The sequence below is a fragment of the Delphinapterus leucas genome, chromosome X, assembly GCF_059928025.1.
Source record: "Delphinapterus leucas isolate spDelLeu-1000000601 "Yukka" chromosome X, BTC_Dleu_Yukka2, whole genome shotgun sequence".
Taxonomy (NCBI): domain Eukaryota; kingdom Metazoa; phylum Chordata; class Mammalia; order Artiodactyla; family Monodontidae; genus Delphinapterus; species Delphinapterus leucas.
The window spans coordinates 40,044,489-40,116,577 of record NC_143150.1 but is presented as its reverse complement, the minus strand read 5'-3'; the positions used below and the strand labels follow the sequence as shown (position 1 = coordinate 40,116,577).

The following is a 72,089-nucleotide window of genomic DNA, read 5'->3' as shown; positions in this document are numbered from 1 at the left end:
GTGTGTGTGTGTGTGTGTGTGTATATGTAGAACTTGACAAGCTGATTCTAAAATTTGGAAAAGCAAAGTGCCAAAAGTAGATAAAACTCTTTTGAAGAAGAACAAGGTGGAAGGAATCGTTCTTCTGCTGTACCAGGTATCAAGACATTAATACTGATATTGTAGTGATATTGATTTTGTAATAGCTAAAAAGATCAAAGGAACGAAAGTACCCAGAAGAACATCCATGCATATATGAATACCTGATATATGACAGAGCTAGACATACAATAACAGTGCGTGGACAACATTTTCAATATATGGTATTGGGATAGACGGTTATCTATATGAAAAAAAAGAAACTGGAATCCTTACATCATATTATACACATAAATCAATCAATTTAATGACTTAAATGTAAAAGGAAAAAAATCATAAAGCTTTTAGAATAAAGGACAATATTTTCCTGAGTTCATGTAGGGGAGGATTTATTAATCAAAGTACAAAATGCACTAAGGCGAAAGGAAAAATTAATAAACTTTATTACATAAAAATGAAGAACTTTTGGGCTTCCCTGGTGGCGCAGTGGTTGAGAGTCCGCCTGCCGATGCAGGGGACACGGGTTCGTGCCCCGGTCTGGGAAGATCCCACATGCCGCGGAGCGGCTGGGCCTGTGAGCCATGGCTGTGGAGCCTGCGCGTCCGGAGCCTGTGCTCCGCAACGGGAGAGGCCACAACAGTGAGAAGCCCGTGTACCGGGAGAAAAAAAAAAAAAAGAAGAACTTTTATTCATGAAAAGAAACCATAAAGGCAGTGAAATGATAAGCCAAAGAATGGGAATAGACAATTTCAACACATATAACCAACAAAGAGCAAGTATCCACAATGATAAAGAACTTTTTTAAATTTATAAGAAATGCATGTAAGATTAGAGATGAAGTTTGGAGATAGACTATTCATGACATATAATCACAGCACTTTTCTACCTCCCTCTTCTCTGTAGCAGTACTGAAGGTAAGTAGTTATCATTGAGATCTGCCATATCTACCATAGGGCTTTGGGGCTGAACTACTGCTTTGATGCATACCTAGAGTGACCTCTGAAACAAGACTGCATCTGGACACAGATAAAAACAGATGGAAAGACATTCATGCAGGAAACAGACATTTCTACATTTGCTAAAAGGGCAAAAGAATTGAACGGCCACTTCACAAAGGAGGCTATCCAAATGGTCAATAAATGTCTGAGAAGGTTTCCAACCTCATCAAGAAAATGAAATTAAAATCACAATGAAACAAACAACATAGACCTGGAATCCTGAAAAATATCAATGTTCTGAAAATCAGACACACAGACAGATATGTGCAGGTGCACGCACACACGCATGCACACACACACACATGCAGAGTCAACAGAACTATTCTAAAGCAAAGTAAATGCAATGTGTGATGCCTGATTGCATCCTGGATTTAAAATTGAGAAATCTAATTACAAACTCTATGTTAGATAATATTAGTGTGATAACATTAAATATCTTAAGATCATAATACTGTGATAATATAGGAGACATTTTGTATTCTTAGGAGATACATAATCAAGTATTTAGGAGTAAAACTTCTTAATGTCTCTTACTTTCAAACAGTTTAGTGATAAACCACGCACACACACAAACACACACACACACCATTCTCATGTAGATGAAAAGAGATGTAAAGCAAATGTTGCAAAATGTCAACAGTTGTTGAATGTCGGTGAGGGGTATGGATGTACTATTCTTTCAATTTTTCTCCATGTTTGAAATTTTAAAAATAGAAGGCATGGAAAATAACACTTTACTAAAGACTAAGAAAATAAAAAGCAATATAAATGAATGCTAATTATTAAGAAAGGGAAGAAAGAATACAATGAAATATAAGCAAATACCCATCAGATTAGAGTCTGACAATATGCAGCATGGACAAGGATATGGAGCAACCTGAACCTTCACACATGGTTGGTGGAATTTTAACTTGGGACAATCCCTTTAATAGATGTAAAGAGAGTTTACATCTATTAAAGCTGAAGATGTGTGAACTCTTCACCCCTCAATTCCACTCCTAGACCCTGAGAAACTCCTGCACATGTGTCCCAGGATACATGTACAAGAATGATCACAGTAGCAGCACTGATACTTATACCCACAAAAATGGAAACAACTCACGTGTCCAACCACAGTAGAATGGATAAAGGTTGGTATGTTCGGATAAAGGAATACTATACTGCAATGAAGAGGAATGAACTATGGCTACACATTTCAATATGAATAAATCTCACAAATATAATGTTAAGTAGAAAGAAAGACCCAATAGAATACATATTGTAAAATTCATTGGTATACCCAAAAAAAAAAATTCATTGGTATAGTGCTTAAAAACTGGTAAACCTGAACACGGTTTAGTGCTGTACGTATGGGTGGTAAAAATACAAAGAAATACATAGAAATTACTATCACAAGTCTGGACGCTGGTTATATCTGATGGGCAGGGGGTTGTGATATCATTTTTTTCATAGTTACAATTTTTTTATTTAACTATAGTTGATTTACAATATTGTGTTAGTTTCAGGTATATAGCTTCAGATTCTTTTTCATTATTGGTTATTACAAGATATTGAATATAGTTCCCTGTGCTATATAGTAAATCCTTGTTGTTATACATAGTGGTGTGTACAAGTCTATATCCAGCAAAAATTATCCCTCAAAAGTGCAGGAGAAATAAAGATTTTCTCAGACAAACAAAAACAACTTACTCTGCAAGAAATGTTAAAAGAAGTTCTTTGGGGAGAAGGAATATAATATAGGGGCAAAACTTAGATCTACATAAAGAAAGGAAGAGTATTAAATAAGGAATAATATAAGGTAAAATCAAATATTATTTTTCATTTTCTTAGTTGATCTAAACAATAAGTGTTCCAAATAATAGTAACAATGCGTTGTGTGATTATAGCATAGGGGTAAGTAAAATTAACAGGGATTGTGATTTCTGAAGGGCATATGGCGACTCTTGGAGTATTAGCAATGTTTTATTTATTGATCTGACTGAATATATGTTTTAAGTACTCTTTGTCATGATCCTTTTCATTATCCCTTCCAAATTTATGTTCACCCAGGACGTCAGAATGTAATCTTATTTAGAAATAGAGTATTTGCATATATAATTAGGTAAGACGAGGTCATACTGGATTAGAGTGGGCCCTAAATCCAATGACTGGCGTCCTTTTAAGAAGACCATGTGAAGACACAGAGACACAGACACACAGGGAGAATATCATATGATGATAGGAGCAGAGACTGGAGTGAAACATCTATAAGCCAAGGACTGCCAGCAACCACTAGAAGCTAGGAGAGAGGCATGGAACAGATTCATCCTCACAGCCTTGCCAACACCTTGATTTGAACTAGCCTCCAGAACTGTGAAAGAATAAATTTCTGTTGCTTTAAGCCATCCAGTTTGTGGTTTTTTGTTACAGCAGCCCTGGGAAACTAATACCTAAAACTGTAGAAGTGGTTTTGGAATTGGGTAATGGATAGAGGCTAGAAGAATTTGAGGTGCTTGATAGCAAAAGACTAGTTACCTTGAAGAGGCCATTGGTAGAAATATGAATGTTTTTTTCTTGAGATTTTTTTAACATCTTTATTGGAGTATAATTGCTTTACAGTGGTGTGTTAGTTTCTGCTGTATAACAAAGTGAATCAGCTATATGTATACATATATCCCCATATCTCCTCCCTCTTGCGTCTCCCTCCCACCCTCCCTATCCCACCCCTCTAGGTGGTCACAAAGCACCGAGCTGATCTCCCTGTGGTATGAGACTGCTTCCCACTAGCTATCTATTTTACATTTGGTAGTGTATATATGTCCATGCCACTCTCTTACTTCGTCCCAGCTTACCTTTCCCCCTCCCAGAAATATGAATGTTAATAGTAGTTCTGGTGACTGCTCAGAAGGAAGTAAAGAGGACAGTAGAGAAAGCTTCTATCATCTCAGAGAATACATATATCATCATGAACAAAATGCTGGTAGAGATATGAACATTAAAAGTGCTTCTGGTGAGGCCTTAGAAGGAAATGATGAACATGTTATTAGACACTGTAAGAAAGGCAATCTTTATCATAAAGTGGCAGAAACTTGGCTGAATTGAGTTCTGCTGTTGGGTCGAAAGTGTAACTTATAAATGATGAACTTGGATATTTAGCTGAGGAGATTTCCAAGCAAAGTGTGAAAGATGTAGCCGGGTTTCTCACTGATGCTTATAATAAAATGAGAGAGGAGAGAGTTAAATTGAGTCAATATCTGCTTAAAAAGGAATCAGCACTTGATGATCTGGAGAATTCTCAGCCTACCTAGACAGCATGCTCTGGAAAAAGGGCCAATGGTGTGGCTGGACAAACTTTCACTGAAGAGATTAGGTGTGTGACGCATGGATCAAATCAACCATCTCAGAAGCCAGGAATAGACAAGGGGTTATCCAGAAAGGATCTGTGAAGAGCCCTCATATCTAACCGTGTGGATCTCTTGACATACACAAGAGACTGACAAGGTTTTTAAGGATTTTATACCAGCAGAAACAGTGCCAGCCTGATGTAAAAGTGACAGAGACAGGGTAAAATGAAGGAAGGTAAAATGAAGTCACAAGTGCAAAAGCCAGAGAGGGTGGGGCTGCAGCTGCCCTGGTAGGCTAAGATGGTAGGGCTGTCCCAGAGGACCCAGAGAGCAAGGCTATCCCTGGCGTCAGAAGACAGAGCGTTGAAGCCAGAGCATTACTCTTAGGTCTTGAAATCTAATGGAATTTGCCCTGCTGGGCTGCTAACTCGCTTTAGAACAGTAACCCCTTTATTCCTTCCTTTTTGCCCTTTCAGAATGGGAATGCCTACCCTATGCTTGTCTCATCATTGTATTTTGGAAGCAGACAACTTGTCTAGTTTCATAGGTCTCTGGACAGAAAGGAATTTTGCCGTAGGATGGAACATACTCAAGAGTCTCATCTCATTTAGATGATTTAGATAATGAGATTTTGGACTTTTTGAGTTGATATTTAGATGAGATCTGGGACTTAGACTTGATGCTGAAATAGGTTAAGACTTTGGGGGATGTTGTGATGAGGTGAATGTATTTTGCACGTGAGACAGATATGAATTTGTGGAGGCCACAGGGCTGACTATACTGGGTTGAATAGTGTACCCTCAAAATTCATATCCATCCAGCACCTCAATATGTGACTTTATTTGGAAATAGGGGGTTGGCAGACGTAATTAGTTAAGATGAGGTCATACTGCATTAGGATGGATCCTAAATTCAAAGACTAGTGTCCTTAATAAGAAGGCTATGTGAAGACATAGAAACATAGACACACAAGGAGACTGTCATGCAATGACAGAGGCAAGAACTGGAATGATGCATCTGCAACACCAAGGAATGCTGGCAATCACCAGAAGCTAGAAGAGACAAGAAACTATCCTCCTCTAGAACCTTCGGAAAGAACATGGCCTTGCCAACAACTTGATTTCAGACTTCTGGCTACCGTGAAAGGATCAATTTCTGTTGTTCTAAGCCACTAGATTTGTAGTTATTTGTTATGGCAGCACTAGAAAAATAATACAGTGATTTTTAGAAAAGTCTTCCAAGAAATTTTATTTTATATAGAGAAGGAAAAATTATTGATACACACAATATCAATGAATCTCAAAAATATTATGCTGAGTTAAAGAAGCCTTACACAAAGAATATATAGTGTATGGTTTTGGTTATCTGAAGTTCTAGAACAGGCAAAACTAATCTATAGCATAAAAAAATCAAAACACTAGTTGCCTCTAGGAGAGTGGGATGGGAATTACTGAGAAGTATGGTGGAACTTTCTGGGGTGAGGGTAATCTTCTATGTGTTAATAAGGGTTAGGTTACACAAATGCAGTGGTGTGTTGAACATGGCCCAATGATTGTGTGCATCACTTCCCGACTCCATGTTCAGTGATAACACATTGGTAGCTTGAAACTGGCCATGGTGGGAATGTGTACATCACGAAAACTGGCAAATGATACATATAAGAGTCTCTTTTTCTGGAGAGCTGGCTGTTAAACATTTACCAACATATCACTACAAAGATGTATACATTGGTTAAAAGTCAGCAAATGAATACTTAAGATGTGTGCATTTCATTGCATGGAAATTTTATATCAAAAGAAAAAAATGTAAATATGTAATTCTAGTCAACAATATGTATACTGACATATTTAGGGGGACATATATTTACATTGGCAATCTATTTAAAATACATCAATAAAGTAAGATGGTTTGATAGATGGATAAAGGGATAGACAGATGTGATAAATAAGTAAAATATTAATGTTATAATCTAGTCAGTTATCACTGGGTGTTTGTGATAAAATTCTTTCAAATTTTCTGTGTTTAAAAATTTTCATTAAATATTGGAAAAATATTTTCCCATTTGTATATCAAAAATATTAACATATGTAGTTTAATCCTATCTTTTTTAGGGCTTCAATTTTTATACTTCATTTTTAAACCAATTGCTACTCGTTATGGTATATAGTGAAGGCAGAGAATCTAAACGTACTGTTTGCTCAAGTAGCAAAACAACTGAAGGGCATTTTTTGTTTTTATCATTTTTTAAAGATAGTTCATGGGAGGAGTACATACACCATGGACACTGGCAAATGGTACAAATCATGTTAAAATCTTGAAAGGAAAGAAGTAATACTGGGGATAACTGACTAAGGTCCCTGGGGAGATAAGAGGGGTAGGATCCAGCACAAAGGAATAAAGATTAACCTTAGGCAGAAAGGATGTCCCTAGCACTGAGTTGAGACTGAAGAAAATTATAGCTAAGATATGGAAGTTATCAGAAAGTCAGGCAGAAAGTGGATGAAGGTTCTTACTGATGGCATTGTTTTCTTTGAAATAGGAAAGAAGACTATCTGCTAAAAATAGTGAAACAGTAGGACAGGAAAGAGTAATGAAGATCTAAAATAGCATTTATAAGGAATGAAATAGCTGACCAGGGACTAGGAGGTAGATTGCTGAAGAAAGAAGAAGGCTCTAGACAATACCAGCAATGAGGAATTTGTAGAGAAACTAATCAACAAAGTTATACTATTTTTCTCTAGTAGTGCTCAAAAGCCATGAATAAATAAATAAATAAAGAAGGCAATTAGTTGGATTGATTCTGGGTAGAGGATTTGCTGGGTGGGTATGATACGCAGACAAGGAAGCAAGGAGAATGATTCAGTGGCAAGAACTTGGGTAAATAATGGATGATGGAGTCTAAGTGAGATGTGGAAGGAAGAGGAGACAGGAAGGGGATGACAGATTGGGAAAAAATTAAAAGGTCAAGGAACTGGAGATTTCAACAGGGTTGAAGAAATGGTAAAATGAGTGTAAGAGAGTTGTGAGAGTCAGAAGGATAAGAGAAAGGTTGTGGTTAAGAGTAGTGTACTGGAGTTTAAGATTTCAGAGGAAGTATACTTCCAGAGGTAATATATGTTGTTTTCCCACTGATTTAAGTTTAGAAAATGGGATATGTATTACACACACACACACACACACACACAAAGTTATCTCAAGATATAGTAAAATCACACTTAAAAAGGCAAAAAATCTTTTCAAACCACATATATAAATGCCATGATCAAGAGCACAGACTTTTATGTAAGAACAGACCTAGATTTAAGTCCTAGCATGGTTATTTAACAACTGACCTTGAGAAAGTCACTTATCCCCTCAGAAGCTCAATTTCATTATCTGTAATACAGCCACTACCTTATAGGGCTAAGGCTGAAATGAGTTAATGTGCAAAATGCTTAGCATAAGGAGTAGCACAAATAAGCCCCCTATTAGGAATTGTTTCCAGGTAAGATTAAGTAAGTACACTTTTGCCTCTCCCACTGAATAGAGCTATAAAACCTAGAGAGACTGCATGGAGTACATGAAGACAATGAAAACTACAAAGCAGCAGTTGGAATAGGTAAGAAACTTAGAATTTGAAATAACAAAGAACTCATGCCCAGACACAACATAATCAAATTGCTGAAAAGTAAACAGGGTAAAAAACAAGTAGAAGAATAAAGAGAAAACGTTTAAAAACACATACGTTTATGGTTAATTGATTTTCTAAAAAAGTACCAAGACAGTTTAATTGGGAAATGATCATCTTTTCAATGAAAAGTGGCAGGACTATTGGATATCCATGTGCAAAGAGATGAATGTAACCCTAACCTTACACCATATGTGTAATTCAGAAATTAATTCAAAATGGTTCATAGACCTAAATGTATGAGGAGCTAAAACTATAAATCTTCTAGAAGAACACATATGAGGAAAATCTTTGTGATCTTAGGTTAGAAAGAAATCTTAGTTACAAGACCAAAAGCAGAAGTCATAAAAAAACTTAGACTTCACCAAAATCACAAACTCTCAAGCTTCAGAAAATGCTGTTAAGAAAGGGGACGTCAGTGAAAATGACAGAGTTAAGAACTTCTTGGGGTTTCCCTGGTGGCACAGTGGTTAAGAATCCGCCTGCCAATGCAGGGGACACGGGTTCAAGCCCTGGTCCGGGAAGATCCCACATGCCGCAGAGCAACTAAGCCCGTGTGCCACAACTGCTGAGCCTGTGCTCTAAAGCCCACGAGCCACAACTACTGAGCCCACGTGTCACAACTACTGAAGCCCACACACCTAGAGCCCATGCTCCACAATAAAAGAAGTCACCGAAATAAGAAGCCCGCACACTGCAACGAAGAGTAGCCCCCCTTGCTGCAACTAGAGAAAGCCTGCACGCAGCAACAAAGACCCAGCACAGCCAAAAAAATAAAAAAGAACCTCTTAAATTTCTCTTGCCATAAAAGCAATGAGAACACTGGCAGAAATGTCAGAATCAACTTTTTCAGAACTCTGAAAATTAACCAATCTTGGAAACATTTATTGAAAAAACATAGCTGAATATCAGTAAGAATAATAAGTTTTTTAAAAAAAAAAGAATAATAAGTTTTGTGGCATTTTAACTTGCCTTTTTCTCATCCCTTTCTCTCATGTCGGTAGTAACCTTGAAGACCAACAACCCCAAATCACAGTGAAACCGGCAGCCTGGCAACCGCTGAAGAAGAAAGAACAGAGTTGGAGTTCCTTTAAAGCCCCATTCCCAGAGAACTGTCATTACTTGATCTGTCTAGTGGTTCCCTGGAAGATCACACAAGCAACATTCTCTTTATCTGACTCAGCTCAAAATTCATCCAGTGCTAACAGCCTTTTTCCTGAGAACTTCTGTCAAAAACAATCAGAGGCAGTTGTTGAATTTTCTGGCTAGCTGAGGTGGTGTAGCTGAGACAAACAATAGGCTAACCGAAAAGCTTAGAAGGAAATCCTAGGGAATAAAATGTCCTTAGGGGGCTCTGAAAAGCTCCGACATATTTCTAGGAATCTAGAAGGCCATACATGTGCACAGGACTGTCCACATGGCCAGAGCTTTGTGTGTGCTCAGGAAAGACCTGAAAAATCCGTAAGCTCTCACCACTGACTAATATTGAGTTTCTGCGCAAGCAGGGAGTAAAGGCTACAATGGAGTTATCAACTGCTTAGCTGACTGTTGAAGATGTCTTCAGCTTACACACAAAGTCCATTGGTACTGGGAAATCCCTCAGTACTGGGAAAAGTACTAGTTCTAGACATAATTAAAACATTGTGTTAAGTTAAAGAAGGCCATATATTATATGATTCCATTTATATGAAATGTCCAGAATAGGCAAATCCATAGGGACAGACAGTAGACCAGTGGCTGCCTGGGCTGGAAGTAGAAACAGTGACTGAGAACAATCTCTGGGGTGATGAAAATGTTCTAAAATTAGACTGTGGTAATGGTTGAACAACTCTGTTAAATTTACTACAAACCACTGAATTGTACATTTAAAATGAGTTTTATGGTATGTAAAATACATCTCAATAAAGAAGTGAAAAAAAAAGGACCCACCTACATTCTTTAAGAAACTCGCTTTTTTCAAAATATGAAACTCACTTTCAAATATAACAATATAGATAGGATAAAAGTAAAATGGAGAGAAAGCAATTCTGGAATGTTGGAGTAAGGACCTCTGAAAATCTGCTGCTCCATAAAAGCAAAAAGAACACCAGCAAAAGTTGTCAAAATCAAACTTTTGATAAGTCTGGAAATTAAGTAAAGGCTTGCAACAATATGAGGAACAGCTATTCAAGAAAAACAGCTGAGTAGCAGTCAGAATACTAAGATTTGTGGCACTTTAACTTCCATAATCCCATTTCCCTCTCTCCAGTTTTTCAGTAGCCACTATGATAGTTGTGAAAAACAGCAGCCTAACTGACACTAGAGGAAGCAGAGCAGTTCTGGTGGTGCTCCCCAAAAGCACCATCCTCAGAGAACTGTCACTGTTTGACTTTCCTAGCACCTCAATGAAAAGCTACACTCTGAGGGTTTGTCTTTGACTTGGTTCATATCTCACTCTGTGGAACAGCCCATCCCTAGATCATGTCAAAACCAATCAGTGGGGCTTGTTTAACACTGCAGCTGCTTGAGATGGCATTATCAGTTGGAGCTAACAAGAGGCTGACAAAAAAAAAACTTAAAAGGAAACATAAGGAATATGAAACATAGGGAAATCACACTTCCTGCTTTCAAAATATACTACAAAGCTATGGCAACTAAAACAGTATGGTAGTGGCTTAAAGACAGATGTATGAACCAGTGGAAAAGAATAGACAGCCCAGAAATAAACTACACATGTATGGTCAACTGATCTTTGACAAGGGTGCCAGGAATACACAATGGGGAAAGGATAGTCCCTTCAACAAATGGTGAAAAGTGGATATCCTTGTGCAAAAAAGTGTAACTGGACCCTTATCTTATGCCATTCACAAAACTCAATTCAAAATGGATTGGGCTTCCCCGGTGGTGCAGTGGTTAAGAGTCCACCTGATGATGCAGGGGACATGGGTTCGTGCCCCGGTCTGGGAAGATCCCACATGCCGCGGAGTGGCTGGGCCTGTGAGCCATGGCCGCTGAGCCTGCGCGTCCGGAGCCTGTGCTCCGCAACGGGAGAGGCCACAACAGTGAGAGGCCCGCGTACCACAAAAACAAAACAAAACAAAACAAAATGGATTAAAGACTTAAAAATAAGACCTGAAACTCTAAAACTCCTAGATGAAAACACAGGGGAAAAGCCTCTTGACATTGGTATTGGCAATGATTTATTGGATATAACCTCCAAAACATAGGTAACGAAAGCAAAAACAGAGAAGTGGGACTACGTCAAACTAAAAAGCTTTAGCATAGCAAAAGAAAAAATTAACAGAGTAAAAAGGCAACTTATAGAATGGGAGAAAATACAGCTGACTCTTTAACAACACCAGTTTGAACTGCACAGGTTCACTTAATGCAGATTTTTTTTTCACTAAATACATACTATAGTACTACAAGACCTGTGGTTGAATGAATCTGTAGATGTGGAACCATGGATATGGAGGGCTGAATATAAAGTTATACATGGATTTTTGACTGCTCGAAGGGTCAGTGCCCCTAAGCCCTGTGTTATTCAAGTGTTGACTGTATTTGCAAACCACATATCTGATAAGAGGTTAATATCCAAAACATATAGGAAACACCTACAACTCAATGGCATAAAAATAAAACCTGATTAAAAAATGGGCAAAGTATTTGAATAGACACTTCTTCACAGAAGATATATGAATGGCCGATAGGTATATGAAAAGGTGCTCAACATCACTAATCATCAGGGAAATGCAAATCAAAACCACAATGAGATATCATCTCACACCTGTAAGGATGGCTATTATCAAAAAGATAAGAGATAACAAGCGTTGGTGAGGATCTGGAAAACTGGAACCTTTGTACACTTTGGGTGGGAATGTAAAATAGTATGACTGCTATGGAAAACAGTATGAAGGTTCCACAAAAGATTAAAAATAGAAATACCATATGATAAAGCAATCCCACTTTTGAGTATTTATCCAAAAGAATTGAAATCACAAATATCAAAGCCAAGAGTATAATGGTTGTTGCCAGGGGAAAGGGGAAAATGGGGAGTTACTATTCAATGGTTATAAAGTTTCAATAATATGAGATGACTTAAGTTCCAAAGATCTGCTGTACAACATTATGCCTATAGTTAACAATACTGTATTGTACACTTAAAAGTTTGTTAAGAGGGTAGATCTCATGTTGTATTCTTACCACAATTTAAAAAAAAAGAAAGAAAAATAGGGAATGAGATATCCATAGGGGGCTTTGAAATGTTCAGACATATTCCTGGGACTCTAGAAGGTAAGGTACACATGCAGGGCTATGCATATGCCAAGGAAAGTGAGGGCCTGAGAAGTCACTAATCTCTCACTTATGACTGATCTTGAGGCTCTGCATAAGCAGGAAGTGAAGTTGAAGACCGAGTTGCAAACTGCCCGCCTGAGCACTGAAGGAGTGACCCAATACACACAGACACACACACACACAGATACACACAGACAGACAGACACACACACACACACACACACACACACAGACACACACATACACAGCGCCTTGGTAAAGGCTGGTAGAGTTCTTGATTCAAGACATTTAAGAAAAACTCTCCGATCATTAGTGGGCCACTATGCTAACTGGACAGAGACTTCAGTGGCTTTACATGACAAAGAATTCAAAATTGACAGAATTGGTCCAGGAACATCACTAAACAAACAAATAGCAACAACAACAAACACTGGGTGGGGAGGGGTTGACTGATTTTCAGAGTTGTCACATAATATCATTTTAAATGTCTAATTTTCAACAAAAAAAATTATAAGACTGTAATGGACTGAATATTTGTGTCCCCCCAAAATTCGTATCTTGAATCCCTACACCTCAGTGTGATGATAAAAGGAGATGGGGATGTCTGAGTAGTAATTAGGATTAGATGAGGTCCTGAGAGTGAAACCCTCAGGAATGGGATTAGTGCCTTTATAAGAGTCATCAGAGCTTGGTTCCTCTCTCTGCTCTCTACCATGTGAGGATCCAACAAGAATTCAGCAGTCTGCAACCCAGAAGAGGGCTCTCATCGGAACCTGTTCATGCTGGAACCCTGATCTTAGATTTCCAGCCTCTAGAACTGTGAGAAATAAATATCTGTTGTTTATAAGTCACCCAGTTTATGGTACTTTGTTATAGCAGCCTGAGATGACTAAGACAAAGACACTGAGAAAAACAAAACGAAACCCCCCAAAACCAAGAAAGTATGGTCCATACACAGGAAAAAAGAAAGAGCTGATAGAAACTCCCCTGAGGAAGCACATTGGGCTTCTCAGGAAAAAACTTTAAATCAGTTATCATAAGTTATTCAAACAATTATAGGAAATCATTTTATAAAGAAATAAAAGAATATTTCAGAATATCTTACCAAACAGAGAATAAAAATAAAGATAGAAGTTATAATAAAGAATCAAATAGAAATTTTCAAGTTGAACGGTACTATAACTGAAATGAAAAATACACTAAAGGGGCTCAACAGGAGATCTGAGTTGACAGAAGAAAGAATCATCAAACCTGAAGATATGTCAACTACCTCATCTGACGAAGATTACTAAATTTGAGGAGCAGAAAGAAAAAAGAATGAAGAAAAAATAATAGAGCCTTGGGGACCTATGGGAGACCAGCAAGCATACCAACACATGCATAATGGAGTCTCAGAAGAAGAAGAAGGGGTAAAAAGAATATTTGAAGAGTTAATGGCTGAAAGCTTCCCCAAATTGATGAAAAACATTAATCCATACATCATAGAACCTCAACAGACTCCAAGTAGGATAAACACGAAGATACCTACGTGGAGTATGTCCAAAGAGACACTAAGACAAGTAGTCAAACTGTCAAAAGCAAAAGATGAAAAATGGATCTTGAAAGCAGTGAGAAAAAAGAGGTTCACCATGGACAAGGGGTCCTGAGATTATTAGTTGACTTCTCAATAGAAATTACAAGGGGCCAAAAGGCAATGAGATGACATATTTTATCTGCTAAAAGAAAAAGATTGCCAACCAAAAATTCAATGTCCAGCAAAAAACTATAGTTTAAAACTAAAGGAGAAATTAAAACATCCCAAGATAAACATAAACTGACAGAGTTCACCAGTAGAAGATCTGCCCTATGAGAAAAACTATAGGGAGTCCTTCAGACGGAAATAAATGGACACTAAACAGTAACTCAAATTCACACAAAGACACTAGTAAATTTGACTACATAGGTAAACATTAAAGACAGTATAAACATTTTTGTCCTTGTAACCCTTGTTCCATCTGACTTAAAAGATAACTGTGTAAAGCAATAATTATAAAACTCTGTTGGTGGGCTTAAAATCTAGAAGGATGTCATTTGTATGACAATAATAATACAAAGGAGGAAGGAGAGAACAGAGCTAAAAAGGAACAAAGTTTTTTAATATTATTGAAATTAAGTTGGCACTTTAATACAAATTTGTTTAAGCTAAGGTGTTAATTATAATTCCCAGGGCAATTACTAAAAGAGTAACAGAAAGTAACAGAAGCAACAAGTTAATTAAAATGACATACTGTAAAAACTTATTTAACGTGAAGGAATAAACTGAATAATAGAGGAACAAAAGATACAAGACATACGGAAAATAAATCGCAAAATGGCAGATGTAAATCCTACCTTAACAACAGACTCCACTTAAATGCATTAAATATAAATTAACACTCTACATAATTGGAAGAATGGATTAAAAAATGATTTAAAAAAGAAAACATGATCTAACTATTTGCTGTCTACAGGAGACACACTTTTTTTTGGTTTGTTTTGTTTAAAAAAAAAAAGGTTGAAAGTAAAAGGATGGAAAAAGATATTCCATGCAAAAAAGAATCAAAGTAGAACAGGGTACAAGAAATTTGAGTCTCCCTTTTTTCCTTGGTAAGTCTAGCTAAAGGACTGTGAATTCTGTTGATCTTTCCACAGAACCAACTTTTGGTTTTCTTGATTTTCTCTATTTTTTAATTCTTTTTTTCATTTATTTTTGCTCTAATCTTTATTATTTCCTTCCTTAAGCTTGATGTGGGTTTAGTCTGCTCCTCTTTTTGTAGTTTTGTTTTCATTAAACTTTATTTTTTTAGAGAAGCTGTAGGTTCACAGCAAAATTGAGGGGAAGTTACAGAGATTTCCCACATGCTCCCCTGCCCCCACACATGCTCAGCCTCCCTCATTATCAGTATCTCTCACCTGAGTGGGACATTTGTTATAAATGATGAACCTACACTGACACATCATAATCACCCCAAGTCTATAGTTTACATTACCATTTACTCTTGGTATTGTATATTCTGTGGGTTTGGACAAAGTTTTGTAGTTTCTTAAGGTGGAAGTTTTGATTATAAATTTGAGACTTTTCTCCTTTATTAATATGGGCATTTACAGCTTTAGATAGCCCCTTAAGTACTGCTTCTACTGCATTCCTTAAGTTTTGTTATTTTTTTTCATTCATCTCAAAGTATTTTCTAATGTCCCTTTTAACTTCTTTTTGATCCCTTGGTTATTCAGTAGAGTGTTGTATAATTTCCACATATTTGTAAATTTCCTAAACGTCCTTCTATTATTGATTTCTAATTTCATTCCACTGTAAATAGAAGTGGTGAGAGTAGACATCTTTGTCTTATTCCTGGTATTGGAAGGAAGATTTCAGTCTTTCACCATTAACTATGATGTTAATTATTAACACAAATATATGGTCAACTGACTTCTGACAAAAATGTAAAGACAAGTAAATGAAGAAAGAATACTCTTTTCAACAATTGGTACTGGAATAATTGGACATTCATAAGCAAAAAAGTGAACTTTAACATAAACCTCACACCTTATGTAAAAAGTAAGTCAAAGTGGATCATAGATCTAAATGTAAAATATACAACCATAAAACTGTTAGAAGAAAATAAAGGAATAGGGCTTCCCTGGTGGCGCCGTGGTTAAGAATCTGCCTGCCAATGCAGGGGACATGGGTTCAAGCCCTGGTCCAGGAAGATCCCACATGCTGCAGAGCAACTAAGCCCGTGTACCACAACTACTGAGCCCACGCTCTAGAGCCCGTGAGCCACAACTACCACGTGCTGCAACTACTGAAGCCCGCATGCCTAGAGCCCTGCTCTGCAACAAGAGAAGCCACCGCAATGAGAAGGCCGCGCACTGCAATGAAGAGTAGCCACTGCTCGCCGCAACTAGAGAAAGCCCATGTGCAGCAACGAAGACCCAATGCAGCCAAAAATTTTAAATAAAAATAAAAAATAAGGTTTAAAAAAAGAGAAAGTAAAGGAATAAATCCTTTTTCATAATCTGGTATTAGACAGAGTTCTTAGACATAAAAAAAGCACAACCCATGAAAGAAAAAATGCGTAAACTGGACTGTATCAAAATTTAAAATATTTGCATTAATGCAAAAAAATTTGTACACTGAAAACTACAATATGTTGCTGAAAGAAATTAAAGATACAAATAAATGAAATAAATGCAAAGACATTCCGTGTTCATGGATTGAAGACTTAATATTGTTAAGATGTCAGTACTGCCCAAAGTGATCTACAAATTCAAAACAATCCTATCAAAATACCAATGACGTTTTTTGCAGAAATAGAAAAATCCAGGAATTCCCTGGTGGTCCAGTGGTTAAGACTTAGTGCTTTCACTGCCGTGGGCCTGGGTTGGATCCTTGGTCGGGGAACTAAGATCCCACAAGCTGCCCAGCATGGCCGAAAAAGAAAAAGAAAAATCCATCCTAAAATTCATATGGAATCTCAAGGGACCCAAACAGTTAAAACAATCTTGAAAAAGAAGAGCAAAGTTGGAGGTCTTACACTTCCTGATTTCAAAGCTTACTACAAATCTACAGTAGTTAAAACAGTGTGGTACTGGCATAAAGACAGACATACATACCAATGGAATAGAATGGAGAGCCTAGAAATACACTCTTTCATTTACAGTCAAATGATTTTCAGAGAGTATGCTAGGACCATTCAATGGGGAAAGGCAGTCGTTTCAACAAGTAGTACTGGAAAAACTGGATATCAAACATGCAAAAATGAATTTGGACCCTTTATATCATAAACAAAGTTAACTCAAAATGGATCAAAGACCTAAACATAAGAGCTAAAACTATAAAACTCTCTGAAGATAATATAGGAAAAAAGGTTTATGACATTAGATTTGACAGTGATTTATTGGATATAACACCAGAAGCACAGGGAACAGAAAAAAATTGACAAATTGGACTTCATCAAAAATAAAAACTTTTGTGCATCAAAGGACACTATCAACAGACTAAGAAGGCAACCCACAGAATCGAAGAAAATATTTGCAAATCATATATCTGATAAGGGAGTAATATCCAGAATACATAAAGAACTGCAACTCAACAACAAACAAACAACTTATCTAAAAAATGGGCAAAAGACACCCTTGTACATTGCTGGTATGAATTTAAAATGGTATAGCCTCTATAAACAGTATGGTGGTTCCTCAAAGGATTAAACACAGAATTACCATATGATCCAGCAATTTCACTTCTGTGTATATATTCAAAAGAATTGAAGGTAGGGACTGGAACAGATAGTTGTATATCCAGGTTCACAGCAACATTATTCACAATAGCCAAAAGGTAGAAGCAACACAAGGGTCTATTGACAGATGAATGGATAAACAAAATGTGGTAGATACATACAATGAAATAGTGTTTAGCCTTACAAAGGAAGGAAATTCTGATACATGCTACAACATAGATGACCTTGAAGACATTATGCTAAGTGAAATAAGCCAGACACAAAAAGACACTGTTATGATTCCACTTACATGAGGTACCTAGAGTATTCAAATTCATAGAGACAGAAAGCAGAATGGGGGTTGGCAGGAGATGAGGGAAAGGGAGAATGGGGAGTTAGTGTTTAATGGGTAAAAAGTTTCCATTTGGGAAGATGAAAAAGTTCTGGAGATGGATGGTTACAATTGTTGCAGAACAATGTGAATATACTTAATACACTTAAAAAATAGTTAAAATGGTCAGTTTTATGTTAGGTATATTTTACCACAATAAAAGAAAGTTTGCTCTGCAAAAGACACTGTTAAGAGAATGAAAAGGCAAGCTACACACTGGGATAAAATATTTGCAAATCATATATCCAACAGAGAATTGTGTTTAGAATACATAAACAACTCTCAAGAGTCATCAGGAAAAAATTAACAACTCAGTTAAAAAACAGCAAAAGATTTGAACTGACACTTTAGCAACAGGATATAAGGATGGCAAATAAGCATATGAAAAGATGTTCAACATCGTTAGCCATTAAGGAAATGCAAATTAAAACTACAATGAGATAAGACTTCACAGCTATTAGAATAACTAAAATAAATACCAACAATACCAAATGCTGACAAAGATGTAGAGCAACTGGAACTCTCATACATTGCTGGTGAAAATGCAAAATGGTTCAGCCACTCTGGAAAATGGTTTGGCAGTTTCTTATAAAGTTAAACAAACACTTACCATATGACCCAGTAATCCCACTCCTAGATATTTACCTTAGAGAAATAAAAATTTTATGTTCACACAAAAGCCTGTACAAGAATATTCATATCAGTATTATTCATAATCACCACAACCTGGAAACAGCCCAAATGCACTTGAATGGGTGAATGGATAGACAAACTTTGGAACATTCATACAATGGAATGCTACTCGGCAAAATGAATGATAACACAACAACTTGGATGAATCTCAAAGGCACTATGCTGAGTGAAAGAAGTCACTCTCAAAAGATTACATATTGTATGATTCCATTCATATGACGTTCTCTAAAAGACAAAATCACAGTGATGGAGAATAGATCAGTGATTGCCAGGGATTATGGGTGGAGTTGGGAGTGACTATCAATGGATAGTATGAGGAAGTTTGAGGGCCACAGAGCTGTTCTCTATCCTGATTGTGGTGGTGGTTACATGAATCTATGTGATTTACACGATTTACAATTCACAGAATTGTACACATAGCCCCCCCCAAATAAACAGGCAATTTTAAGTTCATTTCAAAAATAAAATATTAGCTATTATATCATCATCAATAGTTATACGTTACTGATTAATAAAAGTATTCAGAATTAGTTACAAAATAGGATCTAAAATTCATTAAGGTCATTTTATGTCTGGTATAATAACTTAAAGGTATAGAGAAAAATATCAACAACACTAAATGTAAAAGCTTTATTACAACTTCTACTAACTCCTCTCTTTAATATTCTGTATCAGGATAATATGCTCCCTGTGGATCATGTCCTATAAACATTGTCATATACTGAATATGGAATTAAATAAGAACTCAACTTAGAAGTCTGGGACCCTAGGTTACATTCCTAAATCTAACACTGTAAGAAAACTCTCGACTTGCCTTTTGTGCCTAATTTTATCTTCCTCTTCATTGAGGTCATGTACTTGTCTGCACTTGTCTTTTTGTGGTATGCTGTGAAGGTGTAAAGCAAGGAGTTTCAAAGATAGGAAACAGAACAGATTCATATACCACCCACCCACCCCAAATACCAGGTACTGCTTTAAGTGATTCACATGTATTACCTCTCTTAATTCTCCTAACAACCCTAAAACATAGCTACTATTAATATTCTCATTAATATTCTCATGAAGAAAATGAAGCATAGAGCGGTAACTTGCCAACATCTTATAGCTAGTAAGCGGGGGGAGCCAGGATGTTCCCAGCAGTCTGCCTCCAGAGCCCATGTTCTTAATCAGTATGCTATAATGTCTCTCCACCAAAGGCTGTTTGTTCATTCTTTCTTTCCTTCCTTCACCACTGCTCTTCCATGTCTATGGTCTCTCTGTCTCTAACAAATCATTCATTCATTCTGTTGGCTTTACCTATGGTCTAAGCATAGATGAGCCCCAATTCTATGGATCTAGTTGTGCCCTCTCCCCTGAGCTTCACTGCTGCATTTCCAACAGCCTCCTCGATATCTGCATTTGATGATCCTGCGGTCTCACAAATTTAACACGTTTAAAATCAAACTCATCATCTTTCCTCAAAATTTCCCCATAAAGGCTTCCTTAATTTTGCCGACTATTAAATTACACAGCGTTGAAGCACCTGGGCTATCTTTGACACATTTCTCTCCACTGACCTTCATTCTCAGTCAACAAGTTTTACCAATTCTTCTTTTGTAATGTCTCTTATAATCATACCTACTTCTCTTTCCAATTCCATTGCCATCATCCCAGTCAGCTCTTCCTGCTGAAATGACTGTAATGCCTCCTAAATTGTTCTCCCTGCTTCCAGTTCTCCCTTTCGTGCATCCTACTTACTGGCCACTAGATTAATCACTTTCAAATACTGCTTTTATCATGTTACCCCTGGCTCAAAGACCTTTAACCATATCCAAAATGACTAACTGAATAACGAACTCTGTATAGGTCTATACTACCTGCCAAATAAAGTTCAAAAATTTTAGCTTCCTTTCTAACCTTGTCTCTCACGACAACTCCAAACATGCCATAGTGCTTGCGACAACTGCTGCTAGTGAAATGCCTTTCCCTCTCCTGAAGACTTGGTGGTATTATTAGAACATTTAAATTTTACCTCCTCTGAGAGGCCATGTTCAGTAATGCCAGTCAATGCACAGTGGCCTTTCCCTCCTCTGAACTCCTACAGCCCTTAACAACTGTATCTAGCATTGTTACTAAATGTTATATGTTTCTCTCTCCAACCAGCAATTGGCACAAAGTCAGGAACCATTTCTTAAACTTCTGCATACCTTCCACAGTGCCTAGCAAAACTTACCTGTTAAACCCATTCTTTCTGGTTAAGACACACACCATTTATCTATATATTTTGTGCTAGTTTATAGTTCTACCTAAAGACCCTTCACAATCTAGCCTCACCTACCTTTCCAGCGTCATCTCCTGTCAGTCCTCACTGTGTCCTATACTTCCTGCCACACTGAACTTTTCACTGTTCCCTAGACACACCAGGTTCTTTCACAATCCTATTCCTACTCACCCACTATCTGTAATGCCCTCTCCCCACTATTTACCTGCCAAGTGCCTGTTGATCAGTCAAGACTTGGTACAAATGTCAACTCCTGACTCCCCCAGTTAGACTTAGATGTTCTATCCCTGTGTCCCCTCAGCATTTTATTCACGTCTCTACAATAGCAATTTTCATGTTGTACTGCAATTAACTAGGTACATATTTGTCTTTCTCAAGGGACTATACATTCCTCAAGAGTAGCAATAGTTCATCTTTCCCCTACTCCCTTCACTAACTCTTCATAGTTAATGCCCTGATGTTAAATCTTCCTGTCAGTGAAAGAACATATCAAGTCAGTGGCGATCACATACCTTGGTAATAAAGAGCCTTGAGGAAGGAGTGACGATCAGCTCCCTGAAATAAAGAATTTTCTATTTCCATTTCTCGCCGGGTCAGCTGTTTGCTCTTTGCAAATCTCTGTGGCAGGCAAAGGATGCGCTGACGCTCTGAGATTCTTTCCTCAATATCTTGAAGACGGTTCTGTATCGCTTCAGGGGTTGCCCTAAGTCTCGCCCTCTGAAATAAGAGAAATGAGATGGCATATATCACAGAGGACACACCCTAAAAGTGACAATCTGATGCCTTAAACAAGAAAGAAAATGATCAGGGCCCAGAAATGGTCATTTACAGACATGTTAGCTAAGAAGTCAAGGAGCAGGAATACCCTGCGCTCCAGTGGTTGGGACTCTGCACTTTCACTGCCGAGGGCACGGGTTCAACATCTGGTCAGGGAAATGAGATCTCACAAGCCACGTGGCACAGCCAAAAATAAATAAATAAAATTAAAAAAAATAAAATAAAATCCCATTTGTTTAGGGGAAAAAAAGTCAAGAAGCAGGGGCTTCCCTGGTGGCGCAGTGATTGAGAGTCCGCCTGCCGATGCAGGGGACACAGGTTTATGCCCCGGTCTGGGAAGATCCCACATGCCACGGAGCGGCTGGGCCCGTGAGCCATGGCCGCTGAGCCTGCACGTCTGGAGCCTGTGCTCCGCAACGGGAGAAGCCACAACAGTGAGAGGCCCGTGTACCGCAAAAAAAAAAAAAGTCAAGGAGCAGCTTCTCTTTTACCAAGGTCCCTATCCTAAAAACCAAAAAAGATTCAGACACAAAGCTCAGTGTTGTGAGAACTAAAAATGAAAAGGTTCCCAGTACCAAAATGAAAAGATCTTACTTTTTGTTCTCCAGAAAAAATTTGCCCCACTCACCTTTTCACCTGAAACATGGCTCTTCCAAATCAAGATTTCTGTCTCACTAAGCCCTAGTTCCCTGAGAGAAGCAGTCTCCTGGTCCTTCTCATGCAGTGTCTGGAACTGGGACAAAGTCATAGTCCCAGCTGCTTCCTTCCCAAAGGGCTTGTACATAGTACCAGGAGCAAAGCTCTCTTTCTTAGATACACATCTGCAAAACAAGCAGGAAGAGAGTAAGAACATCTTCAAGTTACCACAATTCACAGAAATGGGGCTCGCCATTAAGAGGCACAATGAAACTCAGTGGCAATTTCTCTCTCACATACTATTTCTAGGCTAAAGCACCACTGTAATGATATGGAACTCCACCAATAATCCAGGACTAATGACTGAATCAAATATTTATTTATTGGGTACCTACTACACATCAGAGACTGTGCCAGGTACTGAGGATTAAACAGTAAAAAAGATAAAAACAGTTTCTGCTTTTGTGGAAGAACTGTAGAAGAGAGGCAAGTAAACAGGCAATGATAATACTGGATTATAAGTGCTATGTATGTTAAAGGAAGATACAGGAAAGGTACTTAGCCCAGACGGAGTGGGATATGAGAGGCTTCCTAGAGGAAGAGACACAGAAGTAAAACGCTGCCTAATAAGTAGAAGTTTGCCAAGGAAAGCGGGCTGGGAGAGGAGTGTTACATCCAGACTTTAAGAGGCGTCTGTCACCTGGAGGTGAGGGTCTATGATAGTCTGTTTGCAAAACCAATACCTACTCCTCAATGGAGACACTGGTATCAAGTTGATGCTGAAGGAGGCTTTTCAGCTGCCTCTCCCCTTCTGTTTCCAGCTCCTCCAGGACATGCTCATCACTCTTCACACAGCTATTTACCCTGGAATAGATACAAGAATATATGTGGAAAGTAGAAGAGACAGTTAATCTCAAAATATATTCTTTATCTATATTATTTACCATTAGTGATCCCATTTGTTCAAAGACACTTCTCTATTTGTTGTCCTTTATCATTCATTCCACGAACATTAACTAAATACCTGTTTACACACAATGAATGCACTGTGCTAGGTACTGATGGAGTCAAAGATATTCAAGACAGAGTCTTTATCATCAAAAAACTTGCAATTTATTTAGGGAAAGGTAACAGATACGTATGTGTTGAGTGCATGTGCGGGGCAGAGGGGAGGAGGGGGAGAGAGAGGGAGAGGGAGGGAGGGAGGGAGGGAGGGAGAGAGAGGGAGAGGGAAAAGGACAGGGAGAGAGAGAGGGACAGAGGGAGAGAGAGAGGAAGAAAGATTTTATATCTTTTATATCTTCTTTATGAAGCATATGCCAAATCAGTAGTTCACAGAAGAAAGATAATTGGGAGGCAAGGTAGTAAATGAAGACTTGGGAAAGGTAATTCTTACACTGGCATTTGAAGGATTGAGTATGATGAAGGAAAGAACAGAGAGAACGAGTATGAAGAGACAGAAATATGTTCTGGGGGATAATAAGAAGTTCAATTTAGCTGGCATTCATGTATGGGAGCCTTGGGAGATCATGTCGGAAGGGTAATTAGACTCAGATTGTGAATGGCCTTAAATACACCAACTAAGAGGTCTGGACCTTAATGTACACGTAGTAGAAAGCAATTTATTAGATAGTTAAGTGACATGGTACAAGCGATGGTTTAGGAAAATGAATGTGGTTATAATAAGCCTTATGGAATAGTATGGAATAGTAAGAAAGAAACCAGAAGAACTAGTTAGGAAACTATAATTTATCAAGCGTAAGGTGATGAAAGTACAAACTGGAGTGGTAATAGAAATTGAAAGGAAGGGTTAGATGAGAAAGGCCTTTTGAAGGTAGGGGTAAGGGAGAAGTGAAAGATAACCCTGAATTTCAAGCTGTGTAACTGAGAAATGGGACCAATGAACTAAAGAGGAAGTTCCAGATGGACTAAATGGTTTGGGAAAGGGAAGTCATTATTGTGTTAGCCGTGTTGAGTCAACTACCTATTACAATTGAAATACCAACATGAAGTATCAGGAATGCTCCAAAGACATACTGAGTCTGAGGTGACAATGTGATACTGGCTAAAAGGAAAGTGATAGCAGAACTGTTGCATAGATAAGAGTCTGAGGCTGCATACGGAAATCTTTAGTCATCTGTGTTGTCAGGATCTGGAGCTGTGAGAGAGGAGAAGATTACCAAAGAAGGGAGTATAGAAACAAAGATCAAGGGGGTCATAACATTTTACAGCTTAAGCACTACTGTGTAGAAATCTAGGTAATGCTAATATGAGCTAACTAACCCTAAATAATGAAAAACTCTGAGTGTAAAGAAATAGCAGGACCATTTAAGTGTGCAACAAATGATTATAAAAGACAGAAACAAAGTGAGTTAATCCCATGACGAAAATAAATATTAAATACCTTTCTTAAAAAGTAGCCCTTTACTACTGGGGTTATGATGAGACGTAAAAGATGTATCTCCCATAATTATAAGCAAGATTCCCATACTTTAGACAGACTTATACCAACTTCGGGAAATTTTAAAGTATCCATAGGCCCAGGGTTTTCAAAAATTCCTTTTCAGTATTTTAATCGTTACTTATTGTTTAGAATTCTGAAAGTTCCTGTTAAGTTTAAAGTGGCTTTGAAATGAATAAACCATAGCTAAATACATCAGTACACATGAATTTCAAAAAGAAATGTGGAGTGAAAAAAAGCAAGTCACAGAAAAATTCATGTAATATGTGTCTGCGTAGCGTTGAAAATTGTATAACACTAGCAACACTTTGTTTAGATATAAATTCGTATGTGATAAAACTATTTAAAAAGAAAAAAGCAAGGGAATGATTAACGCAAAATGCTGGCTAGTGATCCCCTCAGGGAGGGAAGAGAAGCACTCAGGGAAGGGCACACAAGGGACTTCTGATACTGGTAATGTTCTATGAATACTGTATCGATGATACTGCTGTTATCAAATGATACAGCATCCATGCTACTGATACTGGTAATGTTCTGTTTCTAAAGCCTGTAGTGAGTACGAGTCTATTATTATTCCTTAACCTGTATATATACATTATTTTGCATGTATGAAAGATATCATAAACATTTTTTAAAAGTCATTTTGAGGCAAGGAAAATCAAACTTTTTTTGAAAAAGATGCAGAAACTGACAGTGCAGGAGAGCATTATACCAGTAAGAATTTAAATGCAGCGCTCTATTCCAGAGTGATTATTCTACTTGCAGAATGAATACAAAACTAATTTAATGAGGATCCTTTAAAAAGGCTTTGTGTACTGTCAATAATTGTAAGCTCAGGCTTTCAACAAAGACCAGCCACGTTAAAGCTGCCATTTCCTGCAGAACCAGTAGGGGGAACCGCTCGCAGCGGTGCCTTTCTTTTCTTACAGTACGTGGAACCGGTTTGGCACCCTGCTTCTAAATTTGTAGCAACAAAGTATCACTTGCTTACTTTAAGACCTGAAAATGCAACATGGTCTCTGAGCCCGAGAAAGTCCTCTTTAACACACAAACACTGCGAATAAACGCGCCCACCCTGGGCCCCTTTCTGAGAACGGGGTGGAGGTAGGGCGGGACAGGGAGGAGCTGGCCCGCGTTTCTCCGGCGCAGGCCGGTTTCATCAAGCGGCCAAGACCCTTTTACCTGGGTGGGTCCGTCTGAAATAGGAAGGAGTCACAGCATCCGTCCCGGGGCCGGCGCCGTTGCCTAGGTGCCTGTGCCGGGAGGACATGCCTACGGGGGCCGGCAGCAGCGGCGGCCCTTCCTGAACTTCGCCCTACAGGCCTGTCCAGCCCGTCTCCCCTTTTCCCTCCTCCTTTGTCTTCCAGCTTACACGAAACCGCGTCCCCAGAACGTGACATAACCCCAAACCCAAAGTAACAAAAGCCACTTGAAGAGTTAAAAGATAGAACAGACCTCCCTTCGCCGTCTGCTCTCAGACAAGCCCTTACCTCTTCATGTTTCCACAGGCCCCTAGCTCTAACTTGGGTAAATAGGCCGCGGACTTCGAGTCCCAGAACTCTGCGCGGCCGACTCTAAGGGGATTGTGGTGGAGCGCAGGGCTCTGGGAATTGTAGTCTCGCATAGCTAGGAACCCAGAGTACGTACTGAGCAACCGGTATATTGTGAATTGTTCAAGTATTTCTCTTGGATTTCTTGTATAGGTTAAAGATAACATCCAAAATATCCAGCTCATAAGCCTAGGAGTCGCCTTTGACTTCTTGACTCTCTCATCCAGTATCACCAAATCCTGGCCCCTCTAATTTCCCTCAAATGTGTCCCTATCAACCCTGCTTCTGCTTTCAAGGACTTCTTATCCTGCATCCCACCTACCTGCTGTTTCCAGTCGAGCCTCTGGTTCATCCTCTGCAGTGTTACCAGAGTGATCAGACTCAAGTTTGACCACATCACTAGCACAAATTGTTCTCCTCTGTCTCTAACAGAGGCTAAGACATTGTACTTCCTATCCTGAGAATCAGAAACCCACGTGTATTCAGGCCCATGAATGTTTTTATTGATAATTACAATGAATCAAGAGAGTGGTAGAACACAGTGGTTAAGAGAATGGGCTCCTAGTTCCCGGAAATGGAAATACAAATGTCCTTAAGTACATGAAAAGAAAGATGTTTAATCTCACAAGTGACATGTAAATTTCAAAGTACACTGACTATAAAATACCTGATGTGTACTCCTCAAAACTGTCAAGGTCATCAAAAACATGGAAAGTCTGAGCATCTGTCACAAAAGAATCAAAGGAGACATGATGACCAAATGTAATGTGGGATCCTGGGACAGAAAAGGGCCCTAGGTAAAAAAATATGGAAATATCAATAAATTATGCACTTTAGTTAATAATCTATCTATCATTATCATTATCACATCTATCATTAGCTGTGACAAATATACCAGAGTTATTTAAGATGTTAACACTAAATAAAACTGAGTGGAGGAATACAGAACTCTGTACTATGCAACTTTTCTGTGAATCTAAAACTTCTCTTAAAAAATAGTTTATTTTCTAAAAGTACATTAAAATAACATTTTTCACCCACCAGATTAGTAAAGATCCACAAGTTTGAGAACACACTTGTTTTGTTGAGATTGAGGGGAAACAGTCATTCTCAGTACACTGCTGGTAGAAACATAAATTGGTACCTCTGTGGAAGGCAACTTGAGGATACAATTTAAATCATAAATGCACAATTTAAAGCAAGAATTCAACTTATCCTCAATACTATGTATCCTCAAGAAATTAATTTTATGTGTACATATCTAATTATAGGCTATACAATTTTATAAACTATATATATTATAAAATTTTGTATATATATAAAATTAGTCATGCAACCTTGTTTATAATAACAAAATATTGGAAACAACTTAAATATCCATGAATGTTATACATCCATTCAATGGAAAACTAGGCAGCAGTACCAAAGATGACAAAGTTCTCTATGGACTGCTACTGAACAATCTCTAAAATATATTTAGTGCAAAAGCAAGGTACAGCACGATGTGTATAGTATTCTTCCATTTTAGTTTTTAAAAAAGAAGGAATATATGTATGTGTTTGCTTGTATAGGCAATAAAATACCTCTGGGAAAACATAAGACAGTGATAAGTAAATGATTCCGGGTTAAGGGAACTGGATGGTGAGGGATAAAACTTTTCACTTTATCTTCTTGAATTTTGAACCACATACCTAGTCAATATATTTTTTAATTAAAGAGAACCCTTCTTATATCACAAAGAGCCAAAGAAGAAAAGGATCATGGGTTTGGGGGGGTCACACTGCTTGGATTCTCAGTTCCCACAGTTATTGACAATATAACATAGTAGGCAACCTGGACTTGAACTTTTGTTTGGCAAGTTACAAGACTATGTAAGTTTCATTAAGATTCTTTAACTGGTCTAGGCCAGTTTCCTCATCTGTAAAATGGGAATAATTCTTCAGAATAGGGTGACTATAAAGTACTATACAAAAGAATGTTTTTTGTTTTTTGTTTTTTTTGCGGTACGCGGGCCTCTCGCTGCTGTGGCCTCTCCCGTTGCGGAGCACGGGCTCCGGACGCGCAGGCTCAGTGGCCATGGCTCACGGGCCCAGCCGCTCCGCAGCATGTGGGATCCTCCCGGACCAGGGCACGAACCCATGTCCCCTGCATCGGCAGGCGGACTCTCAACCACTGCGCCACCAGGGAAGCCCAAAAGAATGGTTTTAAAATCACTTGCAGCGTGGTCATCTATGAGCAAATATTCCAAGTTTATCCAGTAGGTTCAGACTTATTCAAACTGTCTGTATTGCCACACTCAAGTTAGAGGGTAAGACCAAACAGCAGATACTGGAAGACATCATACTTCCTATCCTGAGAATTTCTAACAGATGAGAATGTCATGGAAAGTACTAGAGTTACCCAAGACCTAGCATATGCAAATGACTGTGCTCTTGAAGCACCCAGGTGAATGAATGCAGCTCTAACATGCACCATTTTGTGGTTTTGGCACAGAACAGGGATGGAATCTAAGCAAAAACAAAGTGTGGGTCATAACATAACCTGCATTAAGTAAATCCTATATGGTGGTGGGCTGAATTCTGCTGCTCAACCAAACTGTCCAATTGACACATTGATCAACAAGGAAATGGAAGAATACACCAAAGTTGCTAGTGTGTCTGTCCCCTGGGAAGGCGGCAAAGGGTGGAACAGATTACTACACTGACCACCACACCAGACTTGTATACAGCTTCCTATAAAACATACATTCTATTGGTACTGAAGTGATACACACTACATTACAAATCCACTAGGTGGGATGAGTGGAGAATGAATGGCTAAAAAGACATACATGGAGTGGAATTACAACTACAAAGCAAGGTCATAAGGAAGTACTCTATGTACCTGTGTATAACTGTAGCCAGTCCGAGTGGTAGGTACCAAGGGACAAATATTCAGAAAATTGCGCTGGAAGGAAAACCAGGCTATTTCTAGCTCTGCCAAATTTATTACCTGTGGAATAACAGCTATTCCATTTCCCCACAGCATCCTCTCCCCACTTCAAAAGGATATCGGACAGTATATTAAAAGCTTTGAGATTTCTAGATGTTATTCATGGGCACAGAGATCTTAGCACGAGGTAATTTCACAATTTCACCCCCAGAAGAGTTTATGACAAACTGAAAAATATGCCTCATGTGTCTTTCTGACAATTTAACAAGGTTAATTTAATTAAGCCAGAAGTTCCTCCTTAACATAAACATATTTTCAGGCTTTGTCCTTTTTAGGTGCTTTGTTCACAGCACACTTCTGATGAATACATTATGAAGCAATTATAATTTCCAGATATGAAAGAAGATGCTAAAACCAAAAATCTTCTCTTGAAGAGGGATAGCATCACTCATCTAATATTAAGAGTAAACAACTGTGAATGTCTTTCAAATCCTCCAAATGAGATAGCATAAATGCTGTCTTTTTCAGAGGACAAAAAAAGTAGATAAGCACTGGGAAAGTGTCAGCATGACAAATTTAAGAATTCTCCTTCAGCTAATATCTTAGCTGGTCTTTAACAACGGCTGCGGGGGAGAGGGGTCTCAAGATTCCAGTACCTAACATAAATGTAGCCTTAAAATTACTTGCAAGAATAGGTTATTTCTGATCTTTTAATTAATATCTGTTCAACAATGCCATGTCTTTTAGACACATGTTAGAACTAGAGTCAGAGGGAACCTTAAAAACGATTTAGTCCAAGGCTCCAAACAGTACACTGAGATCTACCAGTAAACCCACAGTATTACTGCATTGACCTGGAAGTCACTTGCCATTCACACGCCTCTTTTTTTTTTTTTTTAGCCTTTTTTTTTAAACATCTTTATTGGAGTATATTTGCTTTACAATGGCATGTTAGTTTCTGCTTTATAACAAAGTGAATCAGTTATACATATACATATGTCCCCATATCTCTTCCCTCTTGCATCTCTCTCCCTCCCACCCTCCCTATCCCACCCCTCTAGGTGGTCACAAAGCACCGAGCTGATCTACCTGTGCTATGCGGCTGCTTCCCACTAGCTATCTATTTTATGTTTGGTAGTGTATATATGTCCATGCCGCTCTCTCACTTTGTCCCAGTTTACCCTTCCCCGTCTGCATATCCTCAAGTCCATTCTCTAGTAGGTCTGCATCTTTATTCCCATCCTGCCCCTAGGTTCTTCATAATCATTTTTTTTTTTAGATTCCATATATATGTGTTAGCATACGGTATTTGTTTTTCTCTTTCTGACTTACTTTACTCTGTATCACATGCCTCTTTTATGTCCTGGAAAAAAAATATTAGAACTCCCAATGCAAAGTCAATAGGAGTACTGTAGCCTCCTCTTTCTTTATTTTACTGAGGAAGTTTACAGTAAGCAAGTACTGGTAGTGAGAAGACATAAAGGAATCAAAAAACTTGTGAGAAATGAAAACTAGTTTCTTCCAGTTGGGAAAATCTTCATATGGTCCAACTCTTTCATGTTATAGACAAAAGATAATGCTCCAAATGAAATTATCTGTGCAGTTAATTAAGCAGGGACAAGAATAAATCCAGTATTTCCTTCTATATACTATGTTCTCTTTACTGAATGTGGAACTTAACGTATTCACAGACTACAAGAGGTGAATTGCCAAAAACAATAGGGGAAATGTCTTTATCTAGGATAATAATATTGTATTCAAACATTAAAGATTACTCAAGATAATACTCAAAAGCTGTTTACCTACAGAAATCATCCATAAAATTAAATGGTCTCTGTAATTTTGAGAGGTAATGAAAACTTACCTGATTAGAAGCTGCTACTTTGAGAAGTGCGGGTAGGAAAAAAAGAGGCCATGTAAGTTCTGATATTTGGTTTACTCATAAGGTGATGTAAATCACTAATACTCATTTCAAAAATATATTCTTTCCATAATATGTACCCTTCAGGATGTTCGTGTTCAGTCAGTACAATAGAAATTCAGCTCAGGAATTACAGGCAATTAAGCTTTAGTCACTCAAAAACTTTTAAGTAGTTTATTTTAGTGTTATACTTTTATTTTTCAGAGCTTTGCCTTTATTTATGACTTAGGTAAAACATGAAACACAAGAAATCAGACTGTTTCCAAGCTAAGAACAATGCTTTTTCTTGAAAAACAGATAAACAAATACACAAACCCCACAACTATAAATCATATGCTAAAACCAAGTAAAACACCAGATTATCTGGACATCAAAAATAAACCAATTGCCTGAACCATACCCTTTTTTAAATAACCTAAATCAAGTCCCAAATCCATCCTAACTCTTCCTCCCTTCTCTGAATTTCTATAGCATACTTTCTGTACTTCATAACACACTTCCTTGTATTGTCTATACTGTTTTTTTATACAGACAGGCATTAAGTATATCTCAAAGTAGACAGTAAGTTCTTTTGAGGAGAGAAACTTTACAGTAGCTAACACTATACGTTGAATGTTAACAGGCACCCAGTCAAGACTGGTTGGCATCTATTTTTTGGCAAACATTTCTTTATGATCTGGTTGGAGTGAAAAGGACAATGCGTGCTGCCGGTAAGATATGGAATCTAGCAGAGTAAGCCATGAATTGCACACACAGAGTCAACATCAAATAGGCTGCTGTCTAGACAGAAGAGCTGATATAGTTTTGATTTGCTAATACTAAATGCCAAACTACAGTATCATTCCCAACAGCACAATATTTAAGTGGGGGAAAAATACATGCAGCCTTTATTGCCACCAAAGATTAAATATTAACTGTAAATACTACTCTAACAAACACCATCAAAATTTGTAGGTAATGTATAATCCAAAAACAGCATGCTGAAGATAGGGTCATTCAATCAAAAGCAATCCTGACATTGCATTCCTGCTCCCTGTAATGACGATGCTCGAAAACTTCTATCTCTTCTACATTCCTTTGCAGCATGCCTATAAGGGGAAAAGGCACACATCATTACTCAGAGGACAAAATATCCCAGGAACATAACTTACATTCTCCCTTCAACCTATGATTGACAAAACTTTACATGTCAATTTTTTTTTCCATGCTATGCGCCTTGCAGGATCTTAGTTCCCCGACCAGGGATTGAACCTGTGCCCCCTGCAGTGGAAGTGTGGAGTCTTAACCACTGGATAGCCAGGGGAGTCCCATACATGTCAATTTTAATAGCTTTAAGTATTAGAAAATACAGAGGAAGAGAAAAACATGCCTCTGTCTGGTTGGAAACTATTGCACAAGACTGTTCTTGATTGGCTCTCCCTAGCTTTCAGGGAAGTAACAGTCTACCTGACATTTGTATTTTGTTGAAGAGAAGTGTTAACTGCTTTTTACTCATTACAGCCTAAAGGTGTCATACAGGATGGTCATGAAATTGAATGTGTGGATTTTGGTAGGTCTTTGCTGCCTATAAGCAAATTAGTACACTGAATATTTTCACATTTCAGTTCCTTTCTAATGATTTATTTAACTTGGTGGTCCTTAATTTGCTCAGGGGCAGAACAACACAAAATACCATTAGTTTCACCATATAGAACAGTAACTTTCTGCAGTAAAAATAAGCTGTTGAAGTAAGTGTGATAATCTGAGTTTTTCTGTTAATGTGCACAAATAAATTTGGTCATTTGTTTTAGTATTCATTAATGCTCACTGGTTGATAAGCAATAACTGGTGCCAAAAATTTACGGAAAACTTTACAAGAGAAAAACTAAAAAATGTGGAACAATATACTTTAATTTTCTTCAGCCAATTGGAAAAGAACCAATGTTTTGCAGTTTTTGAAGTATAATACCTCATTCTATCTTATGACATATAGGCATTCCGTAAGATCACACCTTTTAAGAACAAGTGATTTAAATGATGGTTGTCTGCTGAAAGGCTAGGAGAACAGTCTGGGAAAACACAACTCCTTTCTGTTGTAATAACTAACTGCAGGGACCAATTTTTTACCCCTGAATAACATTTTTCAATGTGACAGAAACACAAATGAGCACTACAACAAACCATTAACTTGAGGCCAAAAGTGTCAACATAAGCACAAACTACTTAATTTGCTGATTGATACATATTAAATGCAAAAGAGTACTTTTATAAGCATTTTAAAAAATCAATGAAATGTTGAAAAACACAAGTCAGCATTATTAAGAGAGGCTTACCATAAATATTTTGTCATGGCTTCAAATTGAATTCTCAAGACTATCTCTGTATTAACATACTTTACATTTTTCAGGAGTTTCATTCCTTAAGGGCAGAAACTGCACCTAGGCACTTAACTGCCCAGAGTTCTGGTCTCATGATATGCGTCAGTGATTGTCCCTGCAGGCCTATTAAATTATACATCATACTAGAAGTAAAATGCTAGTAATAGTCAAAATTTGATGGGAACTATGCCATATACATTTGACATTATTAAAAAAGTAATTGTACTGAACAATATGAAAGTGAAATTAATAAAACAACTCTATTCACAGTAGCATAAAAAAGAATTAAAACACTCAGGAATAAACTTAGCAAATGAACTATAAGACTTGTACACTGGAAACTATAAATCATTGCTAAGAGAAACTAAAGAAGATCTAAAAAAATGAAGAGATATTCCATGTTCATGGATTGAAAGACTCAATACTGTTAAGATGTCAGTTCTCCACAAATTGATCTACAAATTCAATGCAATGCCTATGAAAATTCCAGAAGGCTACTTTTGTAGATATAGACAAGCTTTAAAATTTACATGGGAAGACAAAGGACCCAGAATAGCCAAAGCAATCTGAAAAAGAATAATAAATTGCAGGAATTACACCACCCAATTTTAAAACATACTACAAAGCTACAGTAATCGAGACAGCATGGTATTAGCATAGGATAGCCATAGAGATCAATGGAACAGAAATGAAGTCCACAAATAAAACCTTATATTTATGGTCAATTCATTTTTAACAAAGGTGCCAAGACAATACAATGGGAGGAAGCATAGTCTTTTTCAGCCAATAATACAGGGACAACTGCATATCTACATGTAACTGACGTTGACCCCCTACCTCTAACTATGAACAAAAATCAACTCAAACCTCTGTAATAACCTATATGGGAAAGAATCTGAAAAAGAATAGATATATGTATATGTATAACTAAATCACTTTGCTGTACACCTGAAACTACCACAACATTGTAAATAAAGTATACTCCAATATAAAATAACAATTAAAAAAATCTCTCAAACACTTAAAAATCCTCAAGAAAATTCTAGCAAACCAAATCCAATAACATATAAAAGGAACTAGAAACCAGGACCAAGTAGAATTTATTCCATAAATGTAAGGTTGAATCAATGTTTAAAAATGTGTCAATTAATCCACCATATCAACAAGTTAAAGAAGAAAAGTCATATGATTATATCAATTGATGTAGAAAAAGCATTTGACAAAATCCAGTACTCATTAATAATAAAAATTAATGATAAAAAAAGTCAGGAAAAGAGTGGAATTACCTCAATTTGATAAAAAGCATCTACAAAAAAACCTATACCTAAAATCATACTTCCAGTGAAAGACTAAACTCAGAAGCAAGGCAAAGACGTTTGTTCTCACCACTGTTATTCAACATGGTCCTGAAGTTCTAACCAGTGTAATGTGAGAAAAAGACATAAATAGCATACAGATGGGGAAGGAAAAAACAAAATTGTCCCTTTTTGCAGATGATGTAACTACTTATGTAGAAAATCCCAAGGAATCAAAAACAAAGCAAAACCCCAAAATACCAAACTCCTAGAAGTGAGTTCAGCAGGCATACAAGATCAACATATAAAATTGTGTTTTTATGTACTAAAAATGAACATGTGGAAACCAGAATTTAAAACGCAATATCATTTACAATCACTACAAATAAAATGAAATACTTAGGTATAAGTCTGACAAAACCAAAACATATACATGATGTGGGTGCTGAAAATTACAAAATGCTGATGAAAGAACTCAAAGAAGACCTAAATAAATATTGAGACATACTATGTTCATGGATGAGAAGAATCAACACAGTAAAGATGTCAATTTTCCCCCAAATTGATCTATAAATTTAATGTAATTCCTATCAAATCCCAGCAAATTTTCATGGAGATGCAAAGGAATTAAAATAGCTAAAACAACCTTGATGGAGAAAAATAAAGTGGGAGAAATTACTCTCCAAGATATTAAGGCTTACTATACAGCTACATTGATTAAGAAAGTGTGGTATTGGTGGAGCGAAAGAAATATAGATCTACGGAATAGAGATCCCAGAAAACAATTTGATATCCATAGAGAAAAAAAAACGTTCATCTAAACCTCACATCTTATACAAAAATTAACTCAAAATGGATCACAGCCTTAAATATAAAATATAAAACAATAAAACTTGTAGGAAAAAACAGAGGAGAAAATTGGGGGTATATAGGGCTACACAAAAAGTTCTTAGACTTCACACCAAAAGCATGATCCATAAAAGGAAAAATTGATAAACTGGACTTAATTTTAAAAACTTTTGTCCTGTGAACAACTCTGTTAAGAAGAGACAAGGTACAGAGTAGGAGAAAATATATGCAAACCACATAGCTAGCAAAGGACTAGTATCTAGAATATATAATGAACTCTCAAAACAACAGTAAAAAAAAATCTAATTAGAAAATGGACAAAAGGCAAGAACTGACATTTCATCAAAGAGGATATACTCATGACAAATAAGCACATGAAAAGATGTTCCACATCATTAGCCATTAGGAAAATGCAAATTAAAACTTCAGTGATCTCACTACACATCTAGCAGAATGGTTAAAATGAAAAAAAAAAGTGAAAATACCAAATGTTGAGGATGCAGACAAATTAGATTACTCATACATTGCTGGTGGGTATGTAAAATGGTACAGTCTCTCTGGAAAACAGTGTAACCGTTTTTAAAAATAAAACTAAAGACGCAACTACCCTATGACCTAGCAATTGCACTCTTGGGCATCTATCCAAGAGAAATGAAAACTTATGTTCACACAAGACTCTGTACATAAACATTCATAGAAGCTTTAATCATAAGTAGCCAAAAGCTGGAAACATCTAAGATGTACTACAACAGGTAAATGTGTAAACAGACTGTAGTACATCTAAACCATGGAAAACTACTCAGCAACAAAAAGGATCAAACCACTGATACACATAGCAATTTAGATGAATCTCTGGAGAATTATGCTGAGTGAAAAAAAGCCAACCCCTAAAGGTTACATGCTATATGATGTCATCTTATATAGTATTTTGAAATGACAAAATTTTAGAAAGGGAGAATAGATTAGTGGTTGCCGAGAATTAGGAGGCAGGGAGTAGGGGGGATATGGTGGGAGGGAGGTGGGTGTGGCAATAAAAGGGGAATATGAGGAATTCTTGTAGTAATGGAACTATTCTGTATTTTTACAATGGTTGTGGATATACAAACCTACACATGTGATAAAATTGTATATGACTAAACACACACACACACACACACACACACACACAAGTAAAACTGTAGAAATCTGAACAAGACAAATTTTATCAATGTTAATACCCCAGTTGCAATACAGTACTACAGTTTTGTAAGATGCTATCACTGGGGAGAACTAGGTAAATTATAAATAGGAACTCTATATTATTTCTTCAGGACCTATATTATTCCTTACACTAAATGTGAATCCACAATTACCTCAATAAAAATTTCAATTAGTATAAAAAACTAACCCACACAAATAAGGTTTTGATTCCCAATTTCTTCTAGAAGTGCCTGCTGAGTAGGCACATAATATGACCCCCAATTTATGTGGGGCAAGAGTTTTAACATTTATTCTCACTGCTTAATATGGTTGGCCATCGTTTCAGCTTCCAATATGGGTTTCCTCATTGTTGCATGCCTGCTAAGCCAAAGACAGATTTTAAGGTTTTAGATACTGTAGAATATACTTCAGTATTAGGTTAGGCTGCTGTTTAAAAGCAACCCTGGGGCTTCCCTGGTGGCGCAGTGGTTGAGAGTCCACCTGCTGATGCAGGGGACACGGGTTCGTGCCCGGGTCCGGGAGGATCACACATGCCGTGGAGCGGCTGGGCCCGTGAGCCATGGCCGCTGAACCTGCGTGTCTGGAGCCTGTGCTCCGCAATGGGAGAGGCCACAGCAGTGAGAGGCCCATGTACCCCCCCCAAAAAAAAGCAACCCTGAAATCTCAGAAGTTTAACCTAATTAAGGTTTATTTCTCATTCAAAAAGTGGAAGAAGGAGGTAGGAAGGGGGAGAGAGGGGAAGGGAGGGAGGAAGAAAGGAACAGAGGGAAGGAGGGGGAAAAAGAGAGAGAGAGAGAGAGAGAGAACACTGTCCTCCCACTTATCATAGGTACTTTTAAGAAGATTCCCAGGTTATTGAAACTAAAGTAACACTCAGAATAAATATACTTGAATTCTTACTGTTAACTGTGATCGGATGGGAAGAACAGTGTTTCTAGAAACATACGAAGCTCTCCACTCTGCCATAAGAATTCTCATCCTGATCTCACCACTGATACATTAAGGTGGTGTTGGGGGAGACCTTCAAGATGGTGGAAGAGTAAGATGTGGAGATCACCTTCCTCCCCACAAATACATCAAACATACATCTACATGTGGAACAACGCCTACACAACACCTACTGAACATTGGCAGAAGACCGCAGACTTCCCAAAAGGCAAGAAAATTCCCACGTACCTGGCCATGTGGCTGACAGGGTCTTGGTGCTCTGGCCTGGTGTCAGGCCTGAGCCTATGAGGTGGGAGAGCCAAGTTCAGGACACTGGACCATCAGAGACCTCCTGGCCCCATGTAATATCAATCAGCAAGAGCTCTCCCAGAGAACTCCGCTTCAATGCTAAGACCCAGCTCCACCCAACAGCCAGCAAGCTCCAGTGCTTGATGCCCCATGCCAAACAACTAGCAAAGGAGGAACACAGCCCCACCCATTAACAGAGAGGCTGCCTAAAATCATACTAAGTTCACAGATACCCTAAAACACACCACTGGACGCATCCCTGCCCACCAGAAAGACAAGATCCAGCGTCATCCACCAGAACACAGGCACCAGTCCCCTCTACCAGGAAGCCTACACAACCCACTGAACCAACCTTACCCACTGGGGGCAGACACCAAAAGCAACAGTAAATACTAACCTGCACCCTGAGAAAAGGAGACCCCAAACACAGAAAGGTAAGCAAAATGAGAAGACAGAGAAATATGCAGCAGATGAGGGAGCAAGGTAAAAACCCACCAGACCAAACAAATGAAGAGGAAATAGGCAGTCTACCTGAAAAAGAATTCAGAGTAATGACAGTAAAGATGATCCAAAATCTTGTAAAAAGAATGGAGAAAATACAAGAAACATTTAACAAGGACCTAGAATAACTAAAGACCAAACAAACAAGGATGAACAACACAATAAATGAAATTAAAAATTCTCTAGAAGGAATCAATAGCAGAATAACTGAGGCAGAAGAACAGATATGTGACCAGGAAGAAAAAGAATGGAAATGACTACCGCAGAGCAGAATAAAGAAAAAAGAATGAAAAAGAATTGAGGGCACTCTCTGAGACCTCTGGGACAACATTAAATGCACCACCATTCTAATTATAGGGGTCCCAGAAGAAGAAGAGAAACAGAAAGGGTCTGAGAAAGTATTTGAAGAGATTATAGTTGAAAACTTCCTTAATATGGGAAAGGAAATAGTCAATCAAGTCCAGGAAGTGCAGAGAGTCCCATACAGGATAAATCCAAGGAGAAACACTCCAAGACACATATTATTCAAACCATCAAAAATTAAATACAAAGAAAAAATATTAAAAGCAGGAAGGGAAAAGCAACAAATAACATACAATGGAATCCCCATAAGGTTAACAGCTAAGCAGAAACTCTGCAAGCCAGAAGGGAGTGGCAGGATATATTTAAAGTGAAGAAAGGGAAAAACCCACAAGCAAGATTACTCTACACAGCAAGGATCTCATTCAGATTCAACGGAGAAATTAAAACCTTTACAGACAAGCAAAAGCTAAGAGAATTCAGCACCACCAAACCAGCTTTACAACAAATGCTAAAGGAACTCCTCTAGGCAGGAAACACAAGAGAAGGAAAAGACCTACAGTAACAAACCCAAAACAAGTGGGAAGTGGTAATAGGAACATGCATATCGATAATTACCTTAAAAGTAAATGGATTAAATGCTCCAACCAGAAGACACAGACTGGCTGAATGGATATAACAAAACCCATATATATGCTGTCTACAAGAGACCCACTTCAGACTTAGGGACACATACAGACTGAAAGTGAGGGAATGGAAAGAGATATTCCATGCAAATGGAAATCAAAAGAAAGCTGGGGTAGCAATTCTCATATCAGACAAAATAGACTTTAAAATAAAGACTATTACAAGAGATAAAGAAGGACACTACATAATGATCAAAGGATCGATCCAAGAAGAAGATAGAACAATTGTAAATATTTATGCACCCAGCATAGGAGCACCTCAACATATAAGGCAAATGCTAAGAGCCTTAAAAAGGGAAATCGACAGTAACACAATCATAGTAGGGGACTTTAACACTCCACTTTCACCAATGGACAGATCAACCAAAATGAAAATAAATAAGGAAACACAAACTTTAAATGATACATTAAACAGGGTGGACTTAACTGATATTTATAGCACATGCCATCCTAAAACAACAGAATATACTTTCTTCTAAAGTGCTCATGGAACATTCTCCAGGATAGAACATATATTGGGTCACAAATCAAGCCTTAGAAAATTTAAGAAAATTGGAATCGTATCAAGTATCATTCTGACCACAATGCTATGAGACTACATATCAATGACAGGAAAAAAATGTAAAAAATACAAATCCATGGAGGCTAAACAATAAGCTACTAAATAGCCAAGAGATCACTGAAAAAATCAAAGAGGAAATCAAAAAATACCTAGAAACAAATGACAATGAAAACACGATGACACACAACCGATGGGATGCAGCAAAAGCAGTTCTAAGAAGGAAGTTTATAGCAATACAATCATACCTCAAGAGACAAGAAACATCTCAAATAAACAACCTAACCTTACATCTAAAGCAATTAGAGAAAGAAGAAAGAAAAAAACCCTAAAGTTAGCAGAAGGAAAGAAACCATAAAGATCAGATCAGAAATAAATGAAAAGGAAATGAAGGAAGCAATAGCAAAGATCAATAAAACTAAAGCTGGTTCTCTGAGAAGATAAACAAAATTGATAAGTCATTAGCCAGACTCATCAAGGAGAAAAGGGAGAAGACTCAAATCAGTAGAATTAGAAATGAAAAAGGAGAAGTAACAGCTAACACTGCAGAAATACAAAGGACCATGAGAGATTACTACAAGCAACTCTATGCCAATAAAATGGACAACCTGGAAGAAATGGACAAACTGTTATAAAAGCACAACCTTCCGAGGCTGAACCAGGAAGAAATAGAAAATATAAAAAGATCAATCACAAGCACTGAAACTGAGACCGTGATTTAAAATATTCCAACAAACAAAAGCCCAGGATCAGATGGCTAAACAGGCAAATTCTATCAAATATTTAGAGAAGAGCTAACACCTATCCTTCTCAAACTCTTCCAAAATATACCAGAGGACGGAACACTCCCAAACACATTCGACGAGGCCACCATCACCCTGATACCAAAACAAGACAAAGATGTCACAAAGAAAGAAAACTACAGGCCAATATCACTGATGAACACAGATGCAAAAATCCTCAACAAAATACTAGCAAACAGAATCCAGCAGCACATTGAAAGGATCATACACCATGATCAAGTGGGATTTATCCCAGGAATGCAAGGATTCTTCAATATATGCAAGTGAATCAATGTGATACACCATATTAACAAATTGAAGGGTAAAAACCATGTGATAATCTCTATAGATGCAGAAAAAGCTTTTGACAAAATTCAACACCCATTCATGATAAAAGCTCTCCAGAAAGTAGGCATAGAGGGGACTTACCTCAACATAATAAAGGCCATATATGACAAACCCACAGCCCACATTGTTCTCAGTGGTGAAAAACTGAAACCATTTCCACTAAGATCAGGAACAAGACAAGGTTGCCCACTCTCACCACTCTTATTCAATATAGTTTTGGAAGTTTTAGCCACAACAATCAGAGAAGAAAAAGAAATAAAAGGAATCCAAATTGGAAAAGAAGAAGTAAAACTGTCACTGTTTGCAGATGACATGATACTATATAGAGAGAATCCTAAAGATGCTACTAGAAAACTACTAGAGCTAATCAATGAATTTGGTAAAGTAGCAGGATACAAAATTAATGCACTGAAATCTCTTGCATTCCTATATACTAATGATGAAAAATCTGAAAGAGAAATTAAGGAAACACTCCCATTTACCATTGCAACCAGAAGAATAAAATACCTAGGAATAAACTTACCTAAGGAGACAAAAGACCTGGATGCAGAAAACTATAAGACACTGATGAAAGAAATTAAAAATGATACAAACAGATGGAGAGATATACCATGCTCTTGGATTGGAAAAACCAGCATTGTGAAAATGACTATACCACCCAAAGCAATCTACAGATTCAATGCAATCCCTATCAAACTACCAATGGCATTTTTCACAGAACTAGAAGAAAAACGTTTACAATTTGTATGGAAACACAGAAGACCCATAATAGCCAAAGCAATCTTGAGAAAGAAAAATGGAGCTGGAGGGAATCAGACTCCTGGACTTCAGACTATACTACAAAGCTACAGTCATCAAGACAGTATGGTACTGGCACAGAAACAGAAATATAGATCAATGGGACAGGATAGAAAGCCCAGAGATAAACCCACGCACCTATGGTCACCTTATTTTTGATAAAGGAAGCAAGAATATACAATGGAGAAAAGACAGCCCCTTCAATAAGTGGTGCTGGGAAAACTGGACAGCTACATGTAAAAGAATGAATTTAGAACACTCCCTAGCACCATACACAAAAATAAACTCAAAATGGATTAAAGACCTAAATGTAAGGCCAGGCACTATGAAACTCTTAGAGAAAAACTTAAGACAGAACACTCTATCACATAAATCACAGCAAGATCCTTTTTGACCCACCTCCTAGAGAAATGTAAATAAAAACAAAAACAAATGGGACCTAATGAAACTTCAATGCTTTTGCACAGCAAAGGAAACCATAAACAAGACGAAAAGACAACCCTCAGAATGGGAGAAAATAGTTGCAAATGAAGCCACTGACAAAGGATTAATCTCCAAAATATACAAGCAGCTCATGCAGCTCAATATCAAAAAAACAGACAACCCAACCCCAAAATGGGCAGAAGATCTAAATAGACATTTCTCCAAAGAAGATACACAGATTGCTAACAAACACATGAAAGGATGCTCAACATTAGTAATCATTAGAGAAACGCAAATCAAAACTACAATGATTAAAAAAAAAAAAAAACACAATGAGGTATCACCTCACACCAGTCAGAATGGCCATCATCAAAAAAATCTACAAACAATAAATGCTGGAGAGGGTGTGGAGAAAAGGGAACCCTCTTGCACTGTTGGTGGGAATGTAAAGTGATACAGCCACTACGGAGAACGGTATAGAGGTTCCTTAAAAAACTAAAAATAGAACTACCATACGACCCAGCAATCCCACTACTGGGCATATACCTTGAGAAAACCATAATTCAAAAAGAGTCACGTACCACAGCGTTCACTGCAGCACCATTTACAATAGCCAGGACATGGAAGCAACCTAAGTGTCCATCGACAGATGAATGGTAAAGAAGATGTGGCACATATATACAATGGAATATTACTCAGCCATAAAAAGAAATGAAATTGAGTTATTTGTAGTGAGGTGGATGGACCTAGAGTCTGTCATACAGAGTGAAGTAAGTCAGAAAGAGAAAAACAAATACCGTATGCCAACACATATATATGGAATCTAAAAACAAAATGGTTCTGATGAACCTAGGGGCAGGACAGGAATAAAGACCCAGACGTAGAGAATGGGCTTGAGGACACGGGGAGGGGGAAGGGTAAGCTGGGACAAAGTGAGAGAGTGGCATGGACATATATACGCTGCCAAATGTAAAATAGGTAGCTAGTGGGAAGCAGCTGCACAGCACAGGGAGATCAGCTCGGTGCTTTGTGGCCACCTAGAGGAGTGGGATGGGAAGGGTCGGAGGGAGATGCAAAAGGGAGAAGATATGGGGATATATGTATACATATAGCTGATTCACTTTGTTATACAGCAGAAACTAACACAACTTTGTAAAGCAATTTTACTCCAATAAAGATGTTTTAAAAAAAAAAGTTGGTGATGACAAGACACTCTTCTTGTATATAGCACTACCCTTCACACAAAATTAATAAAAAATACATTTAAAGGAAAGGAATAAAAATAAAAGATGGTGAAGGTATCGTGAGTTCTTGGAGGCACGGGCAGGAGGGGGACAAGATAGTACAATTATTGCATTTGAAGTCGTTCTCAGGCAGTCATCCTGTTGAAATGTTACTTACTGTTCAAGTCTCATTTCAAATTCTAGCTCTTCTAGGGAACCAACTAAAGATAGGTTTCTCTTTCTTTACTGCTCCCTGCACATGCACTTTGAACCTTTTCGAGGCGGAGGTGCATGCCACTGATGTTTACACCTCCTACGCTGATTAACACAGCACCTTGGCACATAGTAGGTGCTTTGTATTGAGAGTCACTACTCTCTGGTTTTGACTTGTATCTAAAATAAGACTTTCCATTATACGGCACTTGAGTTTTCAAAATGTCTATGCATATTACCTTATTTGATTCCCACAATATCCTAGGATGAAGAGAATAACTAAAAACTCAAGAAGGTTCAGTGGCTTTCCAAAGGCCAAAAGTAATGAAAATTGACACTAGGACTCATATCTTCAGACTCCCATCTAAGAGCGCTTTTTCTGTTACAGTGCATCTGTTTGTCAAATGCTGGGAAATTTTAAAATAAAAAGTACTATCTGGCACCACATCATAACACTGTTTGTTGTCCCTTCAAACACTGAAGTGCTCAAAATAAGACAGGCCTATCTGAATCCCAACTGGGGAGATTTCATTGGTGAAATACTATCAGGCCACTTTATCTATGAGGTAGCCATAGAGCGTGGGCCCCAAAACTGCGTTATAGCAAGGCTTCAGTATATTTATAGTTTTTAGTCACTAACAGGAAGAAAATTGCTTTGGAGAAAAATCTGTATACCTCACAAACAATATAAATTCTGCTATTTGGGAGTGATTTAAATCATGTTACATATAATTCATCTGGGGAGACTCTCCAGCTTGAGGAAATTCACTTGGGCACAAAATGTACATAAGGAGGATTAGTGAGAAATCTAATTTTGCAGATGTATTGAGTGTATTTCAAATCTGGATTTACATATAGAAAGGAAGTTTGGGAAGAGGAGCTCTGAGAATGTTAACCATCACGCACTCTTTCCTAACAGAAGCTGAAGTCTTGATCATTTTTAATCTCAGTATCCTAATCTAACCTACAAGAAATTCTTTAGAATTAAGGAACAATGGTGTGACAATAAATCTATTTTGTCTGTAAAGAGGAGCAGAGATGAGCAGGTAGCTCATTAAACAATGGAAAGAAATAAAATACCTTTCAGTTAACTGCAATGGGAAGAAGCAAGTAAGTACCTGTCTCTGTTGAGCTTAACAGACCTTTAAAGTGAGTATTTGTGTTGTTACCACATCTCTGACAGATCAAGAGCATTTGCCTCTCAAGTATCTAAAGTGGAACATTATACTCCAGAACATAAGAGATGACCTCATCGATCATCCAATGTCACCAAGATTTCCCAAAGAACTTCAGAAAAAGAAGAGGTAAAAGAAACCAGCTCAATCAGTAAATCAGATTCTATTCTAGAAGATGAACTAGGAAGAAGACACTTTGATTGGAATCCAAAGGCATCTTTTGGCATGTCGGCATTAGATACTCTTCAGATATGAGAGGGCTGAAAGTAATTAATAAAAAAATTTTTTAAAGCATTTCTTATCTGGACCAAAGCTTCTTAAAAAATACAGCATGGTAACTATAGTTAATAATACTGTATTGCATACTTGAAGGTTGCTAAGAGGGTAGATCTTAAAAGTTCTCACTGCAAGAAAAACAATTTTTTTTTCTATCTATGTAAGGTGATGGATGTTGGCTAGACTTATTGTGGTGATGGTTTGGCAATGTATACAAATATTGAATCATGCTGTGCACCTGAAACTAATATAATGCTATATGTCAAATATACCTCAATTTTTTAAAAAAAGATAACAACATGCCCGGCCCTGAAAAATCTAATTTAAAATAATCCCGCAAACAATAAATATTAACATTGGGTGAAAATGAAGTATGATTATGACATATCACAAAAAGCTGCTTCTCTAAAATGATCCTGAAGGCGTTTTATGCAAGGTAGTAGAGTCACGCTAGACGACTAAGTATGTTTTATGCCAAAAGTAAATAAGGTGTTCACAGACCACTGCTAATAGAACTATATTGTAGAAATACCACAAAATTCCTTATGGCATTTTTAGTTGCTCTGAAGATTCTTCTCCTTCTGCCATAAATAGCAGTCTAAATGTTGTGAGCAGCTATTAAATAATTATGGGGCTCTAACCCATAGGAGACTGCAATGATTATGGATGAAATACATTTTAGTCATGAAGCTTTGGGACACTTCATGAAAGAAACAAGTGTCATGAAAATACTCAAGGAACTTTCAAATAAAGACTTGCATAAGATTTTCCACTGCCCACCCCTTTATTATGGTGTTTGATAAATATTAACAGACATGACAAGGTTTGGTATATGAAGAAACAAAAAACGCCTACCCTTCGGTCCTACCTCCCTCCTCTAAAAGAAGTAGCTCCATATATTTAAAATGAATAACAAATTGGCTCAGATTGACTGCCAACTCTGTCATAAGTGGTCCCAGCAGAGCTGGAGTTGCTGCAGTTTCAATGACTGCCAACTGAGAAGACAGATGTGTGACTGCAGCATTGCCATCAAGCCAACCTCGAAATAATGCCGTAAATTTGTATAAAGAGAAAGACAAGAGAGGGAACTAGTATTTGACTATAGTTACTATTAACTCTCAATTAGCTATATTAATCATGAGGAAAAGAAGCAAAGAAAATGTTAAAAAATGGATAAGTATCAAATTTTAAAACTGGTCAATAGCAGTACATGTTCAGACACTCCCTTAATTCAATACCCTTAAACTTATCTCTTCCTAGTTTGGTTCCATCAGTCAGTTCTATATGGGTTAGAGGAAGAAAGGGGCCTGGTTCTCTGCTTACTCATAGATATTGAAAAGTTGATTGGACAGTGTAATATTTTAACATATAAACTGTAGTGTATGATTTTCAAATCACTTTTAAAGATAAGCTGATTTTTAAGTTAAGTACATAGCATAACAGTTATGTTTTATAGCAGAAAAAAATTTGTACTGTCATTAAAGATATCAAATCATAAAAATATTTCTCAGAAACCTTCCAAGATAGAGATTTTGGCTTTAAAGCCATTTTTATTTAAAACAAACCTTACTGTTAGAGATTTCTCTTTAATTAAAAAAATTACATTACTTCTATTGTTAAAATAACACATGTATTAGTTTTTTTATAACTATTATTTGGATGTGAATAAAGAGACTCATTAAGAAGTTTAACCTTAAAACTTCTCAGTCTACAGACCGTTTCAGCAGACATGACCCCTTAATTATTAAAAAGTAAAATAAACCAACAACAAAAAAACCCTTCTCTTAGCATGATTAAATCCTGCCACTCTCCATTCCTTGATCATGTCTTTTCCTCATATGAAAAGGAAAGGTTCCTTGTGGGAACAGCAAAAAAGGAGCCCACGGTATCAAGAATCACCAGGCTTTTTTCCATTATCATGGCTTCCCCGTCTAATTTGGGAACCTGTATGAGCTCTCATTGCCCCTCCAGCTCAACTCAAATTTTAGCAGAAAAGTAACTCCAAGTAATCATTACTCTCCATTGTCTTACCCTTTTTACCCTGTGTTGACTGAAACTTTACTCAGACACCTAGAACTTACATCCTACTCAAGTACTACCATTATCATACTTTGAAAACCCATGTCCTCTACTGTTAGGTAAATGATTAAGATTTGTTTTTATATCCAGTGATGCCTACATTAGAATTGTTTTAAGAGCATACCAGTAGAAAGAATACTGTTCTGATAATTAGGAAATTTAGATTCTGGTCCTAGCTCTGCCACTAATTAACTGTGTGTTCTTGGGGAAGTCATTTAACTTCTCTGAACCACAGTTTCTTCATTTACATAATAAAATAAGTTCTTTGTAGCACTAACAACCTTAATTTTATTAGTAGGAAAACACTGGCTAAGAGCCTTGAGATTTCATTTATGACAAAGAGGATCTCAGCCAAGAGAAAAAATATCACTATAATCTTTCTTTACCTAATTACATTTTGACATCCCCCCCAACTCTATCCAAGAAGCATTGCTCATTGTAGGAAAATATGCAACAGAGAGGAATACAACTGAGTCAAACTTTGTATGATCTCATTCCTCAGTGTTTTCTAGCCACTGACATTCTCCCACATCTCAGCTGTTCTTAACAACTTCTCTAGGTAAGTGGTTTTCAATGATAATCTATGCGGAGCTGCTTTCTCTAGACTCATTTAATAGCTACCTTTTGAACCATATGACCATCCTTGTCCTTCTCCCTAACCCGCCCCTCCTATATACAGTAAACTCTGACAACCAGTTCTGCTGCTGTCATTTACTGAGCACCAACCATGAGCCAGGCACTGCTCAAGGAAAGTTCAATTTTGCTTCCTTTAATCCTCACAAAAGCCCTAAAAGGTAAATATTAGCCCTCATTTTTAAAATAAGGATACAGACTCAGAGAGATTAAGTAACAGTTGAGCTCACACAACTATTAAGTAGTAATACCTTGACTTGAATCCATATCTGTCTGACTCAGAAACCTCTCCCTCTCAGGTAATTAATACTAAAGCAATATAGAATTTAACTTCCCTCTGATGATTCAAAACACAGTTTAGAAAGCAATAGAACACAGGAAAGAAAGAAGTAAAGATGGATGATGATGATATAGGTATGTTTGGAAGGGAAAGAAGCAAAAGAAGTTCATGGTTGATGACCTCTATTAATGTAGAGAATGAGGAATCTATAAAGCCAAACAAGATTTGTATTATTTTCATACTACATCTTTAAAAGTAGTAACTCTGATTGGCTAACTAGCCCCCATTTGTCTCAATTACTGAGGTCTCAATATATTCCATATTTAGGCAAAAGCCTATAAAAATCATTTTCCACCAATTTTTATTTTAAATCTATTAAAAAGTTGAGAGAATAGTAAAAGTCACAAACTTATATACCCTTTTCCTGGATTAACCCACTGTTACCATTTTGCCACAAATCGCTCCATCTTTTTCTCTCCACAAATGATTTTGGTTGAACCACTTGAAACAGAACTAGAGATATGACACTTCTCTAAATAACGTAGCATGCAGCTTCTAAGAATAAAAATATTTTCCTACATAACCACAGTAAGACATATAAGAAAATAAAAAATTCCTTAATATTTAATGTGTAGTCCAAATTCAATTTCCCCAATTGTTCTAAATAATGTCTTCTTGGCTTTAATCCAGTATCTAATCAAACTTAATATGGTAGACTTGATTGTTATATTTCTTTTAATCTACAAAATCCTCTCAGTTTTTTCGTTTTGAATTTTTTGGTTTCCCATGACTGATTTTTCAAGAGTCCAAGCCAATTATCTTTCAGAATGTCTCACGCATAGGCTGATTATTTTCTTGTGACTTGATTCAGTTAAACATTTTTGGTAAGAACACTACATTTTCTTCCAGAATGTCTCACACATAGAATGTCAGATTATTTTCTTATTATTAGACTCAGGTTAAACATTTTTAAAAAGAATACTACATATGGAATATTGTGCACTTCTCATGTCAGATCAAGAGGCAAACAATGTCATTATCCCACTATTGGTGATATTAGATTTGATCACTTGATTGAAGTGGTACTTGTCAGCACTGTTGCAAAGGTACATTTGCTCCTTTGTAATTTTTAAGTAATGTGTAGAGTAATATTTTTGAGACTATGCAAATATCCTGTTCCCCAACAATTTTAAATTCAATGGTTTTAGCATCCCTTGATGACCCTTGCCTGAATCATTCAATCATTGAGCTGGGGCTACAACATGGTGGCTTTCTCATTAAATTGTACAATTAAAATGAGTGTATATAAATTAAATTAAAATGAGGTATATAAATTATACCTAAATAAAATTTTAAAAATAATTCAGTAACTTGCAATTTATATTTGGTTCATTTCCTGCTAGTATATTTTTTCTGCCAAGAAATGACTGACAGTTGAAACATTTTATAAATGAGGCCAAGTACTCAAGATCAGGGAAAGCTTAATAAATGTATTCTGTTGAAAGTGTTTTTAATGGTGGTTCTCTAATCCTATCATTCCTTCTATAATTATTAGCTGCCATGGGTCTATAAAGACTTTTCCCTGTACCTTCCATTTCTCTCTCTCTCTCTCTCTCTCTTTTTGGAGTATCACTGTGGACTCATGAGTTTTTCTCCCTCCATGTGTTATAATCCATCACTGTCATTATTCTTTTTGATGTTGAAACCTGATTTGGCCAGCAGAAGCCCATTAAAGCACAATCTTGTATCCTGATATAATCTCATAAGTCGTTGAACAATCTTTGTTTTCTGGCATGAAAAGTGCCAAACTCACCCTGTACTTTCCCTGCCTGAGACCTGAGATCAGGTATTTCTCCAAGGTTCCTTTTAATCGTAATGGTATTTAGAAACCAAAATCTAGGTGTTAGATGTGCTCACTGCTATCAGGATGTGTCATTGCTTCTTGGCCCCTTCCATGTACAGAAAAAGGAAATAGGAATTCATACTGATGTTTGCAATTCAAATTTATAATAAAAATATGAAAGGAAGAAAAATATATCTCTTTTATCTTTCAATGAAAATCTTGGTTTCTATTATCAATATACTCGTGCATTTGCTTTCTACTATAATATATATAATGGTAGTAATATTATACCACATGCATATACAATACATAGTATAATTCTGAAACTAACGATAAACTTACTAAGATAGCTTAAGATTTCTTTGCAGTTCTTTTTATCATTAAGATTATATCCTACCAAGGATGCATCATCAAGAACACTATGTACAAAAGTTATCTGAGCTGCACGTTTATGTTATAGATTAGTTACACAGGTTTATTTGTTTTCATTTTGTATTCAATTTTAGCATTTGTCTTTCTTCCCATTATTTTTGGCTTAATTTAAATTTTTGAATATTTAAACTTTTATATGGTCCAGAAGTCAAAATTGTATAAATAACAGAAGTACTGTTTCTATCCCTATCTCCTCCACCTCATTCCTAAACATCCCCTATTTTCATCAGTTTCTAGTTTATCCTTCCTGTGTTTCATTTTATAAAAATAAGCAATTACGGTTCTTCAGAATTAATATAGACATACCATGTGTTAAATAATACCCCTACAACTGAGCTCTTATTTGAGTGTGGTCATGGTGCACAAAACCTGACTTGTATCACATTTTCTACTTACAGGTAACTTGGGGTACAAATAAACTCCCACCTGAAGTCTGATGAATCCATTGTAGAAAGTCCATATGAGCATTCAGAATTTTGCAGATCTGCTGGAGCTAAAAACACACACAGGATTTTTAGATTATGATTTTTCTGATATGGTAAATTAAAAAAACATAAAAAATTGAAATTAGGAAGTTATTTTCATTTCTTCTGGTAAGAAATTGACTGAGAATGTGCTAAATATTAATTGCATGGTTTTTTTTGCTATTTTATATTTGTAATGTTCATTACATCTATATATTAGTTCAATCTATTTTGTAACTGTCAAGAATTCAACTTCTATAATTCAATAAAACACTGACTTCTATAGTACAAAAATAAGTAAAGAACATTAAGAGACATTTGACAGGACAAGAAATTCATATAATATTTTTTAAAATATTACCTTTTTAAAAAAGGTAATCAACTTTTTTATTGAGGTATAACTGACATATGTAACATTATATTAGTTTCAGGTGTATACAGTAATGATTTGATATTCATATGTATTGTGAAATGATCACCACATTAAGTCTAGTTAACATCCACCATACAGTTACAAAAAAAATTTTTTTTTGTGATGAGGACTTTTCCAATCTATTCTTTTATCAATTTTCAAATATATAATACAGTATTATTATTAACTATAGCCACCATGACTTATTTATTTTATAACTAGAAGTTTGTACTTTTTGACCCCCTTCAGCCATTTTGCCCACCACCTACCTCCAGCCGCTGGCAACCACCAATCTGTTCTGTGTATCTATGAGCTTGGTTTAGTTTTAGTTTTTGTTCTCAAATTCCATATGCAAGTGGGATCATATGGTATTTGTCTTTCTCTATCTGACTTATTTTACTTTGCATAATGCCCTCAAGGTCCATCCATGTTGTCACAAGTGGCAAGATTTCCAAATAGCAATTTTTAATAAATGGTAATACTCAGTTGTCAAGTGTGTGTGGAAAATAGGTACATTCATATACAGCCTATGGTAATATAAATTGACCCAGCCCTTCAAAATGTAAATTTTTGCAATATATACCAAAGTCTTAAAACATTCGTACCTTTTAACTCAGTATATTCTACTTCTAGAAATCTATCCAGAGGAAATCATGAAACCTAAACACACAACTGGTCATTACAGGTTAATCTCACAGTGGTAAAAATTTGAAACAATATCTCCATCAATAAAAAATGATGAAATATATTATGGTAAATTCATCTCTAATGAAATGTTATAGAGTCATTAAAACCATATTTTCAAAGAATGGTTAAAATTTTGGGAAAATACTATGAAAGAATATTAAATGAAGACAGAATCCAAAACTTCATATAGGTATGTTTCCAAAGCTATTTAAAAGAAAATAAGTATTTTTACCAGCATAGCAAAAATATTTGGAAGAAATACACTAATATATTAGCATAGTACTGGTAAAACAGGTGTTTTACTTTTCTTTACAGATTTCCATATTTCCCGAGCTTAATACATGGGATAAGCATATGCATTAACTTTGTAACAAAAATACTAATCCTTTTAAAAATGTTAGAACACTTTTGACAAATACTCTGGCAAAGTCCAGGACAACACTGAAAACAAGAAGAAATGAAAATGTTACCACACTTAAACAGTATGTAATAAAAACAGCAAATTTAGTGTATCTTAATATAACAAACAGAAAAATAATTTGTAGTAGGAACAATGAATTTTTATAAAAATATGAGGCTGAATATCATATACCATAATATGAACTTGCTTAATAAAAATTTTAGAAATTAGGTGGTCTTTCCTATCTCCCCTCAAAAATGGTGAAAATAAACAGGTAAGTCTCATCATCGTGAATACTGTTGAACATACTTGGTATTTTTCTACCCTGGTGTATGGTCCACAATAACAAAGCCCTGTTGATCTGGTTACATTTAATTATCTACAAGAATATTATTGTTCAACACATGTTTTCTCTGCTTCCTGTCCAATGATTTATGCTATCTGAGAAAAGAGATGAATTGTTGCTGATCTCTTGCTTTTTTTGTCCTGCTATCAAGAAGCAATTATCCTTTAATTCACTCATCTTAAACATCTCAATCACCCTTGCCAGTAAAAACAAAAAACAAAAGACTCAAGTCATTTACTCCCCACTACTAAAATAAAATAAAACAATCCAAGGCTAAGCAGAGAAAAAGGATAAGGATGGGATTACAGTCTCCTTTTACTTACTCTGTTCAGAACACTCATTTTATATTAATTCAACACAGAGAGATTAGACATCAGCTCTGCTTCATGTCTAAGTATGCATGTATTTATCTATGCATCAAAGTTCTATGACAACAAAACAATTTTGAATTTTAGAATCACAATGGTGATCTAATCTTTCACTAAAAAGAAAACCTATATTGTCAACTCCTGCATCTGCATGAACACAGGAAGATGGTAGCATGTATAATCCCAGACTAATTTATATTTGTAATTATTCAATTTTAGATTCACCCAAAGTAGGGAATGGCATAATTTTTATAGCTGGAGGAGACTTCAAGATCATTTAGTCCACTCTTGACATTCTGCAAAAGGAGCTAAGACCCAGAGAGATTAAGTGACTTGAATAAAATTCTAGTGCTTTCTCAACTATACCATGCTCTCTTTCTAATTAAAAAAGCTAGTAATATGTATATAGATAAAGAACTGTCTATGTATAATTGACAAAGAGCTCACTAAAGAATAATTACTACTTACAGATAGGTCATTCATCCTCGCCTATCCAGCTCCTGGCTCCACTCCTAATTATAATCAACTGATAGAAAGTACAATGGAAGCTCCCACGAGGGGAGATTCCTCTTACCGTCACTGCCATGGGGTGGGAGAGGGGAAAAGGAGGACTCCATTTAGCAGCTAAGACAATAGGGAAAGGTTGAGGAAATAAGCTCTTTAATTAGAGTATAGAAAAAGGAAAATAAACCAGTCCTTCCTTACCTCCAAATTAACTCAAAAATCTCAACTCTCTAATTGGAGCCTCGGCTGTATTTTCTCATGTTACAATAAATTTACATTATGAGTTAACTAGGATTCCACAAGGTGGGTGGAAACCTAATAAGCATACTTAACAAATATCTATGGAAAAATATATTTTTAAGTCTTATAGTTGACTTATCAAACTTTTGAGATATATCCTAATTATAAGTTAAGGATTGCCTGGATATACCTAACAGACTCAAACATGTATATACATACAGATATATGTATATATACACACTTACAGTTATATGAATATATAGATTAATATGTAAAAGGAAGGATAAACTAGCTAACGAGTAAGTGAACAGAAAAATAAGAACAAGGACAGGGCTTCCCTGGTGGCGCAGTGGGAGTCTGCCTGCCGATGCAGGGGACACGGGTTCGTGCCCCGGTACGGGAAGATCCCACGTGCCGCGGAGCGGCTGGGCCCGTGAGCCATGGCTGCTGAGCCTGCGCGTCCGGAGCCTGTGCTCCACAACGGGAGAGGCCACAGCAGTGAGAGGCCCGCGTACCGCAAAAAAAAAAAAAAAAAAAAAAAGAACAAGGACATACTTATAGGAAGAACAGAGAGAAAACCCTGAAAATTTTGGGAGAACAGTAATTTTTTTTTACCCTCCTGGGAATAACCACAAAAAACTTACAACCTTTTCTGCTCCTAAACATTTCCTGCCCCACTAACTTACACCCAAAAGCTTCATATCTCTGGAGGCAGGTAAGGAGCACTACAGTGGACAGGAGAAGGTAACTAGCTAAAGGAACGACAGAATGCTAATTTCACACTAAATTCTGGTTGCCTAAATAGATAAAGCAGTTAACACACCGGGCCAGTAGTGTCAGCAGGACTTCCAAATGTATTCAGGTACTCAATAATGTCCTTGAGATCTTGGGCTGTTCGTTTCAGCTGAGCATATACATCTTCTGCTAACTGGTAACTGAAAAGGTAGGTAAAATAAAGGGATTAACCAGAAATGTTTTCTCCACTATGCACTGTTACTGACATACAAAGAATGATACCACCAACTGGATTTGCCCCAGTTCCCCTACCTTCTCATTTTAATGGATGTAGCATTCATGACCATATTCTAAAAAGACTCCATAGGTGAAGGCTTTTATCCATCTTGTCATTTTTACAGTCACCTATTTACCCTCTTTTTAGGTATCAGAATAAACCCATAGGTCACTTAGATATGTGAGAAGTTATTTGGTGTTTGGCAATATTTAGTAAATGCTGAGATGTCTTCAACAATTTTGTATACATAAATTTTCAAAGTAAAACCTTATACAAATATCCTCCATCATCCAACAAAAGATATTTTAAGAAATGAGATTCACAATAATCAAAGGCAGATAAATCTGCTAAGTTCACAACAAATTGATTAGTTGGCTAAATTCTCAAGATTTCCATGCCAACTATTTGTGCATGCACACACACACACACACACACACACACACACACACTCTTAACCTAGTCAATGAATAAGTTTATAAGAATTAAAGTGACCAGAGGATTTTTCAATCTTAACGTCTATAAATATTAAATAATTCAATTAGATTTATTGATAACCATCTACTGCTTTTCTGCCCCAAAGTACTTATAGGTAATTGGTTGCCTAGATTGTTGAAGATTCTAGTAAAGATTCCAACACAATGTAAATCTGACTACGTAAAAGCAATTGGAAAGAACCTAATGTTTCAATTATTTCTTCAACCTACAGTTAGGATCTCATGGATGAAAATGTAAATCTATGTTTCCCCCGAAAAATGATAGAATGCATAGAATAGTCAATGCAAAGGAAAGAAATATTCACAAAGGCTGAAATACAAAAGCAGAAACAGAACTAGGGTCCATACAGATTAGCTGTACTTACCACGTTTAATGCACCTACAAAAAAGCTAACTTGCAAGGTTTTAAAAAATAAGCTCAGTCTTGACTCACTAATAAGACATTGATAAAATGAGTCAGATTTAACCTCAATCTAGTTTATGTAGCCATTCATACAAGTTCTCCTAACAGCATTTTATAATTTGGCCTGATTAACAAATCTCAGGTCCAAAGAGATAAAGTTACTGTGGGAACATTGGCAATATATTGACCAAAGGTGAAGACTGAATCACACACAAATAAAATATATCCAGCCCAAGACACTGACAAAATCATTCAACGTTTAAAAGCCATGCAGTTTGCCCCCAGATTAACTAATTGCCTTTAAAATAGGAAATGGATTTATCACTGAAGCAACTGAAGGAACATTAGGTTTAAAAGAGTCGGTATAAATAGGAGATCATAAATATTCCACAATATCATGACACCACATATATAAAATTGGTATTTCTGATTTAAGAACAAATTTGACAAATATAAAAACTTTATATAAGTGGTCATGTATAAGCTTGAGATTAATAACATCGTACAAAATGCTATAAAACAAAATTGCCAGAATGATTACTTCATTTTCAAGCAGGCTGAAAAGATAATAGTCAAATAAGGTGATAAATGGCAACTACCAGAACTTGCACTTTTCTACCAATTATTTTATTCCCTGCCTTTCAATACCATTTTTTCCCTTTTTTGGTAGCTAAGTCCTGCCCCATTCCTCAATCTTTATTCAGTTGCTTACATCCTCTCACGCTCCTCATCTGTATGCTGCAGACAAACAGACCCACTCTCGTCCTTTACAGACTCCTCTAAAGGGGTCAAGAGATCTTCTAGTTCTTTCTGCTGTGACAGGATAAAATACAATTCTTGCTCCAGCCTGAAAAAAATAACAAGTCAATAGAAGGGCTGACGAAAGGAATTTGGAGTGACAAAATAAATGTCAATAAACTATAACAAGGAAAAACAACTGGACAAAGAAATAGATCTTTAATCTTTCAACCTAGGGAATCTAAGATTCTACCTTTTCTGATCCTGTTTCACCTTTTGCACTTCTCCATGTAAAGCAATAATCTATAAAGGAAAATAAGAATACAATAGTGTAAATATTTGAATTTACGTTGTAATTTTAAAGTAGTATTTTTTTTCTCATATACACTTCAAGTATGAAAGAGTTCGTAATTCAGGGCACTTATTACCTACAGAAAATATTTTTAAGTTTATCACCAATATTGGAAGGAAAAATTAACCACTAAACACAGGTCTATTCTCCTGTGTTCATCTGAAAGTACTTGTACAATGCAGGTAGATTAATGAGAATATCTTCTTACCGTCTCACTATTCTCAATCAATGTATAGTCCCAAGCATTGACCTGGGTGACCTGGTGAAGAAAGTGTTTCTCTTGATCCTCTAACTCAAGGCTCCATTTGTTTACCAGACCACTCAGCTGACCATATGTCATCACAGGAGTTATGATTTCACTAAAAAAAAGGATACAGTATGATCATATGATCATACTTTCAAAAGTATGATCAGATTCTTTTATACTTTAGTACAACATATGAGGACTTAAAGAAGAAAACAGCACATGAGGAGTTTCTCAGACCTGCTCCCCAACAAAACCACCATAACTGGTAAAGATTATTTTAAGAACAACCATTCAAACTCTCTGGAAATTATCTTAATGGAATACAGCAAATAACGATTTATTAAGGTATCTACTAAATTTCAGTAAGAACAGCTAAAGTCTGTGCCACAAACTGCTCCCTTCCTTCTCCCTCAACTCAGCATGATGTAAGCTCCATTCTGCATTTATGCGGCCAAAGAGATGGGATTCCCTCTCCCCTCAGCTCTTAGTCAAAGTGATCCACTCCCCACCTAAGCAGTATCCATGGCACAGTAGGCAGCTGATCTTCCACCCTCCACTGGGCAGAACTAAGGGGAACTCTGATTCCCCTACTAGGTGGTATCAAATAGGCTGAACAGATACCTTATTTTCCATCAAGGGACTGGCGGAACCAGGCAGTGCTCTGATTCCCTGCTGGGGCAGTGTCGGGAGGGCTGGGTGGAGAGGTGATCATCAATTCCCAGCCCAGCAGAGGCAGGCAGTGTTCCAATTACCCCACCAGGGCATTGTTGGTGAGGTCCAGTGATAAGCTGAACCTAAATCCCCACCCAGCAGCAACAAGACTTAATAAGGCAGAGTGAGACAGTGTTAGTTACCATGAGGCTTCACCCCTTGTCTTCAGTGTCAGTGGCGGCCAATGGAGACCTGAACCTGTATACCCACCTGGCATCATTGAGACTGAACAAGGTAATGCAACTCGGGCTAATAAGGACTCCACCTCCCACCACCCCTATGTCAGCAAGGCTAAGTGGAGAGCTTAACCTCTATATCCACTGGAAAAATTAAGACTGACTGAGGCAGGGCAAAGCAGGGCCAGCACTCTGTGCCCCTTCTCCCAGAGCCTCAGTCAGCACTCTTGTCCCCCGTCTCCCAGAGCCTATGTCAGTGGGACCCAGTAGTGAGCTAAGCTTCCATACCAACCCACCATCAATGAGGCTGAATGAAGTGATATGAGGCAGAGTAGTTGACATCTTGCTTCCCCCCTCCGCCTGTGTCAGTGGGGCCCAATAGGAAGCTGAAATTCTGCAGCAACTAAGCAATATGAGTTAGTCCCCTGCTTCCTCTTGTTCTGGGAGCCCTGGGGCCCAGATGGGAGTTGAGCTTATAACCCCACTAGAGGCAATGAAGTAGTACGATGCAATGCCCCCACTTTCATGGGGAATGAGTCAGCAGGGCGGAGGGGGAACTGAACTTCCACACCTTTCATCTGCACTGAGGCAGTGTGAGTCACTGCACCACTTTGGCTGAGGTGGTGTGGGCAGGGTCCAGTGGGAAGCTGAACATACAAACGTACCCAACTCTTGCACTACACCTTAACAAAAGGATTCCCTAATTAACAAAGATTTAAATAGGACCAAGATCTCCTAACATAATAGATAAAATGTACAGGATACAATCGAAAATTACCCATCATATCAAGAACCAGGAAAATGACAACTGAAAAGAGAAGAAAACAACCTAGAGATCCCAACATTGAGAGGTATCTGATGTTGGAATTATCTGAAAAGAATTTTAAAGCAACCATCAAAATAATGTTCCAACAAGCAATTATGAAGTCTGGGGAAACAAATGGAAAAAAAGAAAACCTCAGCAAAGAAATAGAAGTTATGAAAAACAATCAGATGGAAATTAAAGAAAAGAAAAATAACTGAAATAAATGCTCACTTGAAGGGTTTGATACTAGAGTAGAGATGACAGAGAATAGAATCAGTGAACTTCAGGATAAATTAATAGAACTTACAGAACAGCAGAGAGAGAAGAGAGACAAAAAATGAAAAAAAATCTCAAGGAACTGGAGGATGGTAATAAGAGGTAACATACTTATCATCAGAGAATTATACAAAGACGAAAAAAGACAGAATGAGATTAAAAAAGTATTCTGAAAAATAAAGGTTGAAAAATTCCCAAAGTTGTCAAAAGATATAAACCTAAAGACTCAAGAAGCTGAGCAAATCCCAAAGAGAATAATTCAAAGAAATCTATACTAAGACATATAATACTTAAATTTCTGAAAACTAAAAATAAAGAAAAAAATCTTGAAAGCAGCCAGAGAGAAACAACACATCACTTAAAATGCAACCCTAATTTGAATGACAGGAGATTTCTCATCTTAAACCATAGAGGCTAGAAGCAAGTGTCACAACATTTTCCAAGTACTGAAGAAAAAAACTGTTGACCACAACTGCTATATCTGGTGAAAATGTCCTTGAGAAATGAAGGGAATATAAAGATATTTTTATGCAAAGCAAACTAAAGAGAATTTGTTGCTGTCGAAACTACCCTTGAATATTGGCGAAATAGAAAGGAACTGAAAATAGAAGAAGGCATGGAATTTCATAAAGGAAAGAAGAACAGCTAAATGGATGGAAAAGGGTAAATATAATAGGCTATTCTACCCCTCGTGAGTTTTGTAAATCATATTTGATGGTTGAAGCAAAAAAGTATAACACCATGGAATGTGGTGTTCAAAGTACATAGAGGAAATACCTGAGACGACTATACTTAAAAGGTAAGAAGCATAAAGGGAACTAAACGGAAGTAAGGTTTCTACACTTTACCCAAAGTGGTAAAACGTCATTATGGCTAGATGGTTGTAAGTTACATATGTATATTGCAACACCTAGAGCACGCAGTAAGAAAACTATACAAAGCAATATACTCAGAAGCACTATAAACAGAACAAGCTGGAAACCTAAAAAATGTCTGAATAACCCACAGGAAGTTTAAAAAAAGAGAAACAGAAAACAAAAAACAGAGGTAACAAAAAACAACAACAACAAAATAATAAAATGGCAGACTTAAGCCCTAACACATCAATAATTACCTTAAATGTAGATGTGCTAAATATACCAACTAACAGAGAGAGATTGGCAGAATGGATAAAAATTATGATCCATTAATATGCTGTCTATGAGAAACTCACTTCAAATACAAGAACACATGTTGAAAGTAAAAGGTTGGAAAAAGATATACATGCAAGATTAATTGTTAAAAATAAATGGCTATATTAATATCAGATAAAGTTGATTTGAGAGCAAAGAAAACTACCAGAATCAAAGAGGAACATTACATAGTAATAAAGGAATTAAAGCACCAGGAAAGCTAATGATCCTGAATATGTACCAACCAAACAGCAGGACCCCAAAATACATGAAGCAAAACTGATTGATAGGGCTAAAGAGAAAAATAGTCAAATCCACAATTACAGTTGGGAAATTCAAAAAGCCACTTTCCACAACTGAAAAGAAGCACTAGAGCAGCAAGGATACAGATCTGAAAATACAGTGAAGCAACAGAATCTAATTGACATATATAGAACACTCTACCCAAGAGCAGAAAACAATTTTTAGGTGCTCATGGAACACTGACCAAGAAAGACCATATCCTCGCTCGTAAAACAAATCTGAACAAATATATCAGAACTGAAATCATACAGAGCATGCTCTCCAATCATAATGGACTCAAATTAGAAATCAATATAAAAATAAAAAACAAGAAAATATCCAAACACTTGGATATTAACACACTTCTAAATAATCTATGAGTCAAAGAGGAATTCACAAGAGAAATTTTTTAAGTACATAGAACTGGATGAAAATGAAAATACAACATTATAGAAGATGTAGTACAAAGCTAACACAGCGCTAAGAAGGATATTTATAGCACTAAATGCTTTACATTACAAAAGGGGAAATGTCTCAAATCAATAATCTAAGTTCATAGCTCAAGAAAAAAGAGCAAAATAAAACCAATGCAATCAGAAGGCAAAAATTCATAAAGAGTAGACGTCAATGAAATTGAAAATGAAAATAATAGAGAATAATCAGTGAAATAAAAGCTACTCCTTTGGGAAAAGATGAATAAAATTGATAAAAGAAAGCTAGAAATCACCAATATCAGAAATGAAACAGGGGAGTATGCCTATAGGACAAAAAGGAAATATGTACAACTTTATACTCATAAATTCCACAATTTAGAAGAAACAGACCAATTCCTTGGAAACCACATACTACTAAAACTCATGGAAGATGAAACATAACCTGAATAGTCCTAGAACCACTAAAGAAATTGATTTATAATTTAAAAGCTCCTTAAAAAGGGGTTTCACTGGAGAATTCTGCCAAACTTTTAGTGAATTAACACAAATTTTACAAAATTTCTTCTATAAAATAGAAGAGAAGGGAATACTTCCCAGATCATCTTATAAGGCTAGTAACATTCAGATATCAAAACCAAGGACAGAATTTAAAAAAGAAAGAAAACAAAACTACGGACCAATATCTCTCATGAACTTGGATATGAAAGCCCACAAACAAAATACTAGTAAACTGAATCCAAAAATGTATTAAAAAATTATACATCATGACCAAGTGGGATCTATTCCACATATGCAAGGATGGTTCAACATTTGAAAATCATTGACTATATTTCACCATATCATGAAGCTAAAGAACAAAAATCTTAAAAGATCCTATCAATTGAGGCAGAAAAAGCATTTGACACAAATACGTCCAATTGATTTTTGACAAAGGTGAAAGAGCCATTCGATGGAAGAAAATAGCCTTTCAACAAATGATGCTGAAAAAACTGGACATCCATAGACCCCCCACCCAAAAAAAAGAATCTCAATCTAAAACACACACCTTATAAAAAAATTAACTCAGAAGAGATCACAACCTTAAATATAAAATGTAAAACTATAAAACCTTTAGAAAAAAATTAGGAGAAAATCTTTGGGACCTAGGGTTAGGCAAAGAGTTCTTAAACTTGACACTAAAAGCACAATTCATTAAAGGAAAAATTGATAAATCAGACCTCATCAATTAAGTTTTGTTTGGTGAAATACTCTTTAAAAGATGAAAAGACAAATTACAGAGTTAGAAAAAATGTTTGTAAACCACATATCTGACAAAGGGCAGGTATCTAGAATACATAAAACTCTCAAAACTCAGTCAAAAAACAAATTCAAGTAGAAAATGGACAAAAGATATGAAAAGACACTTCACAAATGAAAACATGCAGATGGCAGATAAACACATGAAAAGATGTTCAACATCATTAGTCATCAGGGGAATGCAAATTAAAACCACAGTGAGATACCACTTCATATCTATTAGAAGGGCTAAAGTAAATAATAGTGACAACACCAAATCCTGGCAACAATGTGGACAAGGTGGATCTCTCATACATTGCTGCTGGGCAGGTAAAATGGTACAGCCACTCTGGAAAAGATTTACAGCGGTTTCCTAAAAAAATAAACTTGCAACTACCATATCACCCAGCAACTGTACACCTGGGCATTTACCCCAGAGAAATGAGACTTAGGTTCACCAAAAACCTGTACATAAATGTTCATAGCAGCTTTATTCATAATAGTCCCCAACTGGAAACAACCTAGATGTCCATCAATGGGTGAATGGTTAAACAAATGATGGCACATCTATAATACCATGGAATACTACTCAGAAATAAAAAAGAACAAACTATTGATGCACATGACAACTTTATCTCAAGGAATTATGCTTAGTGGGAAAAACAGTCCCCAAAGGTCACACGCTGTATGATTCCATTTGTATGACATTTCTTTAAATGTCAAGGTTATAGAAATGGAGAACAGAGCAATTGTTGCCCAGGTTCAGGGAAAGGAGAAGAGGGTAGCGAGTGTGGATATAAAAGGGCAACAGGAGGGATCCTTGTTGTGATGGAACTGTTCTATATCTTGACTATATCAATGTCAGTATCCTGAATGTGATATTGTACTATAGTATCGCAAGATATTATTATTGGGGAAAACTAGGTTAAGTACACACAGAATTTTTTGTATTATTTCTTAGAAGTAAATGTGAATCTACAGTTAACTCAAAATAAAAAGTTTAATTAGATGCACATGTACAGAACGGACTTGAGGACACAGTGGGGGAAGGGTAAGCTGGGACGAAGTGAGAGAGTGGCATGGACGTATATACACTACCAAATGTAAAATAAATAGCTAGTGGGAAGCAGCCGCATAGCACAGGGAGATCAGCTAGGTGCTTTGTGACCGCCTAGAGTGGTGGGATAGGGAGGGTCGGAGGGAGGCTCAAGAGGGAGGGGATATGGGGATATATGTATATATATAGCTGATTCACTTTGTTGTACAGCAGAAACTAACACAACACTGCAAAGCAATTATACTCCAATAAAGTTGTAAAGAAAAAAAACCCCAAATACTTAGAGATGAACATGGCATAAATTGTAAGAATACAGGCTCTAGAGCTTGACTACCTGAATTTTAATCCTGGCTCAACCATTACCAAGTGTGTGACCAGAGGTGAATTATAATATCTTTATGTGCTCCAGTCTACTCATCTATAAAATGAGAACAAAAATAGTACCTACCTCATAAGGTTATTGTGAGGATTAAATGGTATGATGCTGTAAAGCACTGTCATATTTCTAAACATATAGTAATTGCACAATAAATGTTATCTATTATTAGCAATAGTAATAATTGTATTATAATGGTATTCAGAAGACAATGGTATCCTTTTCGTTGTTCAACTTCCTAAGCAACAGAAATCCTTTCCCTAACTGCTCCTCGACTCTGAGTCATTTACCTAACATTCAAACACTATTCTAAAGATGTACAAGTAAACTATGCCTTCTATATGACAAAGAAAATGAGACTCACACGAATTTTCAAATAGGCTTACCTAATGGTCAAAGTAAAAGGTTTAGGAATCATGCCAAATGGAACAGTGTTATTCATGCCAGTTGATGTCAGTGGTTTCAGATTCATGGTAAAGCTACTGGTGGTGCTGGTGCTGGTGCTGGTGGTGGTGACCGTGGTAGTGGTGATGGTTGACGTTGTAGCTGGAAAATAAAGTGTATAATGTTAGTAATAAGTAAGAAATTTTTAAATTCAGTCCTTGATTATTCAGGATGAAAAACTATAGAAGTATTTTTTTAATGTGAATTTGAACTCCAAGTTGTATGATTTTAACTCAATGTTGCTATAATATATGGCAGGCCAGGTATTTGGATTAAGCTTCTTGCTAACAACTTAAAATCCTGGATAAATGTATAGAAAAATACATTTTATAACCTAACCAGACCCATAACCATTAAAGAAATTGAATCAATCCTCAAAACTCTTCCCATGAAGAAAACTCCAGACCCAGATGACCTCACCGGTGAGTTCTGCTAAACTTGCAAGGAAAGAATAATTGCAATCTTACACAAAATCTCTGTACATCTATAGCTTTGCATACTTATGTGAATATATCTGTGTAATTAATTTCTAGAAATGAAATTGCCAGATCAAAGGGTCAGCATGCTCTAAATTGTAATATAACTTTCCAATTCCCCTACCAAAAAGACTTTGCCAATTTACATTCCTATCAATAGGGGAGACTGCCTGTTTCTCTACACCACAGCCCATAGTAGGCATACATCTTAGCCAGTATTATAGTTAAAAGCCTCTCAAAGTTTTGTCTACAGCCCAGACCTCTCTTCTATGTGTCTTTTCTATTACACCCTTACTAAAATGCCCTGTCTTCTGTACATGAAATTCTCAGTACACATCATGGCCAAGCTCAGATTCTTCCTTCACCATGTTTACTGTCCACTTCTCTTCTACTCATGGTTATCTCTTGGTTTTCTGAACTTCTATAGCACTTTTGGTTCTTCCTTACACAGTGAGCACTTAACAAACAATGCACAGAAAATTGTAGCTGGTGGAGACTGGAAGTGTTTTCTTCTTTTTGGTTCTCTGTATTTTCAAATGTTCTTATAATTAATAAATGCTGCTTCTGTAACAAGAAATTTGTTATAAAAATATATTATAACATGTATACAATTATTTGTTTGTTTTACGTTAGCCTTGTTTTCCCAATTAGCAATACTTTCAGGTTAACTGCCACCCTAGATAAATACATATATCATGGTGACTGCCAACATGCACTGCCTATTCTTAGGGAAACTGGCCTACTCTGTTCCTGCTGAGGGATCAGGCTCAGACACCCATTCCTTATTTCAGTAACTCTGTCCTTTGATCCTAGTTCACAGTTGACAAGGGTGGGCATCTGAAGTATAGGAAGCCATCCCATATGCTACTGGCAGCCTATAAGAGGGTCTGACACAAAAAGCTCTAGCCAAACAGGGATAAGGTAGGTCAGAATCTCATTTTCGAAAATTTAGAACTGTGGAAAGAATCAGACAGTAGGTAAAAATACGGAAGTATTTCCAGAAATATGGAAAGAATCAGACTCTAAGCAGAAATTTGGAAATATTTCCAAGTATGTAGAAAGAATCAGACAACAGGCAAAGGGAGCTGAAAGGACTGACAGAGGAAAAACATAAAGTAGAATTAAAGAGTCATGAGCAAGTCAAAATTAAGAATATAAAGCAGAAAAAGAGGTAAAGAAACCAAAAGGAAGTTAAAAAAAGAAAAAAACAGGCAAAAGGAAAATAGCTGAATTATGTTTATGCAATATTAGATCCAGGAGGTCCCTAAAGCTGACTTTAGAACAACTTCTAAATTCCACATTCCTTGAAGTTCATTGCCACGATAATACCTGTATTAGATTTCCATAAGATTTCATTTCGCTTTTGGCCACAAGGATCCTTACAATAATTCCCCCATTCTTTTGGTTAGCTTTTGTGAAAGTGGAATGAGCACCACAAGAGAAGACCATGCCCAGTCACAAAGGATCCCCGGGGTCACTATCACTCAGGACACTGGAGAGGTTAAAGATTGGATCCCACGTTCCATTCTTTACAGCCATGTGGTCACCACGCTCTTCATCTGAGAATAAAAAGTCTTATTTGAAAAGAATTCCCTCCCCAGAAATGCTGAAAATTAATGACATTATCAAGACCCCCCCTTTATCGATTAATTCATTCTAACATTGTGTAACTACTATATTCAAGGCAAAAAAAACCCAGAAAAACAATTAAGAAAAAAACAAGTCCTTGTTGTAAGGGAGCTTATCTTCGCCCAAAGAAGATTTTTTTTTTTAAGTCAGAATTTCCTGACATGGACAGATGTCCAAAGATAATGTATACTTAAGAGAAAACAGCAAATTCTATGATTATGTCTGTGTGTATCCCATTTTTGTAAAACAAATAAATTTAATGTATGTTTGTAAGCATTTGGAAAAAAGCCTGTTAAGACAAGCACCAAACTTGTTTTCTCTAGAGGGTGTGATATATGTATATATGCATGTGTGTATGGTTTTTATAATTTTTAAAAAAGCAACTACCATCACTACCACTAAAGAAAGAGGTTAACAGACAAATGAACAGCTCTCCAAAGATGCTGTGCGATACCTTCAGGAAATTAATACCTGTCAGTCTAAACACAAAGGAATCTTGAGTCATAAAAAATGGTATGATTATTTTAAACTGTTTATATAGTATTTATCTTTGTTCCTTATTTTCATGGTATTTTTAAAAGGTATAAATTAGCTCTGGCATAGTAGGCAATATTCAAATAACAATAATATTTCAATTAATACCAAAAGAAGCAATGGTTTTGAGAACGAAGGTTCTATCACAGTCTGATTTTACAAGTTACAACTTTGTTCTAAACTAAATACAGTCAACTCTATGTTATCTGTGTACTAAAAGGGAAGCACTGTTCTAAAATAATAGAAAATAATTGCATACCAAATTTGGATTTACATTTAAATAAATCTCATTCTGATGATCTTAAAAATCATTACATAAAATAGTGAGACCATCCTTTAAAAGATCCTACTATCCAATTTTCCTATCTTGTCTCTGATCAACAACTATGTATCTTACTCCATGCTAGGAATGGACATCATTACTTTCATAGACTAATGCAAAAGATGAGATTTATAACAAGCAAGCTTCTCTTAAAACTTGCTGGTTATACCTAGGGCAGAGAATAATCTCAAATGGCTATAAATTTACAAATACAGATACCCGAAAGCTGTCCTACAGGGCTAATTTGTGAGATGAAGAATCTGAGCAAGTAAATATACTTGGGGGGGAGGAAAGGTGAGTAGGGGAAAAAATCAACAGTGGGTTGGGGGTATTGAGTTGAGACATATCTGATGGGGAGGTGGGTAAGTACATAAGGCAGTGGTGGATGGAATGGGCTAGTAGCAAAGGTACCAGTTTGCAGGAAGGACTCTTAAGACTCAGATAGGTAGGGGGTGAGTTATGGCAGAGTCACCAAAAAGCCGGCAAATTCATATTTCAGTGACTCCGCCCACGACTGAAAGAATCAATTTTTTGTTCAGCATTTTATAAGGGAAACTATGTGTTATATTTCTTGCAAATATGGTTACTTATAAAATTCTCAAGCCATGCCCTTCATAATGCTCATAGGTTGGCCAGTTAGCCGAGTACACAGTAGAAATTCAGTTAAGTGTTGGTCATGCAAAAGATGGTTTACATCTCTGTTTAGGAATAATTATTTTCAACTTAACAGGGACTGACTTTTAGTTTATGACAGGTTTGAATAAAGATTCATTTCAGCCCTAAGTAAACTTTTAAAAGTCAGAACAAACAAGACTTCCCTAAAGTGGAGTCTGACTTAAATGGTAGGTTTAAGTAGTAACTGACCTCTAACCACCCAGCTCACAACAGCTAAAAGGCAATGGATAACCAAGTTTTCTTTAATTTACAACCTAACTAGTGCCTAACTGGCAGGAACAAATTTAGGATAGGTCCACAGAAACTCCTATAATCAGCTTAAGGAGAGGATCAACTTTAATACAGGTCAAACCTTAAATTAACTTTTAGAGAATAAAACTCTATGAATCCCAATGTACTGGGTCACTTTAAATAGTATGATCAATAATAAGAATTTTTAAGTTTCAGAGTTGACAAGAGTTTGATAGCAGCTTTGATTATGGTCATCTCAAAGAAGTAATCTCATTGACATCAACTGTCTCATTCTACCCTTTGGCAATTGTCAATACTGATGTACCTTTTGGATATGCTGGTGAGATGATCAAAACCTTCTTAGTCCTAGAAGCTAAGGAATACAACCTACTTACTGCTTTTGTTATGCAGTACATTTCCAGTGAGCATTCAAACACATCCCAGTAGTTCTAAAAATCTTACTAGATGCAACAGCAGCTGCTCCACCTGCTCCAGGGAAATTTAATCCAAATCCCAATGCTGTACCACCAAGCATTCCAGCCAAAGTTGTAGAGGCACCAACTGCAGAGAACAACATAATATTACCTATTACTCTTTTAATCAAAAACAGTGAATGAAGAATTTATATAGGGTATTTTTCATCTGAGTCCTTTAGTAACTTTGGCTAAGCCTCAAAAAACTACAGTCAATCCATTTATATGAAAAGTCCAGAAAAGGCATAGATAGAGACAGAAAACAGATTAGTAGTTGTCTCGGGCTGAGAGATCTTACTGGGATGATAGAAATGTTCTAAAACTGCACTATGGTGAGAGTTACACAATTCGGTAAACTGATTAAAAATCACTGAACTATACACTTACATTAATTTTATGACATGTAGATTATATCTCATTAAAGTTGATTTTAAAAACACTGTGGTCAAGGTTTCTTTTCATTTTGTAGGCAAGGACATCAAAGACAGGAAAGAAAAAAGAAACCTGTCAAAAGTCAGAAGTCGGACTTACCAGGTGGCACAGTGGTTAAGAATCCGCCTGCCAGTGCAGGGGACACAGGTTCAAGCCCTGGTTCGGGAAGATCCCACATGCCGTGGAGCAACTAGGCCCGTGCGCCACAACTACGGAGCCTGAGCTCTAGAGCCCGCGAGCCACAACTACCGAGCCCACACGCTGCAACTACTGAAGCCCACGCACCTAGAGCCCATGCCCCCCAACAAGGGAAACCACCGCAATGAGAAGCCCACACACCGCAACAAAGAGTAGCCCCCGCTTGCCGTAACTAGAGAAAGCCTGCACGCAGCAACAAAGACCAAGTGCAGCCCAAAATAAATAAATAAATAAATAAATTAATTTTTTAAAAAAGGTCAGAAGTCAAGTCTTTGATTGGAAATGGAATTCATTCAATAATTTTAACTCCCAACCTCAGACATGGTCATATTCACAAAATCTATTATACTTGAGAAGGATATTGCTTACATATATCAAAAGGTTTCCAGAATCTCAGTCATGTCTCAGGATTGGAACTGTATCTACTTGGAAGAAAATACAATTCAAGTGGCAACCTGCAATTTCAACTAATGTTCCACCTACGCCAACTGCACAAGGCAATGGGGATGGCGGCCGCCATTTTTCAGGCTCAACTAGGCATCAGCAATTCCTGGCAAGTTTTATTCCCAGAAATGGTGACAGGCTTGCTATAACAGGGCTTTGGGAGGGCCATATTACTGCTAGGATTACAATAACAAACTCTAATGATGAACATCATGGCACTGTTAAGATGCCGCAAAAGCACAAGCAGCTTATATGGACCTGTAAGAAAGAATTGCCTAAGATACATACAGAAGTCAATATTCTCACCATTTGTTATTACTCTACTAATGCAAGAGGTGTATAAAAGAAGTTGGGGTTACAAGATAATTAACGCCCCACTTCTCAGCTCAAAGCATCCAGATGTTCATCTTTAAGGGGAGAGAACCGGAGACATCACACAGTGTCATTAAAGCTCAAAACTACAGCTGGTCCTTTTGTCATGTAACACTTGTGATAAGTAAAATATAAGGACTGCAAACCTGGTCTATATAGAAGAATAAAATACAGCAAGGCTTCAACATTTATTTCCCATTTTATCTTATTCACATGGACAATAAGACTTCTTCCCTTCAGACATACTTGGTGAAACTTCCACTCTTCCCATTTGCTTCAAAACATTACACTGTTAATGAATTATATGCTTAAAATCATCACTTTAAGCTGTAATAATCATGTTAATATAAAATTCATAGTGAAAGCCATGACAATCAGGTTTTTAGCAAAGCTACTATTGATATCAACAGTTACAAACGGGATCAAGCATAATGATAATTTATGAGACGTCAGAGATCCATAGCTTATACTGGCAAATTGAGTTAAGTGGCCTGATGCGAAATAATAGTATTTTCTTTGCAACCAGTAACTTACATGAGAGCCCAGTAGCAGCAGTGGAGGTAGAAACATTTGAAAATGAGGTAAACAGCATGGTGCTTGAACTAGTAGCGGTAGCAACAGTAGATGCTGGAACCAGCCCTAAATTAAAGTAACAAGCAGAAAAATATGTCAATAAAAATAATTTTTAATAAGTAAAACACCATTATAACAAACTTCACGTATATGGAGAAATAACAACAAAGCAAGGAAAATCAAGTACCCTGATACTTAATAAATCTGACATAGTAAAATCTCGATTTAAAAAATAGTTCATCAGTACTGCTTAGTATAGCCAGCCTTCTAGCACCATCATAAGAAAGAAACTCTACTAAAAAAGTAAGCAACCTAACAGGGGGGTCCACTTCCAAATTTGTGACATAAGAAGTCCTAGGGACCCATTCCCCAGTGAAGCAACCATAACTGGTAAAAAATATTTTTTTAAAAAAATTGAAATCTCTGGAAATTGTCCTGAAGGTACAGCAAATAAAGAAACATTTATTCAAGAAAATCTGCTAAAATTCAGTAATACAGGTGAGAGTCTACAGCATATGAATCATAACCCATGCTCTTCCCTCCATCCCCTTGCTCCCCTTGAGAGAAGCTACACTCCAGGCAGGAGTCGCCAAGAAGACTGGACTCCCTCTTCCCTCAGCTCCCAACCAAGGAATACAGTATCTCATTAGGAGGGGAAGCAGCCAGCATTCCTCATCACCCCTGACACACAGTTAAAGGATTGAAATTCCTGGTGAGTACAGCCAAGAGCTGAGGGGCTCCTTTCCTCCAGTCAGCCCCCACTCATAGGGGAGAGGGTCTACACCAGGCACAGTAGGCTTGCAATGCTGGAGCCCCATCAATCACCCTGACTGCCCTGCCCCAGCTTACCTGTAGGGCTGAGGTTGCATGCCGGAAGAGAGAAGCAAGAAGATCAGAAGCAACGGTCACTGCCCAGCACCCAAAGCACTGGTTCAAAGATTTTGCCCAGGGATAAAGGTAGCCCATAAGAACAGAAAGCTATGCCCAGAAGAACTGACTTTATTTGAAACAGAGTATGAGGAAGTACAAGCCAAAGGACTCTCTCGAAAAAAAATAGAGATTTTGGTGGTAAGCAATTAAGAGGAAGTAAGCTTCATGAGAGCAACATTTAGGCTGCAGGCCAGCCAGTTTAGCAGAGATAACCAGGGAAAGAGAAGGCTGAAAAGAGCCCTCCTGAGGATCAGAAAAATTAAGTACTGATACATGAATGAATCTTGAAAACATTTTGCTAAATGAAAGAAGCCAGACACAGAAGGCCACATATTGTATGATCCCATTTATATGAAATGTCCAGAAGAGGTAAATCCATAGACAGAAAGTATATTAGTGGTTACCAGGAGCTGGAAAGAGAAGGTAATGGGAGGTGACTGCT

The 72,089-nt window shown here is 36.9% G+C and overlaps 2 protein-coding genes across 5 annotated transcripts in view; both read right to left on the bottom strand.

The window, feature by feature from the left end:
• RBM41 (RNA binding motif protein 41) overlaps window positions 1-26,353 on the bottom strand; it is a 76,369-nt gene extending 50,016 nt beyond the window's left edge. Inside the window, exons 1-5 of one of the 3 annotated variants that reach the window (XM_022556682.2) lie at window positions 26,284-26,353; window positions 23,080-23,196; window positions 22,325-22,517; window positions 21,432-21,636; window positions 19,474-19,545 (exon numbers count right to left, since the gene is read on the bottom strand). In XM_022556682.2, the coding sequence (XP_022412390.1) occupies window positions 19,474-19,545; window positions 21,432-21,636; window positions 22,325-22,517; window positions 23,080-23,196; window positions 26,284-26,291 (595 nt within the window). In that variant the 5' untranslated portion in view covers window positions 26,292-26,353. The other 2 variants (XM_022556680.2, XM_022556683.2) reach the window with 2 other exon arrangements.
• Window positions 26,354-31,194: 4,841 nt separating this feature from the next.
• On the bottom strand, window positions 31,195-71,684 carry NUP62CL (nucleoporin 62 C-terminal like). 2 transcript variants are annotated; one of them, XM_089904225.1, is made up of 10 exons: window positions 71,567-71,684; window positions 70,679-70,783; window positions 68,688-68,786; window positions 64,301-64,460; window positions 57,312-57,462; window positions 57,005-57,054; window positions 56,726-56,860; window positions 54,928-55,039; window positions 51,110-51,176; window positions 31,195-32,283 (listed from the first exon to the last, which is right to left on the bottom strand). In XM_089904225.1, the coding sequence occupies exons 2-10, from the start codon at window positions 70,734-70,736 to the stop codon at window positions 32,192-32,194; spliced, it is 924 nt and encodes a 307-aa protein (XP_089760351.1). In that variant the 5' UTR covers window positions 70,737-70,783; window positions 71,567-71,684; the 3' UTR covers window positions 31,195-32,191. The 2 variants fall into 2 exon arrangements, with proteins under 2 accessions (XP_089760351.1, XP_030615351.2); XM_030759491.2 differs by lacking the exon at window positions 71,567-71,684 and having other exon boundaries at window positions 70,679-70,802.
• Window positions 71,685-72,089: the final 405 nt, after the last annotated feature.

What these genes read in the sequence shown, in the direction of transcription:
- NUP62CL (XM_089904225.1), bottom strand. Translation starts at nt 70,736, where the DNA reads ATGCTGTTTACCTCATTTTCAAATGTTTCTACCTCCACTGCTGCTACT. An exon ending in TGCTGCTACTGGGCTCTCAT is followed by an intron (nt 68,787 to 70,678) that starts GTAAGTTACTGG and finishes TGTTCTCTGCAG; the next exon opens with TTGGTGCCTCTACAACTTTG. An exon ending in ATGGATTCATCAGACTTCAG is followed by an intron (nt 32,284 to 51,109) that starts GTGGGAGTTTAT and finishes TTCCCCTTATAG; the next exon opens with GCATGCTGCAAAGGAATGTA.